The sequence below is a fragment of the Lactuca saligna genome, chromosome 5 (genome assembly GCF_052625555.1).
Source record: "Lactuca saligna cultivar CGN05327 chromosome 5, ASM5262555v1, whole genome shotgun sequence".
Lineage (NCBI taxonomy): Eukaryota > Viridiplantae > Streptophyta > Magnoliopsida > Asterales > Asteraceae > Lactuca > Lactuca saligna.
In genome coordinates, this window is record NC_136421.1 from 240,242,822 (window position 1) to 240,314,910 (window position 72,089).

At 40.3% G+C, this 72,089-nt stretch overlaps 3 protein-coding genes across 3 annotated transcripts; 1 reads left to right on the top strand and 2 right to left on the bottom strand.

Annotated features, from left to right (window-relative positions):
- Positions 1-23,133: 23,133 nt before the first annotated feature.
- Positions 23,134-26,432, bottom strand: EMB2761 (threonyl-tRNA synthetase, putative / threonine-tRNA ligase). Its single transcript, XM_078995326.1, has 8 exons — positions 26,038-26,432; positions 25,362-25,508; positions 25,086-25,233; positions 24,758-25,011; positions 24,246-24,623; positions 23,845-24,153; positions 23,560-23,760; positions 23,134-23,468 (listed from the first exon to the last, which is right to left on the bottom strand). Exons 1-8 carry the CDS (start codon positions 26,362-26,364, stop codon positions 23,208-23,210), a joined length of 2,025 nt encoding a protein of 674 aa, XP_078851452.1. The 5' UTR covers positions 26,365-26,432; the 3' UTR covers positions 23,134-23,207.
- A 13,235-nt stretch (positions 26,433-39,667) lies between these two features.
- Positions 39,668-42,560, top strand: LOC145047083 (putative MO25-like protein At5g47540). The gene is made up of 11 exons (XM_078995329.1): positions 39,668-40,095; positions 40,514-40,675; positions 40,835-40,953; positions 41,057-41,131; positions 41,226-41,319; positions 41,492-41,551; positions 41,635-41,700; positions 41,787-41,885; positions 41,969-42,013; positions 42,109-42,211; positions 42,311-42,560. The coding sequence occupies exons 1-11, from the start codon at positions 39,976-39,978 to the stop codon at positions 42,421-42,423; spliced, it is 1,056 nt and encodes a 351-aa protein (XP_078851455.1). The 5' UTR covers positions 39,668-39,975; the 3' UTR covers positions 42,424-42,560.
- A 10-nt stretch (positions 42,561-42,570) lies between these two features.
- LOC145047082 (cytochrome b561 and DOMON domain-containing protein At5g35735-like) lies at positions 42,571-44,255 on the bottom strand. The gene is made up of 3 exons (XM_078995328.1): positions 43,402-44,255; positions 43,044-43,298; positions 42,571-42,961 (listed from the first exon to the last, which is right to left on the bottom strand). Exons 1-3 carry the CDS (start codon positions 44,011-44,013, stop codon positions 42,668-42,670), a joined length of 1,161 nt encoding a protein of 386 aa, XP_078851454.1. The 5' UTR covers positions 44,014-44,255; the 3' UTR covers positions 42,571-42,667.
- Positions 44,256-72,089: the final 27,834 nt, after the last annotated feature.

Consider the following 72,089-nt stretch of genomic DNA (forward strand, 5'->3'; position numbering starts at 1 on the left):
TATAAATCTGCATAAATTTTAATAAGTTAATAAAACATATGAGATATCCAGTAATAATTTAGCATGTGATAGAAAATTCATACCTGCAGCCAAAGCTTATTGTCAAGGATCAAGGGTAGATGGATATTTCAAATTTAACGAATTATAGAGTCTAAGATTGATAAAACCAAAGAGATTCTGCATATTAAAACAAAATATATGTAAGTATGAACGGACAAGATTCCCGATCACTCCAACCTGAGATATACCATTCACAAGCAATCTTATGAGATGAAATGAAATGAAAAAAAAAAAAAAAGTGAATTTAAAAACTAGAACTAACTGCTTCATAGTGTATTGCAGCATTAGAATAAGAGTAGGCAAAGCATTACTGCAGACATGGCAAGGTTCCAATGTTAGAAAACTTTGTCCAAACAATCCCCAAAACACAGTTTTTATCAATCATTCAACCTGAGTTTTGTTTGCATCATTTTTGAAAGCTACGGTCCTACAGCAGCTCTCTGCACCTTCAAGTAATTCAACAAGAGGAGGGATTCCACCTTCAACCTTTAACATAAGAATAAGAATGTGATGTCAAACAATTCCAAAAATACCCAAAACTGTAACAGAAAAAGGGTAGAAAAGAAAGAACTGACCTAACAAGGACGGGTCTTGATGCTGCTATTCTCGTTTGTGATTGCATCTGCTGCTCTCCTTATAACACCATTCGCTGCATCCCTGTGTCGCTTAAGGAGAGCAACAAGATGAGGCAGGGATCCATCATTGACAATGAGTTGTTGGTGTGTACACAACAATAAAAATTGGTTATGTCTGGTGGATGAGATCATATGGTTACCAAGGGTAAAGTCGTACATTCTCCTAATACCTCTCCAAACAACACCCCAACCCACACGATCTCTTCCTTGTTTCCATTTCCCTCCTACCAACTACCATTTGAACCCATCCTTCTTCTTTCATATAGCCCCTCATCGACATCCTTAAATCGCCGCTCGATCCATGTGCTTATAAGATAGTACTCTGATTTGCTTCTTACAAAATAAATGTTTATGGAAGGAAAAATAGAAAAGAACTGTAAGATTAAAAAAATATACAGACAGGTTGTAAAACAATAAGTCAGCAGTCCGGATACCTGTGTGTTTTTTGATGAATTAAGCTCTAAAAATGCCAACTTATGTTCAAGATAGCAACAGCTAATATGATTGTAGTCCTACCGATTCCAAGTGCACCCTGAAATCTTAAAATCATCAATAATATAATATATAAATATTAGGATTGTTAGACCAAATACATTTGTTCGAACAACTTAAAATCAATTATTAAACATCAATCCTCTATAATATCGGATTTATCAGTCAACTATAGAACTTGAAGCTTAAAATCAACTAAAGAAAAACAATATTAATAAATTTTTTTAATAGGAAACCAGACACACACATGTTTATATAATGAGTTTTTCATTAATACTCAGATCAGATTGCTTTCATTATTCCTCAAATAACGTTCACTGTTATTGCTTTCATTTTCTCATCTGATGTCAAAATCTTAATTACTTCAGTAACATGCTCCACATTTTTTTATTTAAAATTATTATATTGATTGATAGGAACCTTTATAATAGAACAATCAATTATTAGAATAGTCAATTAATAGAACCTCAAATATTACTCGCAATAAATCAATCAAATTCATAAAAAAGGTTAAACAACTTCTTCACCTAAAGTATTTATGTTAAAAACCATATGGGCCATGAGTATTTATGCAAAGAAGGAGAAGCGGTAAATATTTGGGTGGACATGTAAATGGGGATCATGAGGATGTTATTCTTAACCCAAATTGCAAGGAGAAGAAAATGTGTTGGTCGGGTCACTTTCCATACCTGAGAACCTTCTTGCAAACCTTCAACGTCACTTTACGGTGACTCTCTATATACGATCTCCCACAAACAATTATCACTTTACTACTCTTGGGAATTGAAGGAGGAGCTACTTAAACAAAAGATTCTGAAAAAAAAAATTAAGCATATCAAAACCCTAATATTGGAGTTCAACATCACGATTCACACCATGGAAATAAAATCAATCACGATGGCAAAAACTCCATCAAGAAATTAATACTTTCCAGATACAAGCAAAACTAAGGAACGGTAATAGGGTAAAAACATTTTTTTTCAAAATAGTATGAGAAACCAATTCCATAAAATTATAAAAACTTACAATTTGATTTTGTAGAGGAGGCATGGTCATCAGTATGTTACACATTGCTTGAGTCCGCATCTAGTCGTTCTTTTCATATGGACGACGAGGCTTCTTGAAAGTTTTTCCATATGAAAGTGGTGGTGATGGAAGAGATGGTAGGGCGGCGGCGGATGGTAGGAATGGTGGTGACGGTCGATTCTGTAGAGGTGAGTATGAGGTAAGGTGGAATGAGTTTTTATGAAAAAAAAAAGCCCTAGATTTGGACGCCTTTTGTAAATGAGGATAATGGATGTGCGTTTGGTAAAAGAATTATAAAACGATGCCTTTACAATCCAGAAGGTGGAGGATAGAAATGAGAGAAAACCTGGTGGAGAAGGAGAGACGAGAAGGTGGTGGTGTCGATTAGGGGTTGTTCAACTGGTAGCTTCGATTAGGGGGTGGAGACGAGGGAGAAGAAGGCGGGGGTTTAAAAAATTTTGGGATTTCATTTTCCCTCTATGGAGAAGGAGAAGCGTGTTTCTTAAAAAAATATAAAACGACATTCACAGACGACGCACCTTTTAGATAAAGTGCCCTCCGTGTTTTTAATTTTTTTACATGAGACACTAATTTAAGGGCACGCAATAATGCGTGACCTAAATCCTTAAATTTTTTAAAGAGATGACACTTTTTTAACGTCACTCTCTTTTGCGTAACATACATCTACGAGTGTCGTTGTTTGCGCGTCGTAAAAGGGTCTTTTTCTTGTAGTGATCTTTTTATTTAATCATCAAATGTTAATTACAATTTATCTATTACAAGTTTCCAAAAGCTATCTAATCACTATAACTAATATCGTCATTCAGCCTAATGCTCCTAGCATGCTACAAGTGCTTAACCCTACCCAGTCCCTTCGTAAGGGGATCTGTTGGATTCTCTTCTGACGATACCTTATTTACTATGAGGAGTCTTCTGACGATACCCTCTTTACTATGATGAGTCCCTCTTCTACCAATTGTCCGATGAAATGATATTTTATGTCGATATGCATGGATCTGCCATGATCCCTTGGTTCCTTGGTCAAGGCAATCGCACCTTCATTATCACAGAAAATCTTCATAGGCTCCTTTATGGCCGATACAACTCCAAGGTCTCCAATAAAGTTCTTTATCCATATCGCCTCCTTCGACGCTTTGCTTGCTGCTATGTATTCTGATTCGCATGTTGAATCAGTTACGGTCTCCTGCTTGGAACTTTGCCAAGTCACTGCTCCTCCATTCACGGTAAAGACCTAGCATGACTGTGAGTGGAAATTATCCTGGTCAGTCTGAAAACTAGCATCATTATAACCTCGCACTCTCAAGTCATCACTCCCACTGAGGATAGGAAACCATTCCTTAGTCCTCCGAAGGTACTTAAGAATATTCTTTATTGCAGTCCAATGTGCTCTACTAGGGTTACCTTGATATCTGATGACCATGCTCAAAGCGAAGGCCACATCAGGGAGAGTACAAGTCATAGCATATATGATTGAACCAACTGCAGAAGCATAAGGTACTCTACTCATCTCTAATATCTCGGCTTCGGTACTCGGGCTTTGAGTCTTACTCAACTTGGTATTGCTTTGGATTGGTAACTCCCTTTTCTTGGAATTTTCCAAGCTAAAACATTTCAACACTTTATCTAAGTAAGTACTTTGACTAAGTCCTATTAGTCTCTTACTCCTATTTCTCAATATCTTTATCCCAAGAATATAAGCAGCTTCTCCGAGGTCCTTCATAGCGAAGCACTTCCCAAGCCAGGACTTAACCTCCTGCAAGGTTGGGAAGTCGTTTCCTATGAGCAGTATGTCATCCATATACAATATGAGAAAGCTAACTATACTCCCACTGGCTTTGATATATATACAAGACTCATCCCCGCTTCTCGAGAAACCAAACTCTTTGATTTTCTCATAGAAACAAATATTTCATCTGCGATATGCTTGTTTCAATCCATAAATGGATTTCTCAAGCTTACACACTCTATTCGGCTACTTTGCATCGACAAAACCCTTTGGCTGACTCATGTAAACATCCTCAGCCACCTTCCCGTTAAGGAAGGCGATTTTGAAATCCATCTGCAATATTTCATAATCATGAAACGTAGCTATGGCCAGCATAACCCTTATAGATTTAATCTTTGCTACTGGTGAGAAGGTCTCATCATAGTCAACTCCAGGAGTTTGAATAAATCCCTTCGCGACCAATCACGCCTTATATATGTGTACTTTCACATCCATGTCGGTCTTATTCTTGAATATCCATTTACACCCAACCGTCTTACGACCTGGTACATTTTCAACCAAGTTCCAAACTTGATTGTCATACATGGACTGAATCTCATTGTCCATAGCCTCTTTCTATTTCGTAGACTTCGGGCCTATCATGGCTTCCCTGTAGTTGTTAAGTACATCCAAATTTATCAGTGTATTATCACTAATAAACGTATCACCCTCAGTAGTTATATGGAAACCATACAACATAGGTGGGACACTAACTCTACTGGAACGTCTAAGAGGTAAGGATGCATCAATCAGTTTAATACGAGTTTCCTCCTCGGGTTGAGCGCCAGTATTAGAGGTTCCTTCATCGCTTGATTCTTGAAGATCTTCAAGATCAAATTGCCTCCCACTTTCCTCTTAGCATATGAGTTCTCGCTCTCAGAAAACCCCTCTCCTTGCAACGAAGACAACATTGTCACTCGGTTTATAAAAGAGATATCCAAAGGACTTATGTGGATAGCCGATGAAAATACACCACTCACTTTGAGGTTCGAGCTTGTCGTGAATCTTTCGTCGTACGAAAGCCTCGCAACCCCAAACTTTGATGTGTGCCAACGAGGGAGCTTTCCTTGTCCACATCTCGTGAGATGTTTTGGAAAGCTTCTTTGTCAGAAATAGATTAAGGATGTGGGCGGTAGTCTCTAAGGCATACCCCCAGAATGAGATAGATAACGAAGCTCGACTCGTCATGAAACGAACCATGTTCAACAAAGTTCGTTTGTGCCTCTCAGCCACATCATTCAACTGTAGTATCCTAGGTGGCATTCATTGCGAAAAAATTTCGCATTCCTTAAGGTAATCATGGAACTCGATACTAAGATACTCACCACCGCGATTGGATCGCAACATCTTTATCTTTCTGCCTAGCTGATTCTCCACTTCTTGTTTAAAATCTTAGAAGTTTTCAAAGGTTTCTGACTTGTTCTTGATTAAGTAGATATTGATGGGTTTTGAGCATTCTAACACTTCCTAAGTGTACATGCAACCCTAATAACCTTGGATCTATGTTTTTCTAATTATCATGCAAAGTTGAATTCCAAGGTTATATTCCTATCTAGCATACATGGGGAACAATTTTAACTTAAAGTATAGATAGAATAACTTACCTTGTTGTTGTTTGTGTTCCTTGAAACCTTGTGAGCCTAGCACCCCAAGTGTGATGCCTCAAATGCTTCACACAACACCAAATGCTCTTGGAAGAACTTATGAGAGAACACACACTTCTCAAAAATCGGACAAGCCCTCTTGTTTCTTAGTGTAACCGATTTTGGTGGAGAATATGTTTCTTATATAGTGTTGACACATCTAGGGTTAAACCCTAATGTGTCATGACTCTTCATTTCCATGACCCATGGGTTTGTAACTCCCATGGAGCATCCTATGGGTGGAACCCAACTTGATAATCCATGGAGCCTCTTAGCCCACTATACAAGATATGGATGATTTACATAATCAACCCATATATTTAATTAGTTATCTTTTTGATCACATAATTAATTCTAAATTAATTCTTGATCAAACTAATCAAATAATACTATTAATATATTAGAACTTATAATATATTAATAATCTCCAAGTGTTATTTCTCTCATTTAGTCTATCCAATTGCATGGTGCCATGCAACGCAAATGGACCATGCCGGGTCGGGTCAAGTACATACCAGAAATAGTTATGGACTTACACACCTTATCCAACAGTCTCCCACTTGGATAAGTCTAATAACTATTACTGCAAGTATGACTTCAGGAACCGATCGGCAATCGTAGCTCTTTACAAGGTTTCTCGGAACTGAGAAGATGATGGTACGCCATTTAAGATAAGTGATCATATAATCCTCTGTTCTAGATATCAGTCGGACAAATACATGGAACAATGTCTTACTTATTGTCCAACAGTTTGTTTCCCGATTTCCGATTTGTTTGACAAAGAACTTCATTGAACACATCAACTTAGTTCTGACCGGGCCCGATACATAGGTCAAAACAAAATCATCGAGGGGCCCAGATATCAGCTTCTAATCCAAGAAGGAACAGATAAACTTCGACTCATATGTTTGTTCTACTACTCATTAAATTACACACAAGAGCGCGATTTATAACATCGAGTTACCAATGCGTTTTTCGTACAATCAATGCATAACCAACTTGTAAGTAACAAATCATATCTCTAGGTTTGAAGACTTATACGATATTACCGTCTCACAATCACTCGAGATAGAATTCCATGAAGTGATTCCAGTGAGCGTGGGTTGAGTCCAATGCTCAGAACTTATGAGCACTCATGATTGATGTAGCCTTGTCCAAGACCTCTACAACCAAACATGACAGTCTTGATTCATACCTACTTCCGACATATGACCGACTGTGGAGGTTTGAATAATATGTTATACCAAACAAAAATTATTCTGGAAGTCAAAACATGCAAAAGAAATATAGTAAACGATCGACAAGAGATAGCAACACTTTACTCATAAATAAAACACTTTTATTCATCATCAGATGCCAATTACACTTTACAAATTCCGAGGTTATCTAACTACTAAATCTAATATCATCCTTCAGCCCTATGCTCCGAGCATGCTGGAGATGCTTAACCCGAGTCAGTCCCTTCGTGAGGGGATCTGCCGGATTCTCATCTGATGATACCCTCTTTGCCACGAGGAGTCCTTCTTCGATCCGATGTCTGATGAAATGGTATTTTCTGTCGATGTGTCTGGATCTCCCGTGATCCCTTGGTTCCTTGGCTAAGGCAACAGCACTTTCACTATCACAGAAAATTTCCATTGGCTCTTTAATAGTTGGTACAACTCCAAGGTCTCCAATGAAGTTCCTCAGCCATAACGCCTCCTTTGCTGCCTCGCTAGCAGCAATATACTCTGATTCATAAGTAGAATCTGCCACTGTCTCTTGCTTGGAACTCTTCCAAGAAATTGCTCCTCCATTTAGGGTAAAGACCCAGCCCGACTGAGAGCGGAAATTATCCCTATCAGTCTGGAAGCTAGCATCACTATACCCTACAACTCTCAAGTCATCACTCCCACCGAGGGTAAGGACCCAGTCCTTAGTCCTTCGTAGGTACTTGAGAATATTCTTTACTGCAGTCCAGTGTGCCTTGCCAGGGTTCCCCTGAAAGCTGCTAACCATGCTCAGGGCAAAAGCTACATCAGGTCGAGTACACATCATAGCATACATGATCGATCCTACAGCCGAAGCATAAGGTACTCGACTCATTTGTGCTATCTCAGCCTCAGTGCTAGGGCTTTGTGTCTTACTCAGTTTGGCGTTACTCTGGATGGGCAACTCTCCTTTCTTGGAGTCTTGCATTCTGAATCTCTTCAGCACCTTATCCAAGTAGGTACTTTGACTAAGTCCAATTAGTCTTTTACTCCGATCTCTCAAGATCCTTATCCCTAAAATATAGGCAGCTTCACCAAGGTCCTTCATAGTGAAACACTTTCCAAGCCAGGATTTTACTTCCTGCAGGGTTGGAATGTCGTTTCCTATGAGTAGTATGTCATCCACATACAATACCAAGAAGCTAACTATACTCCCACTAGCCTTGACATACACACAAGATTCATCTTCACTCCTAGAAAAGCCAAATTCCTTGACCTTTTCATCAAAGCAAAGATTCCATCTGCAAGGTGCTTGCTTTAACCCATAAATGGATTTCTCAAGCTTACACACTCTATTGGGGTACTCGTTGCTGACAAAACCCTCTGGCTGACTCATGTAAACATCTTCAGCCAACTTTCCATTAAGGAAAGCGGTTTTGACATCCATTTGCCAAATTTCATAGTCATGAAATGCGGCTATGGCTAACAGAACCCGAATAGACTTAATCTTGGCTACCGGAGAAAAGGTCTCATCATAATCCACTCCAGGAATTTGAGAGAAGCCCTTTGCAACCAGTCTAGCCTTATAAGTGTGTACTTTACCATCCATGTCGGTCTTCTTCTTGAAGACCCATTTGCACCCTACAGTCTTTCGACCTGGTACATTCTCAACCAAGTTCCAAACTTGATTGTCATACATGGATTGTATCTCGCTATCCATAGCCTTTTTCCATTTAGCAGACTCGGGGCCTGTCATGGCTTCCTCGTAGCTGTTAGGGTCATCTTGACTTACTAGTGTTCCATCACTAATAAGTGTCTCACCTTCTGCAGTAATATGGAATCCATAGTAATGCTCAGGTGCACTCCTAACTCTCGTGGAACGCCTCAGAGGTACAGATTCGTCAATTGGCTCAACAGGAGTTTCCTCCTCAAGTTGAGGGCTAGAGTTTGAAGTTCCTTCACCACTTGACTCTTGAATTTCTTCAAGATCAATTTGCCTCCCACTGTCTCCTTGGCTTATAAACTCTCTTTCTCGAAAGACTCCTCTTCTTGCTACAAAGACCACATTGTCACTAGGTCTGCAGAAGAGGTAACCAAAGGATTGATGTGGGTAGCCAATGAAAATACACCTCTCGCTTCGGGGTTCGAGCTTATCATGAGTCTCGCGTCTCACGAAAGCCTCTCAACCCCAAATCTTGATGTGGTCTAGTTTAGGTACTTTACCAGTCCACATCTCGTGAGGAGTTTTGGCAACTTTCTTTGTAGGGACTAGATTAAGGATATGGGCGGCAGTCTCTAAGGCATACCCCCAGAATGAGATTGGTAGCGAAGCTCGACTCATCATGGAACGAACCATGTCCAACAAGGTTCGATTACGCCTCTCAGCCACACCATTCAACTGTGGTGTCCTAGGAGGTGTCAATTGTGAGACAATCCCACATTCCCTTAGATAGTCGAGGAACTCTGAACTAAGATACTCACCACCCCGATCGGATCGAAGCATCTTAATGTTCCTACCCAATTGATTCTCGACTTCCTGTTTAAATTCCTTAAACTTCTCGAAAGTCTCTGACTTATGCTTGATTAAGTAGACATATCCATATCTACTGTAATCATCAGTAAAAGTCAAATAATAACGATTAGCATCCCTTGTGGCATGTTTAAATGATCCACACACATCCGTGTGTATAAGGTCCAACAAACCTTCACCTCTTTCACACGAGCCTGTGAAGGGTGACTTTGTTATTTTTCCAAGTAAGCATGATTCGCAACTATCATCTGACTTTAGGTCAAACGACTCCAAGACTCCATCCTTTTGGAGTTGGCCTATGCGTTTCTTTCTTATATGTCCAAGACGACAATGCCATAATGATGCTTTATCCAAGTTATTATTATTAGTAGAATCAATACACAAAACATTATTTCCTGAGTTATATACAACAGATACAGCTTCATACACACCATCACAAGGTAATGCTTTAAAATAAAGAACATTATTAAAGAAAGCATCAATAGAACCAACTTCATTATCAAATGAAAAGGTGAAACCTTGTTTGTACAATGCATGAAAGGAAATAATATTTCTTGCCATTCCTGGCGAGTAACAACACTTATTCAAATCTAAACTAAACCCACTACTTAGCGATAAAGTATAAACTCCAATCTTGGTGACAGGTGAAACTTTCCTGTTCCCCATGATCAAGTTTATTCTTCCTTGCTCCACATTCTCACTTCTTCTTAGTCCCTGCAAGTCACAACAAATGTGAATACCACAACCGGTATCAAGGACCCAAGATTTCGAATGGGGTGAGTTATTAGAAATGATAGTGTAAATACATGCATGGTTGGGTTTAACTTTCCCATCCTTCACATCCTGCTGGTACTTTGGGCAGTTTCGCTTCCAATGTGATTTTTCATGGCAATAGAAGCATTCAGCCTCTTTTGGGTCAGAAGAAGGAGTAATGAAACCTTTCTTGGTTCCACTTGAAGAAGAGCCATCAAGGGTCCGAGCCTTGGTACCCTTCGAAGATCTCTTTCTCTTCCTCCCTCGACTTTTCCCGATTGCCAAAACCGGAGTTGAGTTTGGAGAAGGAGTGATAGCAACCGACTTCCCCTTAAGACCTGATTCTGCAGTCTTGAGAAGTCCCTGAAGTTTGCTGAGTGTGACCTCTTCCTTATTCATGTGATATGTCATGCGGAATTGATCATAGCACGATGGTAAGGAGCGCAATATTATATCTATTGCAAGCTCCTCTGGGAAGTTCACATTAAGCTTCAGCAATCGATCCACATACCTTTGCATTTTCTGCATGTGGCTCGTGACAGAATCCCCGTCCTTCATCATGGTTGTTATCATGGAGCAGATGATTTCGTACCTCTCTTGTCGTGCACTTTGATGGTATCTTTCCATCAAATCTTGGTGCATTTCATAAGGGTAGAAATCCTCATAGGACTTTTGGAGTTCTGCTGTCATTGTGGCCATCATGATGCATGCTACTTTCGTAGCATCCCTTTCATGTGCCTGAAAGTCAGCGATCTCCTGAGGAGTTGCAGTGGTCTCATCAATCTCCTTAAGCTCCTTGTCAATAACATATTCTTTGTCCTCGTAGCGGGTAATCATCCTGATGTTTCTGATCCATTCATTGAAGTTGGATCCATCAAAGGTGACTTTCCCACACAAACTCATAAGAGTAAAGGAGCCATTAGGATTCGAGCCAGAAGCATTATTTGAAGACATCTAAAGGAGGAGAACAAGTTTAGTATAGATTTAAGAGAGTCCTTAATAAAACACCCAAATGTAATATTAAGGCTAGGATCCAATCACAATATAATATAACTTAGAAGAGGTATGCCGTAATCTAACCTATACCATATTTGAAAGGTAGGTGAATGACGATTCACCAATTTCCACCACGAAAACCGAAATATTAGATATTAGGTTTTATGATTGGTTCTTAGAAATTCTTAGATTCTTTGAGATTCAATGAACTTTTCAAAGGCATGTTTCAATCTCGAGAGTGCCCTCCAAGTTTTGTGACTGGGATATCGAGGATCACAAAACGAGGTGTGAAGTAACCATGCAAATCACTTGGTACCCTTAAAGTTTATCACTCAATCGATGTGCCGGTAAACCACACACGCTCCACCGATACTATAATAAACCTTAAGTCACCCTTTACCTACCTTGTTAAGTCCACGTTAGTGTGCCGGTTAACCACACACGCTCCACCAACGACTTAGACAAAGTGTAAAGTGTAATTTCATGGATTAGCACCTTATTCACATTTTCCTAAAGTAACTAAGATTGGGAATTTAATAAAACATTTAGTTACTTTATAATATTCATCATACTTTGAATGAGAGTTTATAAGTCCTTGTCTTACCCGTTCGGCTAACGACCCTCCACCAGTCAAGCAAGCGGTGGGTGAGAGTAGACACCCATTAAGTCACCATTTTATAGGCAACAACCTTATACCCACCTTATAGACCGGCTTCGTGAATGAGGCGTACTAGCGGTAAGACGACTTTATTCTTATACATATATATATAATTATTAAATCATCATAATATAAGTATAAGGGTTGAATTTTAATTTTTAAAATTCTAGGGGTTGGAACTTAAAGTTTTAACTTAACTTTACTTGTTCCAAAACTTGAGGGCAAGTTTTGTAACTTTCAAAACTTTTCATTTCTTGTAACTTATGAGTTTAATAGAGTAATAAAATGAAGACTCTTCATTTTTCTAACTCTTGTGTTTGTTTTAATGGTTTTAATTCAAGTATGACTCTTGGTTTTCCATAACTTGAGGACAAGTTATGGACTCCATTAAAACACATTATGATCAAGAATTAATCTACCACATAGGTTACAAATAATTCCTATGATCATCTAAAACATCATAAGAACAAGAACATGAATATGAACACATTCATAAATTACACTTAAAACTTTGTAATTTTGATAACTAGTTGTTGTAAATGAATTAGCAAAGACATTACACCACCAAAAACAAGTTTTCAATTACCAAAACAGTTTAGGGTAATGTTTCTAATTCATTTCCAGCAACTAAATCGAAATTCTGCAATCAGTCGACCCTACTCGCCGAGTGCATGAACTCACTCGCCGAGTTGGTTGAAGATACACATGAACTCGACGAGTCCCCCCTATAGACTCGACGAGTCCACTCGCAGACAGCAAGATTTTCGACTTTTTTTTCAACTTTTAAGCACAAATAAAAAACAAACAAGCCTAGGATCTGATACCACTGATGGGTTTTGAGCATTCTAACACTTCCTAAGTGTACATGCAACCCTAATAACCTTGGATCTATGTTTGTCTAATTATCATGCAAAGTTGAATTCCAAGGTTATATTCCTATCTAGCATACATGGGGAACAATTTTAACTTAAAGTATAGATAGAATAACTTACCTTGTTGTTGTTTGTGTTCCTTGAAACCTTGTAAGCCTAGCACCCCAAGTGTGATGCCTCAAATGCTTCACACAACACCAAATGCTCTTGGAAGAACTTATGAGAGAACACACACTTCTCAAAAATCGGCCAAGCCCTCTTGTTTCTTAGTGTAACCGATTTTGGTGGAGAATATGTTTCTTATATAGTGTTGACACATCTAGGGTTAAACCCTAATGTGTCATGACTCTTCATTTCCATGACCCATGGGTTTGTAACTCCCATGGAGCATCCATGGAGCATCCTATGGGTGGAACCCAACTTGATAATCCATGGAGCCTCTTAGCCCACTATACAAGATATGGATGATTTACATAATCAACCCATATATTTAATTAGTTATCTTTTTGATCACATAATTAATTCTAAATTAATTCTTGATCAAACTAATCAAATAATATTATTAATATATTAGAACTTATAATATATTAATAATCTCCAAGTGTTATTTCTCTCATTTAGTCTATCCAATTGCATGGTGCCATGCAATCCAAATGGACCATGCCGGGTCGGGTCAAGTACATACCAGAAATAGTTATGGACTTAGACACCTTATCCAACAGATATACCCATAACTGCTATAATCATCGGTAAAAGTCACATAGAAGCGGTTCATATCCCTTTTCGTAGATATAAAGGGCCCACATACATCGGTTTGTATGAGATCGAATAAACCCTCACCCCTTTCATAAGTACCAGTGAAGGGTGACTTGGTCATCTTTCCAAGTAAACAAGCTCGCACGTGTCATCGTCCCTAAGGTCGAATGACTCCAACACTCAATCCTTTTGGAGTTAGGCTATGCGCTTCTTGTTGACATGTCCAATATAACAATGCCACAAGCATGTTTTATTCAAACCATTGGAATAATTGATATGCAATACATCATTTCCTAAGTTTTCTACAACCATCACAGTCTCATATATACCATTATAAGGTAATGCTTCAAAATAGAAAGTACCATTAAAGAAAGCATTAATAGAACCAGTTTCATTATTAAATGAAAATCTAAAACCTTGTTTATACAAACCATGAAAAAAAATAATGTTTCGTGTTATTTCTGACGAATAGCAATAGTTATTCAAATATAATACTAACCCACTACTAAGCACTAAAGAGTAAACTCCAATCTTGGTAACAGGTGACGCTTTCCAATTCCCCATGATCAAGTTTATCTTCCCATGCTTCACATCACTACTTCTTCTTATACCCTACAAATCAGAACAAATATGAAAACCACATCTGTTATCGAGGACCCAAGACATAGCATGTGATGAGTTATTAGAATGAATAGTATAAATACCTGCGAAGGAGGGCTTTATCTTCCCATCCTTGATGCCCTGCAGGTACTTCGGACAACTTCGTTTCCAATGCCCTTTGTTATGGCACTAGAAGCAATCAGCATCCTTTAGGTTTGAAGACGGAGCAGCAGGACCAGCCTTGGTTTCACTAGAAGAGGTACCATCTTGGGACTTTCCCTTGCGGTAGCTCTTCGAAGGAGCCTTCCTCTTTTCTCCCTTTCCTTTCCCAATAGCCAAAACAGGGGTAGCAGCAGCAAGAGTGAATGCAAGAGATTTTCCTTTTAGGCTACTCTCAGCAGTCCTTAGCATGCCTTGAAGCTTGCTTAGAGGGACCTCTTCCTTGTTCATGTGGTAGGTCATATGAAACTGGCCGTAGCAAGGAGGTAAGGAGTGTAGAATAATATTTATGGCCAGCTCCTCATCGAAGTTAACATTTAACTTCAGTAAGCGGTCCACGTATCTCTGCATTTTCTGCAAGTGGGTCGTGATTGTCACACCCCAAAACCAAGAACGGCGGAAACGTTCTGGGGCGGAGGACGTCATGTACAGTATCACAACAATGAAAAGTAGTAAACAAGCAATAACATCATCCATTGCATTAATAATATAATTATTATACAATTTTGTTCTGTCAAATTTTGATAAACACTAAAGCATAAATCAAAATGAAAGATGAGTCTTCAACGAGATCCATCTTCCCTAATCCTTGCATCGGTACCTGTCTATGATGACCTGAGGATACAAGTAATTTTGAAAGCGAGTATCAGCTTTAAAGCTAGTGAGATCATAAGTATTTTAGTGGCTTAATTTGTATGTAAGAATTTGTAAGTTTATGAACTGTAAGTATGGAAAATGTAAATGAACTGTAAGTATAAAAATGTTTGTAAAACAACTGTAAATGTTTGAAAAACTCTAGAAATCCCTATGATTCCTACTATTATATAAGGGTGTCTTCTACCAAGACCTAACTGTTCTCAATGTAGTCTTCTTCCAAGACTTAACTGTTCTAAATGTTCGTTTCTTGTAAAAGTGTGTGATTTTCCCAAGTGTAACTATCATTAACAAAATATAGTTTTTACATTTAAAGTTTAAGTGAAAAGATCACTAAATATATGTACAGAGAAAATTAATGTAGTACTAAAATGTAGCGCTATAAGAACTATTGTTGTACTAACTACCTTAAACCGGATTTATATTAAGGCATCATGTGATTAATTGTACCATATTATTGACTGGTAACAACGACATAAGAATGGTCGTAAAAATAAATGACGTTTGGCACCCGCAGACCTGTAGGTCCGGCTGTAGCTAGCAGCAAGGTGTAGGATAGTCAATCCAGTATAGATCTATACGCAAACTCACGCTCTCCCTTCAAGAGACTCTGGCTACAACTCGGGCCATGACATTTAATTCATGGTCCGATTCATATCACAATAATTAACGTATTCATCTATATGTAATGTAATGAACTGTTCTAGTTGTAATGTACGTGCTCTCTACCTAGCAAGTATAGTAATGTACTGTAATGTTCTAGCTGTAATGTATGTGCTCTCTACCTAGCAAGTATAGTAATGTACGGTAATGTTCTAGCTGTAATATACGTGCTCTCTACCTAGCAAGTATAGTAATGTACGGTAATGTTCTAGCTGTAATGTACGTGCTCTCTACCTAACAAGTATAGACTCATGAATGAACTGACTCATTGTATGATATCGCGTTCTAGTAATGGTTCTAGTATCTTCCTAAACTACCCATATGGTAGTTTACTAGTGATCTAACTGGGTCGTATGAACATGAATGTATACCCTTTCTACCCAAGGGAATTGGATGAACTGGAAAGACCTTTTATGACTATATATGTACACATGATATATAACTAATATTTAAACGACCTTCGGACGAGTACCTGATATCCTATCAGACCACATCCAAATCGAGGAAAAGGAAACAAGGTGGGTAGCCTTCCTAAGTCTTTTAAACATTACTTATATAACTATACATATAAAGGCATGCAATTTATAATATAAAAGCATAAAATAAGTTTTGTAAAACCTTTGAACATAATTATTATCTAAGAAAAGATCGACTTGATGTCGATCTATAAAACGGTTTGAAGGCATGGGTTTGATAAAACAATTTAGTATAAAGAAACATTTTTTTGAAACACTATTGTAAATAAGTTTGAAATAAAACATACAGAGTAAAATGTACAGTGTAATAAGGAGTTCTAAAACATATAAAATGTTTATGAAGATCATTTAAAGGAAATTGTTTGGTAAAACGCCTAATGAGTAGTAAATCATTTAAATGCTGCTTATTAATCACATGTGATTGATATAATAAGTAGCATGATTCTACTTGTATCCCCCCCCCCCCCCCCATAAAACATTTAAAAATAGTTAAAACATTGATTAAGGGGTATGAAATCACCTGTAGTAAGTGGATCGGAAGGAAGTGTCGGATAAGTGCTTGGTGTCAAGTGAAGACTTAGATACGCACAAAGATCCTAATAACATATAAGGATATATGTATATACACAATTAGTCTTTAAACAACTAATAAACAAAGTTAAGACACTCTAGGACATGCTAAACACTTTATACAAGGGTTATAAGTCTCAAGGGTTGCATCTAAGTGTTGTAGGGAAAGGCTAGTGTGTTTGGGGTTCAAGGGTAAACTCCCTTGGAGTTTACGGTTTTCATGACCATTACCCAAGGAGTTTACGGCAGTAAACTCAAGGGTTTACGGTCGTAAACTCTACACTTTATGACCATTTGTTGGTTTGAAGTCTTCTAAGCTATTCTAAGCATTCCTACTTTATGATTTAGCCTTAGGAAGTGTTGTGTGGCATCAAAACACTCCTAAATGGAGTTTACGGTCTAAGGACCATTTCTCCATGAGTTTACTACCTTAAACTCATGAGTTTACTACCTTAAACTCATGAGTTTACTACCTTAAACTCCTAAGTTTGGTATTTGGCAGTTTTCAAGTCCTTAGCTCAAACATGGCCCCAGTCTAGGTTAGATTCTAGCCATAAGGAACAACCATGGGCCATTTATGGGACATTTACACAACATTTGAGGTGTTTACGGTTTTGGGAGATCCCCAAACCGTAAACAAATAAAAATATATGATTTTGGTGCTTTTTGTGTGATACACTCATCAAGGATGGATCTAGACAAGTCCCTAAGGCATTGTGAAGCATCTAGACACCCTAAAGCACCCTAAGGCACTATATTTGGTGTTTACGGTTTTGGGAGCCTCCCAAAACCGTGAACACCTTGTTATGGTGTTCTTGTGACTTTTCCTTGGTATAAACATGTATAGCTAGCTTAAAATGACTCTAGTATAGAAGTACTTACATTGTGGAAGCTTGAAATGAACTTTAAGTCCAAGAACACTAGTGTGTGTTCTTGGTGTTCTTGGTGTTTTGGAAAAACTAGTCAAAATACATAAATGAATGGATTAAAGGATGTACAATCACTAGATTAAGTGATATACTAACTTGAAAGGGTTAGAACACTTACTAGTTTGCAGATCTAGAATAAAAACTTGGATGATACTTGAGAGGATATTTTAGAGTTTACTCTTTTGGTGTTTGGGGAGTAAACTCAATAATGAATAGTCTTGGGGAGTAAACTCATGCTTAAGGCATGAGTTTACGTTTTTAGGATGATTTTTCGACCCAAACATAATAGTTTGGCCGTGAACTTCTAAGACATGAGGTGTTTGCGGTTTTAAAATTTAAAACCCGAGACGACACTTTCTTTCACCCGTTTGTTTAAAAATAATATTAAAATAATCAAACGAACCTTATATTTCTTGAAAATAAGAAATAATGACTTTAACTTATGATACGAAGTGGTTGACTTTTAGGGTTTGACCGAATGGAAATTTCAGGTTGCCACAGTGATGGACTCTCAATCCTTCGTTTTGGTAGTGATCATTGCATCGATGATCTCATATCTTTCCTGCCTGGCACTTTGATGGCACCTATCCATCAAATCTTGGTGAATTGTGTACGGATAGTAGTCCTCTTAGGACTTTTGGAGTTCAACAGTCATTGTTGCGAGCATGATGAAATGAACCTTCGTATCATCTCGCTCATGAACCTTGTAGGTAGCAATCTCTTCGGGAGTAGCAGTGTTCACATTAACCTCCTTTAGCTCCTTGTCGAGAACATACTCCTTTTCCTCGTAACGGGTGACCATGCGAATGTTTTGGATCCAATCATTAAAGTTGGACCCATCAAATATCACCCCCCCCCCCACACACACACACACACATACACATACACACAAGTTCATGAGTGAGAATGATCCGGAAGGGGTCGAGGCAGAAGTGTGTTGTTGTTCGAAGCCGAAATCTAAAAAGAAAAGGAACAAAGTTTAGATTAGATAAGAATCCCCAATTAAACACCCAAATGAAAAATTAGGGCTAGGACCCAACACAAATATTTACAATTGAGAAGAGGGATGTCGTAATCTAATTGCAAATAATTTGAAGGTAAGTGAATGGCGATTCACTAATTTCCACCATGAAAAACGAAAAAGACAATTAAGTTTTAAATGAATTAAAATTCCTAGATTATTTTGAGATTCATTGTAGTTTTCAATGGCATGTTTAAATCTCGATATGCCCTTCAAGATTGTGACTAGGATACCGAGGATCACAAACAAGGTGTAAATAACCATGCAAATGTACTTGGTGCTCTCAATGTCATTTACCACCTAATCAATGTGTCGGTTAGCCACACACGCTCCATTGATCTGTGATAAACATCGAGCTACCATTTGCCACCTTTGCTAGTCCCAAATTAGTGTGCCAGTTAACCACACACGCTCCACTAACAACACGGTAAGGTGCAAAGTGTAGTTTCATGGAATAGCATCATTTTCACATTTTTCCTAAAGTAACTAAGATTAGGAATTTGTACAAAATGTTTAGTTACTTTATAGATCATCATACTTATTAATGAGGAATTAGTTGCCCTACCCTACCCGTTCGGCTAACGACCCTCCACAAATCAAGAAATCGGTGGGTGAGAGTGGACACCCATTAAACTGTCATTTTATAGGCAGCAACCTTATAAACCCCCCCCCCCCCCCCCTTATAGATCGGCTTTGTGAATGAGGCCTACTAACGGTAAGACTAGCTTAATCTTATACATATATAATTATTTACCTTATAATAATATAGTATAAGGGTTAATATTTAAATTTGTAAATTCTATGGTTTAGGATTTAAGTATTTCAAAATTAAAACTTTTAATCAAAAATTTAAATCCCAAAACTTGAGGACAATTTTTGAAACTTTTCAAAACATCTTTTAGATCAAATTTAAAAATTAATTAATTAATCATTTAATATTTATCACATAATTTGACCTAATCTATTTTCTTCATAAGATAATTCAAATCAAAATACAAATAATTAATCTTTATCCTATAAAACAAGTAATTATCTTATTTATGACATTTATCTATGAATTTCATTAGGATAATCCATACCTTATTGAAAAAATCGGATTTTATCAGCCAAAAACGTTTTTGGTAATTATCCTAATTTAATTTTAGTCAAAATCCCGAAAAATCAGCCCCCAGACTGCCCGACTCGCCGAGTTACTGAATGGACTTGTCGAGTTGCAATGACTTGTCGAGTTCATCAGATGACTCGATGAGTTCATCTGTCAGAGGCTGGATTTCTCGACTTTTGAGCTTTGAACAATTTAGCTATACATCAAATACAAAAGAAAAACGACCTAGGCTCTGATAATAATGTTGGGTTGTGAGCAATACATCAATCATATGGTGTACATGCAAACCCTAATGCTTGGATCTAGTTTTTCTAGTTGTACATGCAACAATTATCCAAGGCTTTCAAACCCTAATCTAGCATACAACAAAAACGATTTATATAGCTAAAACCAAGTTAGAAACATACCTTTGATCGTAGCTTGAAAATCTTGAGCTTTTGAGAACCTTAGCACCTCAAATGTTATGCCTCTAATAGATCACAAACACCAAAGCAAGTTAGAAAAATCTTAGAAAGGGGGGGGGGAGTAATTTTGGCTCAATGAATCCTTCTAGGGTTGTGATAGCTGAAATTGCGAAGCCAAAGGGTCCTTTATATAGGTGAGCTGCTAGGGTTTCAGTCAAAACCCTAATTAGATTGCATAGGCCTTAAGCAGTCTACAGGATCCTTCCAGAAAGCCTGCTATGGATGATTTCTATGTGGGCTTCCCCATAGAATTCGTCCATCCCTTCTTTAGGGTTCCTCAGCCCATATTGTAACTATCACATCATTACAATATCAATCCCCTTAGTTTAATTAATCTCTTTTGACCACAAAATTAATTCTAAATTAATTATTGACCAATATTAATTAAATAAATATGATTTCTCCTTTAATATATTATTCAAATAATATATTAATAAACCATAATAACCTCTTTCTTTATTATTCATCCAGTCAAGTTGTTTTGGTGAAGGCAACCCAAAATGACCATGCTACAATCGGATCAAATACATATCAAATATAGTTATGGGCGTAGACACCTAATCCAACAAATTCACCATTGTACAAGTATTGTAAATACAAGTAATAAGCACATATAACATTTAAACAATTAAATATTTGTATTTATGTGTAAGCTAAAAGTAACTATGCACTCACTTTACTAGTTAGTGAAAACTAACTACTATTATGGCTCCAAGCTCAATACTGTTTGCCAACTTATTATATTGCCTTAAACATCCAATATGTAAGGTGATATCCAAAAATAATTTTTTGAAAGACTTTCGTTGATATATGAAAATAATTCAAGATGTTACTATTTATACTAGAATTCAAATTGATTATCTCTTATCTTTCATACGGTTTAAAACACTTACTCATTTAAAATTATTGACACATATAACTCTGGTTACAAGAGTCAATAAAAAAACAAAACACGTATACCTTTTTATTAAATGAAGTTGTACAATCACATATTTAAACAATACGTGTTATTTTTAATTAATAAAATATAGACGACCTTTCTTATATTTCTTACAGAGCGTATGTTGGTTGGATCATTTGCAATTCACAAATCAATTATAATTACATTTATGGTCTCTCAGTTATTTTTGTATTAACACAATATATCATTCAAGTTTCAAGTTACAGTATATTCCCTTAACTATTTATTAATAAAATCATTATACCCTTTATAATAAAATCTTATCATTACATATATATATATATATATATATATATATATATATATATATATATATATATATATATATATTATTTTACAATCTTCCTAATTTTATTAATAGATGGCCGATGTCATAATGTATATATGATTATTATTAGTCGAAAAATACATGTGTAACAAAAATACCGTTTCACTATGTGAGTTCATCATTGAATGTATTTACATCTTATAACATATAATTTGAGATTTTATGATTAATTATCCTAAATAATCTTCTATATAAAAAAATATTATTTTATTGCTTCAACGAAAATTTTATAATAAGCTTTTCTACACATATTGTATACACATAATATATGTCCAGATTTCACCCGCATGATATATATATAAATCAGTTTTATATAAACACATATTATGCTTGAAGAATTCTTATTCATTTATTAATAAGTTTACATTAGACATAAATATCTAACGAGAAACACAGGCTTTACAATAAGGACTCGACCCTACTTCTCTGTATCTTCCTTTAGTGCATTCAAGCAGTGAGATTTTAATTTTTTAAATTGTGCGCCACAGTTGTTTTAACAATAACCAAGCCTTTGATGCCATAAGGATTAACCGGAATGTACGAACACTTGAGGAGACTAGAGGAAATCATATAGTGAAGTGTTGTTATCTCAACTAATTAAAGGTTGTTGGTTCCTATAGTCATATAGTGAGTTGAGGACCTAAAAGGCATAGAAGGGCGAGCCCAAGAGTCGTGGTGAGTTGTTGGTGGCCTCTTGACGACTGTTATTGGTTGATTTATGGTGGTAGGATGAAGAACCACTTGTAAGTGAGTGGTTGTGGTTCGGGCGTGCGACAATGAAGAGGCTATCGGTGATCATTCTGTCAGGTAGAGCTAGGGCTGTCAAATCGGGCAGTCGTGTCGTATTTTTGTCTGACACGACACGAAACGATAAGGTTTTGGATGACACGAACACGACACGACATGATGTCGTGTTTTTTTCATTAACACGAAAACGAACCAACTAAAACACGACAACATGACACGACACGACAATGATAATATTACATAACTATTAGTGTATTTCATTCATACTTAAAGATATATAACACGACAAAAACGACAAACACGAAAAACACGACAACCATGTGTTTAATCGTGTCGATTTATGAACGCAAACACGAATTCAAATTTTGATTTCATCCCGATTTTGTTTCATTTCGTGTATTTTTGTCGTGTCGTGTTATAAATTAACACCCCTAGGTAGAGCCTTGAGGAGGGCAACTATCGGGGCTATTATCATACAAAATTGTTGGGTTGGACTTTGATCATTATGTTTAGGATCGTGACTCAAACGTTGGTTAATTTTTTGTTCTTCCAAGAGTAACATTGACCAAGTTTCATGTATATTTAACAAACAATGATATTTCTTTGAATTGAAACTGTTTTATATGAAATAAATTTACGACTTTTTGTTATTATGATTGATGATCTAAGGTTTGTGCGAAATATTGATTTGTGAATTGTTGTACATGTAGTATATTGAGTACATGCAAACCGAATCAAAACCATGAACTCATAAGTATGTAACCAATGTATTGAAGTTGATGAATCTTTGAAGGAAAATGTTAGAGCCAAATGAGCTTTGGGAAAACGCCTCATATAATGGGGTGTTAAAACCCATGTGGTTTTTAATTTTATTGCCATTCTCATGTTTTGATGATCCAACATATATATTTAACGATCTTGTACTTCAATGTTTATGACTTCTAAATTATTTAAAAGTTAAAAACAAAATGAAAAGATTACAATAACACTATCCAAGAATTTCTCAAACACTAATTGTGTAATTATTCGTGTATAATTGTTCTACATTTTGTGTTTACACCAAAAATCACTAATCAAACAAATGTTCGATTCTCAACAGCATTCTTTATCCTCCCAATAAAATCATCAACCTCCATGGTTCCAAGCTCCCCACCAAACCTAGACCTAACAGTAACACACCCTGTCTCCACCTCCTTGGGCCCCACAACAGCCATTAATGGTATCTTCATCTTCTCTGCATTTCTAATAAGCTTTGGTAATCTCTCACCCGTGCACAACTCCACCCGTATACCACAACCTTTCATCTTCTCCACAACATCTTTGCAGTATTCAAGCTTAAAAACATCAACAAACATCACATCTCAAAAGGGTATTTCAGACATTTGACAAACAACCAAACACAAGTCATCTATATCTACTTAATACCTGTGTATCAGTGACTGGTAGAATCCGAGCTTGAATTGGAGAGAGCCACAATGGAAAATCTCCTGCATAATGTTCTATAAGCACTCCAAAAAACCTCTCCAAAGATCCAAGAACTGCTCTATGGATCATAATCGGCCTCTTTTTCTCTGAATTTGAATCGATATATGTGATGTCAAAACGTTGTGGCAAGTTAAAGTCAACCTACAAAACTCAAAAACAAACAATCTTATCAATTTGACTTTGACTTTGACTTTTTAAAACTGTTTTTCACCAAATGATACATACCTGTATGGTGGAGCATTGCCACTTCCTACCAAGGGCATCTTCAATCTTGAGATCAATCTTTGGGCCATAAAACGCACCACCACCTTCATCAACCTCATAAGCCCACCCTTTATCAGTCAAAGCATCCTTAAGTGCACCAGTGGCTTTCACCCATATCTCATCATCTCCTACTGCTTTCTCAGGCCTAGTCGAAAGGTTGACTTCATATTTGTCAAACCCAAATTGAAGCAACATTTGCTCTGTAAGATCCAACACACCCTTGATTTCGTCTTTTATTTGATCCTCTAAACAAAAGATATGTGCATCATCCTATAACACAAATCACCTTAATTCCCCATAGTTCCATACACTTTTATAGCAATGTAATTTCATTGATACATATATATATATATATTATATACCTGAGTGAAGCCACGTACACGAAAAAGCCCGTGTAAGCTACCGGATAATTCGTATCTGTAAACGGTTCCTAACTCTGCAACCCGAATTGGGAAATCGCGATATGAGTGAGGCTTTCGTTTGTAGATTAAAATATGGTAAGGGCAATTCATGGGTCGAAGTTGATAAAGTTCTTCCTCAATGTTCATTTGGTCATACATGTTTTCTTTGTAGAAGTCTAAATGTCCACTAATGCTCCAAAGCTCTGCTTTTGCTACATGTGGAGTGTAAAGAAGATCATACCCACGTTGTGTGTGAATCTTTTTCCATAAATCTTCAATTATATGCCTCACAATCGCACCTTTTGGATGCCAAAACACTAACCCTCCTCCCGCATCATCCTGTGGATTTAAAAAGTATGAATCTTGATGAGATACAAACTCAAGTACACGAAAAATTGAAACTTTTTGAACTTTGTCCCTAAAAGATTGAGCTTATAGGTGTAAAAGACATAAATGCCCTCCTCCTTAACCACCTGTATGGAAAAGAGGTCAAGATCTTGACCAAGGCGTCTGTGGTCACGACGTTTAGCTTCTTCTTTAAAGTGTAAATATGCTTTCAATTGTTCTTCATTCTCCCATGCAGTTCCATAGATTCTTTGAAGCATTGGTTTATTTACATCTCCTCTCCAATAAGCACCAGCTACAGATTCAAGTTGTACAGCTCGTCTGTTGATATTTCCAGTAGTTTCAACATGTGGGCCCGCACAAAGGTCCCACCATTCATCACCTAAAAGAATACGACATTTTACAATGTGAATAAAGTGCTTTGGTTATAAACATATAAGGTGATAGAAGGGTTACCAATGTGATATATGGTGATAGGTTCTTCCTTGATGCTTTCCAAGATTTCCAATTTGTAAGGTTCGTTAATGGATGTTATTCTTTTGTGAGCTTCGTCCCTTGTCACTTCTTCTCTCACTAGAGGTAAGTTTCGACCAATGATACGATCCTACAGATGATTAAACAACAAATTAAGAATCTATTAATATGTTTGTGAGTTTAAGAATTATGATTTATGACCTCGAAACAGAGTATGGAAAACAATATAATGATATATGATATGTTTGAATGACTTACCATCTCCTTTTTAATCTTCTTGAGATCTTTATCAGTCAAAGACTCGATATCAAAATCATAGTAAAATCCGTGTTCGATCCATGGACCAATTGTTACTTTGGCATCTGGGAATACTTTTTGAACTGCCATAGCCATGACATGAGCACACTGCATCCATGGTGGAATCATTAGCCAAATTAATAGTGTATGCATTTATGTTGATAAATCATCATCATGAAGATCGAATGCAAGCATTTTGAATCACTGTTGGTTGACTTCTTTCAAGTTTTACTAACACCAATCGGTTAATATGCTTGAATCTAGCTTACCTGATTGCTAAAATGCAAAATCTAGTTTCTAAGTGGTGCATTTTGAATTCATGTAAGTCAAATACCAAGAATTTTCAAACTTAAAAGTGATATGAAATTGCCACGGATTCATATCACAGTTTCTTGATTACTAATTGTTCTTAAAAGTTTGAATGTCTTGATCGAATGCCACGGATTCATATAATTTCGATTTTTTCAGGCTGAATTTGACTCCTGAAAGTCAAAATACATCTCTGTTTACCTAAATTGTTTCATTTCGACATACCAATGGTATGTGAAATTGTTACGCTAAGGATTTAAAGGTTGGTGCAAATTTGTAAAAGCATAGGATGTAAATTTATCAAATTAAAGAAAGGAGGAGAATTTACTGTATGACGAATTCTGAGGAGTGTCTCTGACGATTCATTAGTAGGAAGGACTACTTTCTCCACCTCCTTAGGAACGTCATCCGAAGCGTTACTTTCCTCGGCGGCAACGGCAGTACCAGGATCGGTGGCAACGGCGGCCGGCGACGATGAGAAGCGATAATGGGGTTTCTTGAAAAGATAAATCGATTGGGATTTTCGGCTATAAAATTGCTTGGAGATGGGGTTAAAGAGTATAGAGGAAGATGAAACTGAAGGCTTTATTGGTAATCGGAGAGATGAACCGAAGAGAGGACGCGACGATGAAGCCATTCTGTGTAGGACAAACATGGCGTCGTTTCAGTTTCTACTCCGTCATCTTTAGCTTGTTTGAGTTGAGGTTTTGTGGCCAAGGTTGTTCCCTTGTATGAATAGAAAAATAGCTAAGAATTAACAATGTGGTTTCAAATTTTCGTTATATGATTTTACTTTTTTTGTTTATTTTTACTAAATCACTAAACTTTAAAAAAAATTACACATTATATCAATAGATAACATCTAATGGCCTCGAGTTACATATATAGATGAATGATGAGTGGTACCTAAGGAACGTTTTCCTCCGTATCTACGTACCAAAGAATTGGAACCCGATATGGATTATGCTTGTCGAGCATCCTTCAAGACTTCATTTCATTTTATGAGTGTATTTTATATATCTATTTGTACCAAATTATATAAGATAGGAGGGATGGTCATTTCCTAGGTTTAGGAATGGAATACATGTGAGAGAATTAGAGGCAGTCGCAAGAACTGATAGTAGGTATTGTTGGAAAAAAAAATTCCGATCAAACATAATATAAAAGTATGTTGCTATTAATAATCTTTGTAGTTGTGTTGTAGTTAGGTTAATAACAACATACTCTTAATACTTTGTTTAATAAATCAATATATTTTCATTTCTTTTTTATATTTATAATACTTATAACATCTTATTTTGTAACACCTGGTCAATTTAATTTTTTCGAAATAGGATTGATATATTTTTACGAGAAATTGTATAATTAAAATAACTAAGTTTTATAAGTATGACAAACTAGTTAATTAAATAAATAAGGTATAATAATAATAATAATGATGATGATAATAATAATAATAATAATAATAAATCAATTTACTTAATTAATTAGGATTTATAAATCCAGGGGTGTTTTGTGCATTTTTCCGAAATCAGTTTTGAATAGATATTTCGAATTTAGGGTATAAGTTGCCATTAGACTGAATTTAGGGTGTTTTGTGCATTTCGAACATTTGTGTCTTCTTCCCTGCATCTCGTTGCAGCAGTAGCAGACACAGTTTTTCCATTTGTGAACATCTTTATGTCGAGAATCATAGAAAACAATCGTCCCCAAACCTCTTATTCAGTAATTTCGGGCTTTATGAAGCCTTTCTCGTTTTTTTTTTTACGTAGTTACCAAGTTATTTTACATAGTGGCACAATAGATAAAAAAAAAATCGAAAAAAAAATCATTGTATACAAAAAAAAATTATGTGTTGTCGGCGTCATACCAAACACCTAACACCGAGCACTTAACTAAAATTGTCCATGCTTTTATATGGCATCACAGATGGGAGGGATGGATTGTCACTAATGACCATCTTGACCTGGCTAATGTAATGTGTCAAAAGTAAAATTATATATTTTTCTTATTTTTATATATATTATATGGGTGTTGCTAAAAAAAACCGAAAAAACATAACATTTGCATGTGAAGATCAACGCACGCTTTACACCCATACACATGGGGGTTTATTTAATATACCTTATTATATATTGTGTTTTTTATGGGATTTTGCTTTTCAATTGGACAATGTCTAATTTGGATTATTATTTTTTTTCTTATGTATTGTAGTTGTTTAAGGTTTTGATTTTCATGTCTATTTCCGTTTTAGATGCCCTTGTTCTCTTATTTACATTCAAATATTTTATATTCAAATATTTTATAAGACAATACGATATTTCGAAACTTAGAATTAATATTCTCGAAAGACGTTGACTTCTTTAAATTTCTAAAGAATTAAACACGTGCATGTGACAGTCTTTAATTTTTTGTTCTTGAGAAGGGTTTAAATAATGGATTAAGAATTCTTAAAAGTGGTGTGGATTTCATACTCTTTGTTGAATATGGATGTCTTGTATAAACACTTAACTTGGTATCTAGGAGAAAATGAACAAAATTTGACATAAAATTACAGATTTGCAGATTTTTTTGGGTAATATCCAAAAAAATGTTTACTCGTAAAAATAGTCCTTATTGGGGGTTTGAGTTGTGGATTTGGTCCCTAAAGTTAACATCTGTTACTTTTACTCTGTTAAATTTTTCTCAAATGACCGTTTTGTTATTCATCATAAATTACAAATTATTTTTGATTAAAATGTATTTCTATGATCTAGTGGTCCTACTTACACCCAACGTTTCAAGAACAAGCCTACCACCCACCCTTTCCCCCAACCAAAATTGAACTAGGCGTCGTTGTCTTCTCCGACCAGCCTATGTAGTGTTCTCCGATGAAACAACCTAATTTTTCGATAGGAAAAAAACTAACGGTACAAACGCAAAATTAAAACAACATAAACCAAACCCAATAGAATCAAATGAGACCAAAATCAAATTCTCATCATCAATAATCGTTATGTTGTGTTTTTTATCGTCCAAAACATGCAATTAAATAGGGGAAAGAATGAAATTTCAAAACAAAAGAAACAAAATTGCAAAACTGGATTACTTAAAAACACATATGTTGTTGTACAAAACAAACCAAAATCTTCAAAAACCATTAGGATATTCAAATCTAGATTTAAACCTGGTATTGCGTTTTGTGAAGAAATGCAAAATAAGGGGAGTTTTTAGTGAATGCGATGAGTTTTTCTTGCAAGAGGGAAATATGAACAAAGAGAATGAGAAGGGAAAAGGATATTGACAGTTAGGGAGGCTTTGTAGCGACCCAAATTTCACGTCCAAAAATTTCGGTTTAAAACCTTACTTTAGAAAACATTAATAATTAAAACATTGTTTGATCAAACCACAACACAACGCAAACCATGTTTAAAAGCTAAACCATACAACCCATCAAATATCAGAGTACAAATCCCAGTGAATCTCGTAAATACGGAAACCAGAGTGTGTGCATGATGTGCCGCTACCGCGCCAGCTCCTTCCCCTTCGGTGAAGAGGTACCTGAACACAAAACTGTAAAACGTAAGCACAAAGCTTAGTGAGTTCCCCCACTGTACCACATACCACATAATCACATAACATATGTAAATTTGTCAAGCATATCTGGGTGCCTGACCTACCCCTTCGGTCCTCTCGACCGGATGCTGCCTAACATATCTGGGTGTTGGCCTCCCCTTCGGTCCTTTCGACCGGATACTGCCTAGCATATCTGGGTGCTGGCCTCCCCTTCGGTCCATTCGACCGGATACTGCCTAGCATATCTGGGTGCTGGCCTCCCCTTCGGTCCTTTCGACCGGATACTGGGGACTATTTCACCCCTACTACTACCACATAACACATATATCACATAGTCTAGCAACCCTAGATGAATATCACAAAGACAATCACCTAATCACACATCTCCTACTGGTGGGCCGGCATTGTGGCCTTAGACCCACCTCTACTGGAAGGCGACTCACCTCAAAGTAGCTGCTGAACTGATCGGGAACTGACTGACTGCTGCTGCTGCTCCGGAACTCCTCCGACTGCAATTCCCACAACATACTCAATCACACACTGCTAACTGTCCTCTGGGTAAAAAGACCATTTTACCCCTGGTCTAGCCCTAAGTCAAAATCAGATTCAACTATCAGTTGACCCGACTCGCCGAGTTGGCTCTCCAACTCGCTGAGTCCCTATCCAAACGATTGTCATGAGTCCCTGATTCTACTCGTCGAGTTAGGCTATGACTCGACGAGTTCTTCTTCTAAACTGACATTGAAGTTCTTCGTCCTACTCGCCGAGTTGTATGAACAACTCGTCGAGTTCATCTTCATCCGATGAACACTCATGCTTAGACTCGCCGAGTTGTATGAACAACTCGCCGAGTCTGTTCTTGATCTATGAAGATTGCCTTGGACTCGCCGAGCCAGGCCATGACTCGCCGAGTCCTACCATGGGTGAGTTCAGCTTCCAACTCACCAAGTCACCCCCTGTGACTCACTGCTCAAACTCGATACAGCATAAAGGGACCAATTCGGTGACTCGCGAGCCGACTCGCCGAGTCATCGCCATGCATCCATTAGATACACCGATTTGTTCGATTTCAGTCCATGCCATTCATAGATCTAGGCTTCTAAGACACGAATCACACGTAAAGTTTCCAACTTTACGTGTGGGTATTCACTAATATGGATTTTAGGGTTCAAAATGCCTCAAAAGGGTAGATTTATGATGAACAAGCCACATGGGTCCATAAAGCTAACAGATCTGAGCTCCTGGAGCTCAATCTTGCCTAGATCTAAAGGCCAATCCACTTATTACGAAACATTAAGCACAAACAAGCTTGGGGAATTGCTCAAGAGTGTCTTAAATGAAATCTTAAGCATAGAAACAGGGGGAAACGAGATATACCTCAATGAAACAGCTGAAAAACACAATGATGCTTGGATGGCTCTCCTTCCTATTGATCTTCTTCCCCTTCTTGCCTCAAAACCTTCAAGAATACACACAAGAACCTCAAACTCACAAGAAACAAGCTTAGGACGAGGGTTGGGAGCTCTGGGGGTGAATGGGGGCTGGCAAGGGGCGGATATGAGGTTTAAATAGGGTGCAAACCCCTGAAACTTAGGGTTTCATCCAACAGCGGTGACTCGCCGAGTCCAGGATATGGACTCGCCGAGTCGCCAACTTAAACGTGTCATGGGTCTCGTCCCTACTCGGCGAGTCGGACCTATGACTCGCCGAGTCCAAGGCTAAAATGGGAAATACTCAAATAACATTTACATACCAGGAACCAGGTGCTACAAATCTCCCCCACTTATTTTAGACTTCATCCTCGAAGTCTGTTGCTCGATCCCGAAACAGCTCGGGGTAATGCTCCATCATCTCGTCCATCGGCTCCCAAGTCCATTCCGAATCCTTGCGGTGCTGCCATTGCACCTTCACTAGTTCTACCCTCTTGTTGCTCAATTCCTTCGACTTCCTGTCGAGTATTGCGACTGGGCGCTCAATGTAATTCAAGCTGTCATCAACCTGAATATCCTCCAGCGGTACTACCGCTGAATCGTCCACTAGGCACTTCCGCAGCTGAGAAACATGGAAAGTGATGTGGATCTGACTGAGCTCGGCTGGCAGATCCAGCCTATACGCCACCTTGCCCACCCGGGCTACAACCTTGAACGTTCCGATGAATCTTGGGCCCAACTTGCCCCACTTCCTGAATCGAATGACGCCTTTCCAAGGCGACACTTTCAGGAGAACCATATCCCCGACTTGGAACTCCAAGTCGGATCGACGCTTGTCGGCGTAACTTTTCTGCCGACTTTGAGCAGTCTGAAGTCTGCTCCGAACTTGCTGGATCCTCTCGGTCGTCTCGAGCACCACCTCGGTGCTTCCCATGACTCTCTGGCCAACTTCACCCCATCATATCGGGGTTCTGCACCTCCGCCCGTACAACATCTCGAATGGTGGTCGGTCGATACTCGCGTGGTAGCTGTTGTTGTATGAGAACTCATCCAAGGGAAGATAGGTATCCCAGCTACCACCAAAATCTAACACACACGCCCGCAACATGTCCTCCAAAGTCTGGATGGTCCGCTCACTCTGACCATCCGTCTGCGGGTGAAAGGCGGTGCTAAAATGCAATCGAGTGCCCAACTTGCCATGAAACTTCTTCCAAAATCTGGAAGTGAAATGCACATCTTGGTCAGTCGGTCCACGATGACCCAAATTGAATACACTCCACGCGCGGTCCTGGGAAGCTTTGTAATAAAATCCATGGTGATATCTTCCCATTTCCACAGTGGAATGTCCAACGGCTGCATCTTACCATGCGTTCTCTGATGTTTGGCCTTGACCTTCCTGCAGGTCAAGCACCACTCAACGTACCATGCCACATCCCGCTTCATGCAGGGCCACCAATAGTCCAGACGGAGATCCCTATACATCTTCGTCGCCCCGGGATGAATAGAGAATCGGGACTTGTGCGCCTCATCCATCAAAATCTGGCGCACGCCCCCGTGATACGGCACCCACACCCTATGGTGTAGTGTCAATAGTCCCCGTCTATCATAATCAAAGGAGGACACCCGTCCCACCACGTGCTCGCTCTTCCGATGCTCCTCCTTGATAGCCTCCAGTTGAGCCTCCCGAATTCGCTCCAATAAGGGAGTCACTACGGTTATCCTCATGCATACGTCCCTGATCGGCGCCGCCTTGTGGCTAAGCGCATCGGCCACCACGTTGGCCTTCCCCGGGTGGTAAAGGATCTCGCAATCATAATCCTTCACCACATCCAACCACCGACGCTGCCTCATGTTCAGATTTGGCTAGTCCATGAGATACCTCAAACTTTTGTGGTCCGTGTAGATGGTACAACGAACCCCGTAAAGGTAATGTCGCCAAATCTTGAGGGCGAAGACCACAACCCCCAACTCCAAATCGTGCATCGGGTAGTTCGCCTCGTGAGGCTTGAGCTGCCTCGAAGCGTAGGCAATGACATGCCCCCTCTGCATCAGAACTGTGCCCAACCCTGAAATGGATGCATCACAGTAAACCACAAAATCCTCTACGCCCTCTGGCAGGGCTAGGATCGGCGCCACACACAATCTATGTCTCAGCATCTCAAATGCAGCCTGCTGCTCGGGTCCCCACCGAAAGACCACGGCTTTCTTCGTCAGCCATGTCAGGGGTACGGCTATCTTGGAGAAATCCTGGATAAATCTCCGATAGTAGCCCGCTAATCCCAGGAAACTCCGAATCTTGGATGGAGACTTCGGAACCTCCCATCTCATCACGGCCTCGACCGACCAGAATCCCGTTCTGGTTGACGAGGTGCCCAAGAAATTGCACCTCGCGCAGCCAGAACTCACACTTGGAGAACTTGGCATACAAGCTCTCCCTCCTCAGGGTCTCCAACACCTCCCTCAGATACTCCTCATGCTCCTCCTGAGTCTTGGAATAAACCAAGATGTCATCGATAAAGACTATCACAGACCGATCCAACATCGGTCTGCAAACGCGGTTCATGAGATCCATGAACGCGGCAGGAGCATTGGTGAGCCCAAACGGCATCACCACAAACTCATAGTGGCCATAACGTGTCCGAAACGCGGTCTTCTGCGTATCCTCCTCCCTGACTCTCATCTGATGATAACCCGAACGCAAGTCAATCTTGGAGAACCAAGATGCTCCCTGAAGCTGGTCAAAGAGGTTATCAATCCTCGGGAGTGGGTAACGGTTCTTCACCGTCACCTTGTTCAACTCCCGGTAATCTATACACATCCGATGCGACCCATCCTTCTTCTTCACAAATAGAATCGGGGCTCCCCAAGGCGAACTGCTCGGACGAATGAATCCCTTGTCTAGCAGCTCCTGCAGCTGCGTAGACAACTCCTGCATCTCGGGAAGAGCCAACCGATACGGTGCTTTGGCTATCGGAGCCGCACCGGGAATAAGGTCAATCCTTAACTCCACCTGTCGCTCCAGAGGTATCCCAGGTAGTTCCTCCGGGAAAACATCTGCAAAATCTCGAACCACCGGAACCTCGCTCACGGTCGCCTTACCCGCCTCCCGGGTATCCATCACATACGCGACATATCCCGCGCATCCCTGCTGAAGATAGCGCCTAGCCCTCGCTGCTGAACATACAGTGGGTCCACACTGCGGCCGTTCGCCATGTATCACTAAATCTCCCCCGCTTGGGGTCCTGACTCGCACTAATTGCTGCGCGCAGTCTATCACCGCCCAGTTAGGGCTCAACCAATCCATGCCAATAATCACCTTGTTCCCACGCAATGGAATGGGAACCAAGTCCACCAGCTAACGCTCCTCAAACAGTCGCAGAACGCAATCTCGGAACACCATCGATGCTCGCACCGATCGATCATCAGCAATCTCTACCTCTAACGGGCAATCTAACTCGCCTGAAGTCTCATGAAACCTCTTGCTAAGCGCAAGAGAAACGAACGATCGGGATGCACCCGAGTCGAACAATACCTGAACTGGGATGTCGTTCACGTGGAACGATCCTAATGCATATATATACACACGGAGCACATATCAATATCATAACATCATAAAACCAAAAGATAGAAGGAAAGAATCATACCCGTCACCACATCGGGCGCGACGCGTGCCTCCTCGGTAGTCAGCTGGAATGCTCGGCTCCTCACCACCGGAGCCTCTGCCTTGCCCTGTTGGCCATCCGTGATCCGCAGGGTCGCTGGAGCTGGCGCCTTCACCGATGCTGAAACTGTCAACATGGGGCAATTGGCCTTCTTGTGGCCCCTCTGGTTGCAGTGGAAACACAGCAACTCCGATGTTTGAATAACTGCTGCAGGAGCAGTGCAATCCCTGCTTATGTGCCCAAACTTGCCGCACTTGTAGCAGCCCGAGGATCCCATCCTGCACGCCCCCTCGTGTGCCTTGCCGCATTTCCGGCAGCGTCCCCGTCCCTGTTGGCCTTTTGGCCCCATATCTGATCCCTTGGGCTTCTTTCCCGAAGCCCCTCCTGCCTGTCCCTCCTCTAATTTCCGTTTCCGAATGTGCTCCAAATCTATCTCCCTCTCCCTCGCCCTGGCAATCATAGAGTCCAAGGTAGGGCAAGCCGAAAAGCTAACATGCTCCCGGATGTCAGCTCGAAGCATATCGTGATAACGAGTCCTCCTCATATCCTCGTCACCAGCATACTGGGCCACCAACAAAGCCCTCTCCCGGAACTTGGCGGTGATCTCCGCCTATCTCATATCCAGAAACTCCCTGGCCAGCTGCTGAAGCTCGACAGCCGGCGCAAACTCCGCCCTGAACCTGGTCACAAAGTCCGACCAGATCATAGTCTCGATAGCTGAGGCTCCCAACGAGTCACCCACTGACTCCCACCAATCCCGGGCTCGGTCTCGTAAACACCCCGTTGCATATCTCACCTTCGACCCCTCGGGGCAGAAGCTAGTCAACTGTGCAGACTCGATGTCTGCAATCCATCGCCTGGCAGCAATGGGGTCCTTTACCCCATGGAAATCCGGCGCACCACTGCCCCTGAAGTCCTTGAAGGACAGTGTGCGTGACCCCGACTGGCCAGATGCCAAATCGCTCCTGAATGCCCGCAGGCGATCCTCCATCAACTCCATGATCCCTTCCTTGATCGACCCGAAGATAATGGGAGTCGACTCAAGGATACCCCTGGTGATCTCTGACGCGATGAACTCACGTAGCCCCTCATCTACCGGCTCGGAACCCGATCCCTCTCCGCCATCCACCGGCCTCGATCGAAGTACCACCATTCTGCAATACATCACAACAATCATTAGATATACTGATGCTTCCTGAGGGATCACAGCTATTTACAAGTTCCCTGGTCTGGTCTTGGCCTTCCTCGGTTCGGGTACGGATCCTCTGCTTTCAGTAGTACGGGCCCATACTACCTTCCACATCTATCCGTACCTTCTTCAAGGACTGCCTCGACCCCACCAGGTCACTTACGCTAAGGCATGGTTACTACTATGCTCATCCCCAGCTCGCCCTAGGGAAATCTCCTGCTCTACCCGATTCAATCCTCAGTTGCTGCAGGCCTCCTTGTAATGCCAATTAGCCATCACCAGAACACCATCACATGCGACGAGACTCAGATAATCCTTCGAGTACCCGACTCGTCCCTACAACGGTTGGACTCAAACAAGAGCTGCGCAGTAGGATCAAATCCGGTACTCTAAGATTATTCAACTCTGATCACATGTGGTGTGACGTATTCGCCTAATGGCTAATTCCTATTACTCGGAGTCCCACGCAGCACGAAGCAAGCAACATTCGGACAAGGGAAACGACTTCAAACAATTCCGCTCTCATAGAGAGGAACTGAACTAGCACACCGTGTTAGCTTATACTACCAGGCATACCCTAACAGGCTACCCTACCGCTGTCTACACTACACAAGCATGCAATTCACATATAGGTGGATCACATAAGGCAAGCACATAAGGCATCATTCCTAGATCCTTAGTCCTATTCTAGCATGTTGTTCTACAAAAGCTGATAAACATAACATAAACTGGTATGGGTACTATGGGGAATACTTACTTGAGCTCGGCCGGTCGCGCACATCACACACACTTTCGTTCTTTCTTAAACTCTTTTCTCCTTGTTAGAAAACATTTTCTTTTAAAAATCTTTTAATCCCTCGATTTGGGTTCAGACACCCCCGAAGGTGAGTCCGAATCCCTCAAACCAGGGCTCTGATACCAACTTGTAACGACCCAATTTTCATGTCCAAAAATTTCGTTTTAAAACCTTACTTTAGAAAACATTAATAATTAAAACATTGTTTGATCAAACCACAACACAACGCAAACCATGTTTAAAAGCTAAACCATACAACCCATCAAATATCAGAGTACAAATCCCAGTGAATCTCGTAAATACGGAAACCAGAGTGTGTACATGATGTGCCGCTACTGCGCCAGCTCCTTCCCCTTCGGTGAAGAGGTACCTGAACACAAAACTGTAAAACGTAAGCACAAAGCTTAGTGAGTTCCCCCACTGTACCACATACCACATAATCACATAACATATGTAAATATGTCAAGCATATCTGGGTGCCCGACCTACCCCTTCGGTCCTCTCGACCGGATGCTGCCTAGCATATCTGGGTGCTAGCCTCCCCTTCGGTCCTTTCGACCGGATACTGCCTAGCATATCTGGGTGCTGGCTTCCCCTTCGGTCCTTTCGACCGGATACTGGGGACTATTTCACCCCTACTACTACCACATAACACATATATCACATAGTCTAGCAACCCTAGATGAATATCACAAAGACAATCACCTAATCACACATCTCCTACTGGTGGGCCGACATTGTGGCCTTAGAACCACCTCTACTGGAAGGCGACTCACCTCAAAGTAGCTGCTGAACTGATCGGGAACTGACTGACTGCTGCTGCTGCTCCGGAACTCCTCCGAATGCAATTCCCACAACATACTCAATCACACACTGCTAACTGTCCTCTGGGTAAAAAGACCATTTTACCCCTGGTCTAGCCCTAATTCAAAATCAGATTCAACTATCAGTTGACCCGACTCGCCGAGTCCCTATCCAAACGATTGTCCTGAGTCCCTGATTCTACTCGTCGAGTTAGGCTATGACTCGACGAGTTCTTCTTCTAAACTGACATTGAAGTTCTTCGTCCTACTTGCCGAGTTGTATGAACAACTCGTCGAGTTCATCTTCATCCGATGAACACTCATGCTTAGACTCGCCGAGTTGTAAGAACAACTCGCCGAGTCTGTTCTTGATCTATGAAGATTGCCTTGGACTCGCCGAGCCAGGCCATGACTCGCCAAGTCCTACCATGGGTGAGTTCAGCTTCCAACTCACCGAGTCACCCCCTGTGACTCATTGCTCAAACTCGATACAGCATAAAGGGACCAATTCGGTGACTCGCGAGCCGACTCGCCGAGTCGTCGCGATGCATCCATTAGATACACCGATTTGTTCGATTTCAGTCCATGCCATTCATAGATCTGGGCTTCTAAGACACGAATCACACGTAAAGTTTCCAACTTTACGTGTGGATATTCACTAATATGAATTTTAGGGTTCAAAATGCCTCAAAAGGGTAGATCTAGGATGAACAAGCCACATGGGTCCATAAAGCTAACAGATCTGAGCTCCTGGAGCTCAATCTTGCCTAGATCTAAAGGCCAATCCACTTATTACGAAACATTAAGCACAAACAAGCTTGGGGAATTGCTCAAGAGTGTCTTAAATGAAATCTTAAGCATAGAAACAGGGGGAAAACGAGATATACCTCAATGAAACAGCTGAAAAACACAATAATGCTTGGATGGCTCTCCTTTCTCTTGATCTTCTTCCCCTTCTTGCCTCAAAACCTTCAAGAATACACACAAGAGCCTCAAACTCACAAGAAACAAGCTTAGGACGAGGGTTGGGAGCTCTGGGGGTGAATGGGGGCTGGCAAGGGGCGGATATGAGGTTTAAATAGGGTGCAAACCCCTAAAACTTAGGGTTTCATCCAACAGCGGTGACTCGCCGAGTCGCCAACTTAAACGTGTCCTGGGTCTCGTCCCTACTCGGCGAGTCGAACCTATGACTCGCCGAGTCCAAGGCTAAAATGGGAAATACTCAAATAAGATTTACATACCAGGAACCAGGTGCTACAGGCTTCCTGACGGGAATCTGAACACCCGATTTGCATTTGCCTCACAGAGATCTAGATGTTCTTGGTGTTGCAGGTTTTGCAAGGGTACAATTTTTTTGGTGGTGATGAAGATATTAAGGCTTATATCACGCAAATGGAGAAAGAGACAAAGCAGCAACGGCAGAGGCTGGTGGTCTTAAAACTGAAGTAACAATGGTGGTGCTTCGCCACCGGTAGGTGATGGTATGGCCGGTAGGAGAATGAGAATGTAGTTGCTTAGGGATCACATGAGTTATTCCATTGTTCGGTCATCATTCATAGGCAACAGTGATCGCGAATGTGAAAGGGAGTGGAGGAGATTACAGGGGATCTGAGAGGGTGTTTCCTCCTGAAAGTACAAGACTTAATGACCAGACAAGGTTTGAAAACTCAAACCTTAAATTAACTTAAAATCAATATCTGCTAATAGTATATTCGTCCAATCTTGTATTTTGGTCCAGTCAAGTTTGGTAAACCAATATGAGGATCAACAAAGTATTCAACAAAATATTTAAGTAATATAAATAAGTATGAGCAAAGTAAAAACAACTTAAGAACAATAAGAATAATGGAGAAAGAGATTTGATTTGCAAGATATTTGTATTTAATGTGAATGAGAATATTGATTCTTAAAAGGGGTTACAATACATATAACTTATTTCCTTAAATAGAAAGGAGAGACAATAAGATAAAATACAAGAATTGCATGGAGAATGTAAATATGATAAGTTAGAAAAACGGACACACACGATTTACTCGATTTTGTCACATGAAATGTATAATTGTAATATCTAGTTTGAAGAATTTCCATTGTTGATTCTTATATTGAGGTGTATTACGTTTTGGTCCCTAAGTTCAAAAAAGTACGCAAAAGGAGCCCTAGAGGCATTGTTGTAATATTGGGTCTTCGGAGTACGCCATGTGTACGTTGTATACGTTGAACGTACTATGGCGTGCCCTGGTACATTGGATGTACATTAGTATACGCCATGCATACTTTCTAAATAAGGAAACCCTAATTTTTAGGATTTGACTGGTATTTAAGCATTCTTATGGCCTCTTTTCACCCAACTTAGTTGCCTCCATAACAACATAATCTCTAACCTGAAGTCTTCCTTGCCATTTTTTTTTTAATAAAAAGTGTTATCTACCGTGAATATCCTTTGCTAGATGGATGATTGCACGTGCAATTGGAAAGGTCACGTGCAACAAGGAAGGTGGAGGATTTGATAGGTGTTAGGAGTCTTTCCCGCTAAATCTGGGAATAACTGGCAGTTACTACCACCATCAAACTCCTCGATGGATATACACATAAAATTCAAGCATATCCGAACCCTAAATTCACTCGCAAATTCCCATTTCCATATTTCAATCTCAGATTATATTCGATAATGTTCGTTAATCAAAGGTTCATATCAATCGACGATACAATTCTTTCTTCCCATTCCTCATCCTATTTCGATTCCAAAACCCTAAATAGCCAAAATTCCTAACCTATTATTCATCTCGCCGGAGAAAGCAGGGACTCTGGTTGTTCCGTGTTGTTCCGAACCAATGAAGGGGCTATTCAAATCAAAGCCTCGTACCCCTGTGGAGCTCGTTCATCACCTCCGTCACCTCCTACCCTACACCGCCCCAAATCCCGATGTTCGTCAGAGCAAGCGCCGCGAGAAGGTTTTATTCAATCTCCCGTTTTCTAATCCATATATTTGTTTCTATCTACAAACTTCTAGTATCGGAATTGGTACATCCGTTCCCCGTTATCAACGTAAAATAGTTCTTTTGATTTCGCTAATTTTCCGATTCATGTGAAATTCTATTCAATCTGAGTATTTGGCGACAACAGTTAAGATACCTAAACATATTACAAAGGGATGAGTATCTGCATAATACGCAAACGTAGGGTTATATATCTGGGTGAAAGAGATTCTTACATTCGGTTATGCATTGCGTTACATTACATGCATGTCTTTTTGCAAAAAAAAAAAAAAAAAAACAAAGAAAATTATGATTTGATAGTATCAGCTTTCTGGTTGACACATCTGATGATCAACAGCCATTTTTAATGCTTAAATTCTTACTGATGGTGCAGATTTCTGAACTAAGAAAAGTGATTCTTGAAATGAGGACAATACTTTATGGAAGTGATCGGTCAGAACCAGCAGAAGAGCCATGTGCAAAGCTGACACAGGAGTTTTTCAGAGAAGATACATTACGCAAGCTACTAGCTTCCCTTCCTAATTTGGACCCTGGGGTATGTTTGTTTATCATATTCATGAACCATCTTTAATTTTTTACTGTAAGAACAAGGAGATTGGATGTATCCTTCAAGTATCTAATTCTAATGCTGTTCAATTCTTATCTTATCTCTCTTTTGCATGCTGTAAATAGCAATGAGTTTGGTATCATGCAGACTCGTCAAGATGTTACACATGTGTTAGCAAATCTCCAGAGACAACGCCCCAATGGAAGATGTATTGCCTCTGAATATTTGGAGCACAATACAGATGTTCTGGATATGCTGCTACCAGGGTAATTACTTTAATCCCTCTCTTACAGAGTCTATATATTTGTTTAATATCAATATGTAGAGGCTATTTTGGTCTTTTAACCTACAATCATGTTTCATGTTTAGAACTGATGACTCAGAGCTCGCTATATCATATGGTGCAATTTTAAGAGAATGCATTCGACATCAAGTTTCTGCAAAGTAAGCTTCATAGACAAGAATTCTTTTTTTATTTTTTTATTATTGTCATCTTGCTAATATATTTTATTATGAAATATAATTGTTGTTGTCACAGATATATCTTGGAGTCAGATCACATTAAAAAGTTCTTCAAGTCCATACAAGATCCAAGTTTTGACATCGCATCAGATGCAGCATCAACTTTTAGAGTTAAGTATCATGACACCCTTAATGTATTAAGTTCTTGAAAGTTTAGCTACAGTAACGAAATTAGTGACACTTTGATATTATTAACTTTATCTATGAATGTGAAAATTTCATATTATGTATATAGTAGCGTTGTTACTGGATAAAATGATTTTTTTTTTTACTTTATTTCAGGAGCTATTGACCAGGCATAAGTCAACTGTTGCAGAATTTCTTTCCAAAAACTATGATTGGGTGAATGTTTGTTACATTAAGCACAGTTTTATTTGTTATAAAATTTTGGTAAAATATTTGTTAATTAGACTTTTTTGATGCAGTTCTTCCAGGAGTACAACACATTGCTGCAATCTCCCAACTACATTACTAGACGAAATGCTGTGAAGGTTATTTATTGTTTATTTCTATATTATTTATTTATTTCATTTTTTTTTTAAATTGAAAACTGAGAGTCTGCAAAAATGTTTTATAGCTGCTAGGAGCAATGTTACTGGATCGTTCAAATACTCCTGTGATGGTTCGATATGTTTGCTCATTGGACAACATGAGAATTCTCATGAATCTTCTTAGGGTATTTATTTATTATATTTAAAATTATATTATATATTTTTATATAGACTTTTACAATGTTTGACCTTTTTTATTCTAATGCAGGATTCAAACAAGACCATACAGGTAGAAGCCTTCCATGTGTTTAAGGTATTAAACATATATATATACAACAAATATTCAAATTTTAATTCCTATACAAATATTTATTTTCTAAAAATATGTTTTTGTTTTTTGGAATATAGCTGTTTCCTGCTAACCAGAAAAAGCCACCAGAGATTGTGAATGTGCTGATTGCAAACAGAAGCAAACTCATCCGGTTTTTCAGTGATTTTAGTCTCGAAAAAGGTGAAAGAAAAAATAAAAAATTATTATTCTTGTTTCTGATACTTTTAACATTATATGCTTAAAAAGTAAATTCATTATTCATATTCTGTTGTGTTACAGCCGATGCCCAATTTGAATCAGACAAAGCTGAAGTGGTGAAGGAAATCGCAACCCTTGAGCTGAAAGGCCTCCCATGCTCCACTTTAAAGCAATGTGAAGAAATCTCATGTTAACTTTTTTTTTTTTTTTTAATTCAAGTAGAAAAATGCCTTACATATTTATTTTTACTGTCATATGAAGGCATTGTTTTTAGGTTTTTTCATTTTGTTTCATGAGATATTATCATGCTAAATCCTTTTTTCTAGACCAATTCTGGTATGTGTCATCAAATAGTAACAAATATATATAGTATATACCACCAAAAGAATTACATATAAATCATGAAAAGTAAAAATGTAAAAAATAAAATCCAAAACTCTATGCTGACTGGGTGTAACCATTGCTTACTTGTCCGCTTTTGTCGTCGTCTTGTTTCCTCTTCAAAACGACAAACCATGTATAAGCTTCGAAAATAAGTGTTTCTACACCCAAAGAGATTAGGATGCCTATGTAGGCCTTCTTCCATTTCTTCTCAGGGTCCAAAATATCCAACCCTTTGAACACATTAACGATGCTTAAAATGATCACGGTGTATCCGGTGGCGTGGTGGTAGATGTTCCAGTAAAATCTGTATTTGTTCTCCGGTTTTGGCCTCAAAAGCAGAGCAAACGCCTGAAAATTTGTTAAGATCAGTTTCAAATTTTACACAAGATCGACAAGAAATTATGAAAAATGTGATCGATTTTAGCAATACCTGAAGGGTTCCCAGGGCAAAAAGTGCGATTCCGATGTTGCGGTGAGTATTGTATTCGATTCCGACGGAGTCGCTGCCTAGTTTCAGTCCGGTGGCCCATCCGGCTACTCCGACGATATAGGCGGAAGCTTGACAGGTGACGTGGATGTAGAACCAGGCTGGGTTAGCCGACTTGAAGACTTTCAGATATCTAGCAGCCATGGCTCCCATCGGCATCATTACTCCCCAACTTACAGCGTTCAACACTCCGTGAGTCTGTCAAATTGTTAAATGTAAAAACCAAATCCAGAATTTAGATCTCGATTCTCGACAAAAAAAAAAAGGAAAAAGTTTAATCGAGTAAATATAAGGAACTTACGTTTCTCCGGCGCTGCCGTGAACCACCGACGTTTCCGCCGTCAGCGCTAGTTTCACCAGTAGAGAAATCAACTCTTCCAAGTAAATTAGCATTATCAGAACCCATCCGATGAGCTGCCGGAGATCCTCCGTCGACGGGACCCACCTGCCAGACCTGGTTAAAACTCGTCCTCCCACCAGGCAACACCAAAGTCGCGTAAATCACCACATCGCCGTTCACCATCTCCGCCGTGATCCTGGGCACCCCAAAACTCAACCCACTGGGTTGTAGACCCGTTGCGTAACCCGTAACTGACGACGTGTAAGCTTGAACCGACCCGTTTGAGGATATTAAAGCAACAAGTGCCTGTGCTCCAACCATACCCGACCCGTCAACGTTGAGTGCCCAAGCTGCCCATTGTGATGTGGAGACTCCGGTTTGCCGGTAAGCCACGTCAACGGTGGCGTTCGTCCGGTGATAATTCCAGTGGAGTTGTGAGTTCAAAACAGGTAAAGAGACACACGTGGCGTACACATTGTTGTTTGAGAAGGTGTACGTGTTGCAATCTTGAGCATATGATGTGGTTAAAATCGCAATTAAAATGCAAAAAATTGGGTGAAATGATTTACCCATTTGAAGTTTTTGATGGTTTTGATGGGTAATGAAGATCAATCGATCAAAGAGGTCAAAATCAAGTCTTAGAAATTGTTGTGTGTGTAAATGTAGTTGATGGAAGTGATGAAGTTGTTTGGTGTATATATAGAGAGAGATAGATCGGAGAAATGGGTTGGGGTTGACCGGTTCTTGATCTGGAAAGTTTCGTAGTGAGGTTGAGAAATGAAGAAGAAAAAATTGATTCTTAAATTTAATGCATTCATGTGTGTAAAAGTGTCAACATGAGTTTTGATAATTAAATATGGAATACAATAGTTTAATAGAAAATATAAAATACCAAGAGGGCGTGGAATACGCGTGGCTGCCTTCTTTTCGTGACCGGGAATAAAAAAATACTACAATAAATTGGGGATTAAAAGTTGTAGTAACGACTAATGACTAATGACTTGAATAGATAATGGAATTTTGATTTTGTTATTTAGTCATTAAATCTTTTTTTTTTATGATCTATTTGTTAGTGAACTATTATTTGTTACTGAACTATTAAAATTGTTCACATTTTATCTTTATGATTATAACAACCGGTCATAAAGGTAAAATGTAGCGGTCATAAGGGTAAAATATGAAAATACAAAAAAAATTAGTGATTAAATGTGAACAAAGTTGAAAGTTCGTTTCCCTCTTAAATTATCTTAATATTATACCTAAAAAATGCTATAAAAACGAATTACGAATTATTTCATCACACTCTTTAAGTTGTTCCTAACTATTTCTAATCATTAAGGGTTATCCAAAAAGTACTTTGTTTTTAGTTCATAAAGTTATATCAATTTAGTTTTAACATTAGACATTTAGTCTAAAATTAATGGCTACCAATAAGGTGTTTTGATTCTATCTGAATATCGATGTTCAACTTCATGTTTGACCTGATGCAAGTTAGCTTTAAATCTTATGAAGACGACATCCTTAATGGAATCTGAATATCGATACTTAACTATGTGTGTTTAATGTACAAAACTGGTTAAGAAAAACTATTTTGTGTATGTTTAAAGTAAAAAAATATCATATTATTCTTTATCGTTTTTTTTTCTCTTTAATGAAAATAAGATGTTTTAAACTCACAGACAAATTAATACTATACCATTTTATTTTTAAAATACAATCATTAAAAATGAAAATAATAATAATAAGAAATTTCTACCTAACGAGAAAGAATTCATATAATAACTTTTTACATACGCGCTACTTTTGAAACTGTAATATAATATATGACCGTATGTATGTTTTCAACTATATGTATGTATATGTTAACATAAGTTACATAAAAAAATTAAAAATAATAATAATATTACAAATACTTCTAAATGTATGTTGTGTGTAATACGAAATTTTCGATATCATTTTTAATAGTAAATATAATATGATGTATATCAATACATAGAGTATAACAACATATATAATGTATCAATGTATATATGTGTTCTTTTATAAACAACGTATATGATTTAATGTATGTCAATTCATATGTTGCATAATTTTATAACATACAATTCATACATATAATATTAGGATAATTTTATTACATATAAAATTGCATAGTTTTATAACACAAAATTCATATATATAATATTGGTTTTGTTTTTCATTTTTTTTATACCTCCGACTTGCCGAGTTGGCCACTTAACACGCGACCAGAGTCGCGACCCTACTCGCCGAGTCCACCCTTGGACTCGCCGAGTTGCCCTTTTATATTTACACTTTGAACCCTGAACTTGCACTCCTGAACTCGGGATATTACAAAAAGACAACTTTTACATGTCTATTTGGCACTTTCGCATACCATAGAATGTCATTCGGATTGTGTAACGTCCCGACCACTTTCCAACGTTGCATGGTTAGTAGGGATGAAAGTGGGTTTAAACCCGGACCGGATGGACCCGGACCCGGAAAACCAGGAACCGGTTAACGGAATTTTGTAGAACCGAAAACCGGACCGGTATATAGGAACCGGTTCCGGGTAAAGTGGGTCTAGAACCAGAAAACCCGGAAACATCAAAGTGGGTAGGTTGGAACCGGATAAAGTGAGTTTAGAACCGGAAACCCGAAAAAACCGGATTTTTTTTGGTAATTACTTACTACTTAGTGGGTTGAACTTTGAAAATTATCATATTGATATCCCGACTTTGGGGAATCGTAACTCATTGAATATGAAACCAAAATTAACAAAATTATACTCTAAAATCATATATAAACTCTAAAATAAACTCTGGAAATAACCACATGTCAATCCGACTTTAAACGAATGTGATATGCATGTGTTAACATTTTCACATAATACAAAGTACAAAAACAAATAGCTGAAAAGTTGAAAATTTTCAGTTTTGATATCCCGACTTCGGATGATTGTAAATCATTGAATGTTAAACCAAAAATGACAAAATTATTGTCTAAAATTATGTACAAACTGTAAACTACAAGTTGGAAAAAACCATATATCAATCCAACTTCAAAAAAAATCAGATATGCATGTTTTAAAATTTTCACCGAATACAAAAAAACTGAAAAATTAAAAACTTTCAGCTTTGATATATCGACTTTGGGGGAGTATAAGTCAATGAATATAAAACTGAAAATGGCAAATTTATAGTCTAAAATCATGTACAAACTCTAAACTACATGTTGGAAAAAATCGTATGTCAATCGGAGTTGAAACGAATGAGATATGCATCTTTTAAACGTTTCACAAAAATACGGTTCCGGGCCTAAAAATGGTTCCGATTCCAAAAACCGGTTCCGGTTTTTAGATCCGGTTTACCCGGACCCAATGGACCCAAACCCGGATTACCCGGAACCCGGATAAAGCCATTTTTTAAACCCGGAACCGAAACCAATTCTATATATTCCGGTTCTAACGGTTCTGGTTCCGGTCCGATTCTGGTTCCGGTCCGGTTTTCCGGTTCTAAATCTCATCCCTAATGGTTAGTATCTTTTCGGAATACGTTGAAAACATAATTGAGGTTTTTATTGATGATTTTATGGTATATAGCAACTCCTTTCAAGAATGTTTGACCAATCTCACAAAAATTTTAAAAAGATGCATTGAAACAAACTTGGTTTTGAATTTTGAGAAATGTCATTTCATGGTGAGTCAAGGTCTCATTTTGGGTCACATTGTGTCTAAAAAAGGAATTAAGGTAAATAAGGCCAAAATTGATGTTATTCAAAGCTTACCTTACCCGACTTGTGTTCGGGAAGTTCGTTCTTTTTTGGGTCATGCAGGTTTCTACCGAAGGTTCATCAAGGATTTTTCAAGGATAACAAGACCAATGTGCCAACTCTTGCAAAAGGAGGTTGATTTCGAGTTCAATGAGGCATGCAAAGAAGCTTTTGACAATCTCAAAGAGTTGCTTACATCCGCTCCCATCATGCAAGCACCAAATTGGGATCTCCCCTTTGAGATCATGTGTGATGCAAGCAACTATGCGATAGGCGCTGTTTTGGGTCAAAAGAATGGGAGGGCCTCCCACGTGATCTATTATGCATCAAGGACACTAGACAATGCTCAAAGCAACTACTCTACCACGGAGAAGGAGCTATTGGCCATAGTGTTCGCCTTGGATAAATTTAGACAATACCTACTTCGTACCAAGGTCATAGTGTATTCGGATCACGCAATCCTTAAGTACTTGATGAAGAAGAAAGATGCAAAGCCGAGACTCATCCGGTGGATCCTACTGTTACAAGAATTTAACTTGGAAATCCGAGACAAGAGCGGATGCGAGAACCTCGTTGTCGATCATCTAAGTTGGATCACTTCAAATGAAACTCATCTCCCGTTGTGGGACGAGTTTCCGGATGAGCATCTCTTTTCCCTTACTCAATCTATTCCTTGGTATGCTGATATCGTTAACTTTTTGGTCACAAAAAGGTATCCCGACACATTCACACGTGCTCAAAAAGACAAGCTCAAAAGTGATGCAAAATACTATGTGTGGGATGAGCCTTATTTGTGGAAACATTGTCCCGATCAAATCATTAGGCGATGTGTACCACAGCAAGAGCATTAATCTATTTTGCAATTTTGTCATGAATTTGCTTGTGGGGGACACTTCGGACCTAGCCGAACCTTGAGAAAGGTTCTTGAATGTGGACTATTTTGGCCGACCATGTCACGTGATTGTTACTTGTTTTGAAAAAGTTGTGAAAGGTGTCAAATGACGGGAAACATTTCGCAAAAGAACCAAATGCCCTAAAATCCAATCCTTGTTTGTGAAATTTTTGACATATGGGGGATTGATTTCATGGGCCCATTTCCTGTTTCGTTTGGCAACGTTTACATCTTGCTCGCGGTTGACTTTGTTTCTAAGTGGGTTGAGGCCAAAGCCACAAGATCAGATGATGCCAAAACGGTTATCGCGTTTTTAAAATCTAACGTGTTTGTGAGATTTGGTGTTCCGAGGGCTTTGATTAGTGATAGAGGGACATACTTTTGCAACAAAATGATGGAGGCTTTATTGAAGAAGTACAATGTGACCCATTGTGTCTCTACCGCCTACCACCCTCAAACGAATGGTCAAGCGGAGGTCTCGAATCATGAAGTGAAGTCTATTCTAGAGAAAACAGTGAATCCGACAAGGAAGGATTGGAGTTTGAGACTTGATGATGCCTTATAGGCCTATCAGACCGCTTATAAGACCCTGATAGGAATGTCTCCCTTCAGACTGGTTTTTGGAAAACCATGTCATCTTCCCGTCGAATTAGAGCACCGCACATTTTGGGTGGTCAAGCAATGCAACTTCAACATTGACGAGGCGGGAAGGCATATGAAACTTCAACTACAAGAGCTAGAAGAATTGAGAAACAACTCCTATGAAAACACAAGGATTTATAAGGAGAAAACGAAGCTCTTCCACGACAAGTCCATCACCCGGAAGCATTTTGAACCGGGGCATAGGGTCTTACTATACCATTCACGATTGAAGTTATTTCCCGGCAAGCTAAGGTCAAGATGGATTGGACCTTTTGTTGTGATAAAGACCTTTGACCATGGGGCGGTAGAAATTCAAAGCGAAAAGATGGGACAAAATTTCAAAGTCAATGGGCACTGGTTGAAGCCATTCTATGAAGGTTTTAGTACTAATACTCTTGAAATCATCCATTTGAATGTCCCGATGTGTTGAAGCAAGCTAGGAAGACGTCTCGCCAAATACGTTAAAGAAGGGCATTTTTGGAAAGCAATGTGCTTTCACCTTTTTCAAATTCAAATAAATCATTTTACAAAAAGGTTTTTTTTTTTGGATTTTAAAAAAATAAAATTTTGAAAGGTATCACCATTCGGTCCCCGTTTTACTCCAAATTTTGTCAAAATTTTGAAACCGGGCCTTACGGGGATCGTTTTGGCTTAAAAATTAAGTTTTTTTTTTTTTTTTTGGAAAAATCCCATTTTTGAGTTGCAGGAATGCCCCACGGCCCACGTGACTTGGAGGCTTAATGTTTGCGCGGCCCGCGTAGCGTAAAGCTCCAATTGTCAATCCGTTCTCGTGGCCAGCCCGCGACCCGAGCCCCACCCACGTGAAAGGTCAGGGGGGAGTTCAGGAGTTTTTTTAGCAACTAGACGTGGCCAACCCACGGCCCGCACCCTACCCGCGTGGATGTTCGAAGCAAGTTAGAAATGTTTTGGACCAATCAGTTCCCGCGACCTCCCTGCGGCCCGAGTCCAACCCGTGTGTGATATCAGAAACCATCAGCAACATTTCGAGCTAGTAGACGCGGCCAGCACGCGGCCCGCGCCCTGACGCGTGTTGGTCGTTTGACTGATTATTTTGAGTCGTTGACTGCTTTGACTTTCGTTGACCAAGGGGTTTATTGAGTTGACCAACATTGACCCGGGTTTGACCTTTCTTGACCATAGATTAAACTCCTCCAGCACCCTTCTTCTTCATTCTAACCTAACAAACTCCCCCCATTTTCTCTCTAGAAGCTCAAGAACTCCATAACCCACTTCTCACAAAAATCCATTTTCCCAGAGTTCTACCGGTCGGAATCTCGTGAAACCACCGCCATTCTTCACCATTTTTCATTCTCTACAAACCCCACCCAAATTCCAGTCCGATCTGTGGCCGGAATTCCGGGTGCCACCACCACTTTCTTTCGCATTTTCCGGCCAACTCCAGCCACCATTGGAGATTCCGAGCACTGGGTTTTGTTTCTATCCTCAAGGGCTTTCTAACCATACCAATCTTTCCACAAAAACTCATGAAAAATTTCCGTTTAATTCCAGGTGCTGCCACTCTAGTCGCCGGAAAGTAATCTTGAAGCTCGTTTGTGGGGTTGTTTTTAGCGATTAAAGCGTCAAATACGGAGCAAAATTGTAAGCTTGGGGTGTGTCTTGACGAAATCTTTTTGGTGGCGCTACTTCATCCCGAGTCTAAGAAATTGGGTAATTTCATTCCTTTAACTTGATTATTTACACCCTAATTTCCCATTTGTTGTTGGTATTTTGTGCCTTTGTTGTGGCTTGAAAGTTATTATTGGTAAAGTTTTGTCCTGAGTAAATGTCTAAACGTGCAAAAATGGGGACGGGAGCTACTTCCTCTAAAGGAGGGTCGAAAGGAAAATCCAAGGATCCCCAGTTTCGTTTGTTGAATCGCGAGGACCGTCAAACTTATGATTTTCTCGTTTCAAATAAGTGTCAAGTCAAGTCAATAAAATTCCTCCATAGGGAATCTTTTGCTAGTCTTGGGGTACTCGTTGAAGTCCAAGCGTTATTTAACAACATCGGGTGGGGTCAATTCCTCTATAACCACGCCGCCACCTATGTTGAACCCACCTTGGAATTTCTTGCCACATTCAATCCCGAGGAGGAAGCCCAAAACGTCACCTTCCAAATGCTCGGTGAGAAACGATACCTACCGCATCGGGTCGTGAACGCCCTGATGGGCGCTCCAGTGGACAACCTATATTACCAACAAGACCCATGGCCCGAAAACATCAATGGGCATCACTTTTGGCAGCAAATTACCAACGAGCCATAATATTCATCATCTTCGTCAAAGGCCTCCTCCATAATTCACCCATGTTTGCGCCTAGTGCATCGAGTTCTCACATGCACCATTTTTGCCCGCTCCGAAGTGGGACAAATTTCAAAGGCGGAATTATTTTTTCTTTGGTGCATGACTCGTGAGAACGGTCTGCGGCTGAATTTTGCCTCCTTTTTCTTCACCAAATGTTACAACCTCACAACTATGGACTAAGGAGACATTTTCATTGGGGGATTGATCACCCTCATTGCATCTCGGCCACCGCTTCAACTTCATCTCTCTAATCTTCCATTCGAGAAGGCTTTCGGCCCCTCTAGCCTTGATGGCCACGCACTTCGCCGAATGCAACTCATCCGGGATTCAGTCGTCGGTCCCATGTGGATTCTTGACAACCAACCATACCTCATTGTCCCCCATGAGTATATATGGAGTTTTGTGGCAACCGATCCCGAGCAATGGATCATTCCATCAAACTACGCTCCTCCTGTAGATGGTGAGGATGACCAGTTTCAGCCTGCATAGCAATTCGCCGAGCCTCAATTTCTTCCGCATCAGCAAGGGGGACATGAAGTCCCACCATATTTCCCCTATGTTCTTTGAACAATTCGCCACAATGTACTCCACGGTGCAGCACATCGATACCCAAATGCAAGAGAACACCCAGGCCATCCAGGATGTGGCGACCCGTGTTGATCGGCTGGAGAAGTCCTTCCCGCCCACTTCTGTAACGACCCAAAAATCATGACTAAAAATTTCTTTTAAAACATTACTAAAACCATATTTATAAAACTGTATCATAAGTCATAACATAGTTTTCGAGTATTAATTCAAAACATAATCTCATTATCAGAGTAAAACATTCCCAGGCTAACTGACTATGGTGTGTGCACTGCAACCTCTCCGAGCTCCTCTTTTGAAAACTGAGTACCTGAAACCAAAACTGAAAACCGTAAGCACGAAGCTTAGTGAGCTCCCCCAAACTACCACATACCATACAATAACATATAAAGCACATACTGGGCCTTGCCCACTGCATCGGACCGAGGTCCAGACTAACTGGGGCCCTGCCCCTGCATCGGACCGAAATCCGGAAACTGACTGGGACCTTGTCCCCTACATCGGACCGAAGTCCGGACTATCTGGGGCCTTGCCCCTACATTGGACCAAAGTCCAGAAACTGACTGGGACGTTGTCCCCTGCATCGCACCAAAGTTCGGACTAACTGCATCAGACCGAAATCCGGATCTAACTGAACATAGCATAGCATAAACATATCAACTAGCATGAACACATATACTGCATACTGCATCGGGCCGTAGCCCGGAACACGTAACACATAAATCCTGTCTGAGCCATGAAGGCATCAAACATACTAACTACTGCATCGGATCGAAGTCCGAAAACTACTACTAGCTAAACGGGCCGACATTGTGACCTTATACCCGTTCCTACTGGAAGGAAACTCACCTGGTACTGTTGAACTTGCTGATAACCCTTTGGCTGCTAACCGACAACCTTCTAAGCCGTTGCTCCTCTAGCTCTCTGAGCTACCAATATCAAAACGACACTTAGTCTGACAGCCCTTCAAAAGTCAACTAAGTCAACTCTGGTCAAAAGTCAAAGTCCTGGTCACAGTTAACCTTCTAGGTTGACCCTACTCGCCAAGTCAGCCTACTGACTCGCTGAGTTCATAAGCTCTGAAATCCCTTTCATTCACGACTCGACTCGCCGAGTTAGACCACGACTCGTCGAGTCTACTGATTTCCGAGTCCTGGCCTATCCACTCACTGAAGCTCCACTCAACTCACTGATCCGAGTCTTAACTTGAAGGGTTTGGGGTTTCACGACTTGACTCGCCGAGTCCAAGGCAATCTTCAACAGACTCGCCGAGTTGTTCATCCAACTCGTCGAGTTCATCTCCATCTTCATACTACTCGTCGAGTCCACTCGAAGGACTCGCCGAGTCTATTCAATCCTTCATATATTCAGAGGATTTTGAGTCATGCATGGACTCCAAACTGTAGATCCACTCTTCTAAAGCCTATTCCTTACATAAAGTGGCAAACTTTACGTGTAGCTAAGGAGATCTAGGCTCAAAACACTATAAACTAGGGCTTAACAATCAACCCATAGACTGATGCTTTATGATTCTCTAGACCAAGATACACTTAGATCTGAAGTAGCAACTTCAGATCTGGGCTTCTAACTCGAAATGGTTCTTAAACTTTCCCTAAAAGCCCCAAATCTCGTGATAAAGGTTGATCTATATGCAAAGGAGTGAAGGTAGCGACTCATTACCTTCAAATACTCTGGAAAATCCCACAAACTCTGGATCTACTGCCACTCCTTGAATCCCCAATGGTTGCCTTCTTCCTTCTTCCTTCAAATTACCCAAAGTGGCAAGAAAGCTTGAATGAGCAACAATGGAGGCTTAGGGATTCGGGTTCTGGACTATAGTGGCCGCAAATGAGCCCTAGGGAAGAGAATAAGATGCTTAAATAGGGTACCAAGTGCTGGAATTACGGTTTCCCAACCCAGACCAGACTCGTCAAGTCCACTTTCCGACTCGCCGATTCGGTCACTTACTTTACACCCGGATCCCGCTCCGACTCGCCGAGTTCCTCCCTGGACTCGACGAGTCAACCCTCTTTAACTTAGGGTTTTTCCTTTCCTTTCTTGACCTTTCTGATTTCGGGTGTTACAACTTCCCGCCAGGTACAAGATATGTGGGACTACCACTATCGCCACAAGAATTTCCCGCCGCCCGACCCTCCAATTTAGGTCCTTTCCACCCTTTCCTTAAGCATTGAGGACAATGCTTGTTCTTAAGCTTGGGGTGGGGCATTTCCCTTATCTTTTACTTTTTCATGCATTTTTAACTAGGTTGCATAACATTTTAGTATTAACTAATTTTCATTCATTTTTTTATTTATTTAAAATTCCAAAAAGATTTTATTTTCTTCTTTTTCACCTTTTATATTTTTGCATAACATTTAGCCTAAGGCATTAGCATTCATGCATTTTTATTGTCTGTTTATTCTCACCTCTCTTGGATGTCACGGAATAGGTTCACTGTTATTGTATCATTATTGGTCCAAGATCTTGTTGCTATCTCACCCATCGAACCGGGACCATTAGTTGCAGTTTGAGATTTCATACTTGGGATCAGATGCTGGTAGCTTAAAGGGGTAAGTGATCATGGCCAGGTAGTTTCATGAAGAATTATGCATACAATACTAACAACTGTAGGATATACTATAACAATGGATGTTCTTAGCCTTGTGGTCACTACCGCTGAGAGGATCACACTTGATCATGTTTGAACTGTTAGGATGAAGCATTGGTGCTTGTCCCCGAGTAGAATCCATATCCGGTCTCTTTACATCACCATATCCTTTTGCGATTTCTTAGGATTTTAGAGAGTCTTTTAGTCCACATTTGGACATTTTCATCATCTTTGAAAAACCACAAGTTTGAAAAGGAGCTTACATTACATCTTTATGCTCCACACATGGTCATTTTCACACTTAGGCCATTTGGATTATATCACTACCCTTTCGGTTCCACTGTAGCACTTGGGTTCCGGTATGTGAATTTTATTTGAATATTTCCCTATTTTAGCCTTGGACTCGGCGAGTCATAGGTCCGACTCGCCGAGTAGGGACGAGACTCAGGACACGTTTAAGTTGACGACTCGGCGAGTCCATATCCCGGACTCGGCAAGTCACCGCTGCTGGATGAAACCCTAAATTTCAAGGGTTTGCACCCTATTTAAACCCTCATTCCGCCCCAAACTCGTCCCCATTCACCCCCAGAACTCCCAACATCGTTTCTACCCTTATTTCCTTGAGAGATTGAAGTGTTTTGGAGTGTTCTTGAAGATTTTGAAGAGAAAGAAGAGTAGATCAAGAAGAGGAGAAGGAGACCAGACATCTTTGTGTCATCTCAACGTTTTCCTTGAGGTATAGCTCGTTTCCCCTCTGTTTTCAAGCTTGTAATCTCTTTTAGCTTCATGGGAGTCCTTCTTGGGCTCTTCCCCAAGCTTGTTTGTGCTTTGTGGGTTGTAATAAGTTGTTAGCATTTAGATCTAGGCATGATTTAGTCCCTGGAGCTTGGATCTAATGCCTTTATGGGGTCATATTGCATGAAAGCCCTAGATCTACCTCTTTTGGTGCACTTTGAGCCTTAAAATCCATATTGGTGAATATCTACACGTAAAGTTGGAAACTTTACGTGTGATTTGTTCCCTAGAAGCCCAGATCTGTGAATGGCATGGATTGGAATCGAGCAAATCGGTGTATTTGATGGATGCATGGCTGCGACTCGGCGAGTCGTATATGTGACTCGACGAGTCTGGTCGTGAGTCACTGAATTGGTCCCTTTATGAAGTATCGAGTTGAGCCGTGAGTCATAGGGGGTGACTCGGTGAGTTGGAAGCTGAACTCACCTATGATAGGACTCGGCGAGTCAATGCCCTGACTCGGTGAGTCCAAGGCAATCTTCATAGATCAAGAACAGACTCGGCGAGTTGTTCATACAACTCGGCGAGTTGTTCATACAACTCGGCGAGTCTTAGCATAAGTGTTCTTCGGATGAAGATGAACTCGACGAGTAGGATGAAGAGGTTGAACGTCAGTCTAGAAGATGAACTCGTCGAGTCATAGCCTAACTCGACGAGTAGAAACAGGGACCCAGGACAATCGTCTAATAGGGACTCGACGAGTTAGAGAGCCAACTCGGCGAGTCGGGTCAACTGAAAGTTGACTCTGACTTTGACTTAGAGCTAGACCAGGGGTAAAATGGTCATTTTACCCAAAGGACAGTTAACAGTGTTTGATTGAGTATGTTGTGGGAATTGCAGCCGGAGGATTTCCGGAGCAGCAACGGTCAGTTAGTTCCCGATCAGTTCAGCAGCTACTTTGAGGTGAGTTACCTTCCAGTAGTGGTGGGTCTAAGGCCACAATGCCGGACCACCAGTATGAGACGTATGATAGATGATTGTCTTTGTGATATCATCTAGGTTTGCTATTACCTAATATGTTATATGCTATCATGATACGTTATATGCGATAGTAGTAGAGTTCGGTTGTTAGGACCGCAGGGTAGTCAGATACCCCAGAAACGTCTGACAGTATGTGATGATATGTTTGTATGTTGGCCTGTTATGTTATGCGATAGAGGTAGCAAGAGGGGACCAGTCCCCGAGGATCGGTTGTTAGGACCGATGGGTAGTCAGCACCCCAGAATGGCTTGACACGGGTAGGACGACACCCCAGAATGGCCGTATGGGTAGGTCGGCACCCCAGAATGGCCGTACCGGGTAGTCAGGCACCCCAGAATAGCCTCGCAGTACGTATGTTATGTGTTTGTATGGTATGTGGTACGTTGGGGGAACTCACTAAGCTTTGTGCTTACGTTTACAGTTTTGTTTTCAGGTACCTCTTCACCGAAGGGGAAGGAGCCGGCGCGGTAGCGGCACATCATGCACACACTCTGGTTTCCGCATTTACGAGATTCACTGGGATTGTACTCTGATATTTTGATGGGATGTATGGTTTGACTTTTTAAAACAAGGTTTTGTTTATTAATGTTTTCTAAAGTAATATTTTAAAATGATATTTTCGGACATGAAAATTGGGTCGTTATAAGTTGGTATCAGAGCCCTGGTTTGAGGGATTCGGACTCACCTTTGGGGGTGTCTGAACTCAAATCTAGGGATTTAAAGAAATTTTTTTTAGAAAATGATTTCGAACAACGAGAAAAGAGTTTAAGAAAGAACAAAAGTGTGTGATGTGCGCGACCGACCGAGCTCAAGTAAGTACTCCCCAAAGTACCCATACCAGTTTATGTTATGTTTATCAGCTTTGGTAGAACAGCATGCTAGAATAGGGCTAAAGATCTAGGAATGATGCCTTATGTTCCTGCCTTATGTGTTCCACCTATATGTGAATTGCATGCTTGTATAGTGTAGACAGCGGTAGGGTAGCCTGTTAGGGTTTGCCTGGTAGTATAAGGTAACACGGTGTGCTAGTTCAGTTCCTCTCTATGAGAGCAGAATTGTTTGAAGTCGTTTTCCCTTGTCCGAATGCTGCTTGCTTCGTGCTACGTGGGACTCCGAATAATGGGAATTAGCCATTAGGCGAATACGTCACACCACATGCGATCAGAGTTGAATAATCTTAGAGTACCGGATTTAATCCTACTGCGCAGGTCTTGTTTGAGTCCAACCGTTGTAGGGACGAGTCGGGTACTCGAAGGATTATTTGAGTCTCGCCGCATGTGATGGTGTTCGGGTGATGGCTAATTAGCATTACAAGGAGGCCTGCAGCAGCTGAGGATTGAATCGAGTAGAGCCGTAGGTTTCCCTAGGGTGAGCCGGGAATGAGTATAGTAGTAACTGGCCTTAGTGTAAGGGATCTGGTGGAGTCGAGGCAGTCCTTGAAGAAGGTACAGATAGATGTGGAAGGTAGTATGGGCCCGTACTACTGAAAGCAGAGGATCCGTACCCGAACCAAGGAAGGCGAAGACAAGACCAGGGAACTTGTAAGTAGCTATGATTTCTCAGGGAGCACCAGTATATCTAATGATTGTTGTGATGTATTGCAGAATGGTGGTACTTCGATCGAGGCCGGTGGACGGCGGTTCTGGAGAGGGGTCAGGTTCGGGATCAGGGTCCGAGCCGATAGATGAGGGACTACGCGAGTTCATCGCGTCAGAGATCACCAGGGGTATCCTTGAGTCGACTCCCATTATCTTCGGGTCGATTAAGGAAGGGATCATGGAGTTGATGGAGGATCGCCTGCGGGCATTCAGGAGCGATTTGGCATCTGGCCAGTCGGGGTCACACACACTGTCCTTCAAGGACTTTAGGGGCAGCGGTGCGCTGGATTTCCATGGGGTAAAGGACCCCATTGCTGCCAGGCGATGGATTGCAGACATCGAGTCTGCACAGCTGACTAGCTTCTGCCCCGAGGGGTCGAAGGTGAGATATGCAGCTGGGTGTTTACGGGACCGAGCCCGGGATTGGTGGGAGTCAGTGGGTGACTCGTTGGGAGCCTCAGCTATCGAGGCTATGACCTGGTCGGACTTTGTGACCAGGTTCAGGGCAGAGTTTGCGCCAGCTATCGAGCTTCAGCAGCTGGCCAGGGAGTTTCTGGATATGAGACAGACGACGGAGACTGTGGCGGAGATCACCGCCAAGTTCCGGGAGAGGGCTTTGTTGGTGCCCCAGTATGCTGGTGACGAGGATATGAGGAGGACTCGTTATCACGATATGCTTCGAGCTGACATCCGGGAGCATGTTAGCTTTTCGGCTTGCCCTACCTTGGACTCTATGATCGCCAGGGCAAGGGAGAGGGAGATAGATTTGGAGCACATCCGGAAACGGAAATCTGAGGAGGGACAGGTAGGAGGGGCTTCGGGGAAGAAGCCCAAGGGATCAGATGGGAGGCCGAAAGGCCAGTCAGGACCGAGCCGCTGCAGGAAGTGCGGCAGGCCGCACGAGGGGGCGTGCAGGATGGGATTGTCAGTCTGCTACAAGTGCGGCAAGTTTGGGCACATCAGCAGGGATTGCACTGCTCCTGCGACAGTTATTCAAACATCGGAGTTGCTATGTTTCCACTGCAACCAGAGGGGCCACAAGAAGGCCAATTGCCCCATGTTGACAGTTTCAGCGCCAGTGAAGGCGCCAGCTCCAGCGACCCTGCGGATCACGGATGGCCGTCAAGCCAGGGCAGAGGCTCCGGTGGTGAGGAGCCGAGCATTCCAGCTGACTACAGAGGAGGCACGCGCCGCGCCCGATGTGGTGACGGGTATGATTCTTTCCTTCTATCTTTTGTTTTATGTTGTTATGATATTGATATGTGCTCCGTGTGTATATATATGTATTAGGATCGTTCCATGTGAACGGCATCCCAGTTCAGGTATTATTCAACTCGGGTGCATCCCGATCGTTCGTTTCTCTTGCGCTTAGCAAGAGGTTTCATGAGACTTCAGGCGAGTTAGATTGCCCGTTAGAGGTAGAGATTGCTGACGATCGATCGGTGCAAGCATCGATGGTGTTTCGAGATTGTGTTCTGCGACTGTTTGAGGAGCGTTACCTGGTAGACTTGGTTCCCATTCCATTGCGTGGGAACAAGGTGATTATTGGCATGGATTGGTTGAGCCCTAATGGGGCAGTGATAGATTGCGCGCAGCAGCTAGTGCGAGTCAGGACCCCAAGCGGGGTTCATGGCGAACGGCCACAGTGTGGACCCACTGTATGTTCGGCAGCGAGGGCTAGGCGTTATCTTCAGCAGGGATGCGCGGGATATGTCGCGTATGTGATGGATACCCGGGAGGCGGGTAAGGCGACCGTGAGCGAGGTCCCGGTGGTTCCAGATTTTGCAGATGTTTTCCCGGAGGAACTACCTGGGATACCTCCGGAGCGACAGGTAGAGTTCAGGATTGATCTTATTCCTGGTGCGGCTCCGATAGCCAAAGCACCGTATCGGTTGGCCCCTCCCGAGATGCAGGAGTTGTCTACGCAGCTGCAGGAGCTGCTGGACAAGGGATTTATTCATCCGAGCAGTTTGCCTTGGGGAGCCCCGATTCTATTTGTGAAGAAGAAGGATGGGTCGCATCGGATGTGTATAGATTACCGAGAGTTGAATAAGGTGACGGTGAAGAACCGTTACCCACTCCCGAGGATTGATGACCTCTTTGACCAGCTTCAAGGAGCATCTTGGTTCTCCAAGATTAACTTGCGTTCGGGTTATCATCAGATGAGGGTCAGGGAGGAGGATACGCAGAAGACCGCGTTTCGGACACGTTATGGACACTATGAGTTTGTGGTGATGCCGTTTGGGCTCACCAATGGTCCTGCCGCATTCATGGATCTCATGAACCGCGTTTGCAGACCGATGCTGGATCGGTCTGTGATAGTCTTTATCGATGACATCTTGGTTTATTCCAAGACCCAGGAGGAGCATGAGGAGCATCTGAGGGAGGTGTTGGAGACCCTGAGGAGGGAGAGCTTGTATGCCAAGTTCTCCAAGTGCGAGTTCTGGCTGCGCGAGGTGCAGTTTCTTGGGCACCTCGTCAACCAGAACGGGATTCTGGTCGATCCGGCCAAGGTTGAGGCCGTGATGAGATGGGAGGTTCCGAAGTCTCCATCTGAGATTCGGAGTTTCCTAGGATTAGCGGGCTACTATCGGAGATTTATCCAAGATTTCTCCAAGATAGCCGTACCCCTGACACGACTGACGAAGAAAGCCGTGGTCTTTCGGTGGGGACCCGAGCAGCAGGCTGCGTTTGAGATGCTGAGACAGAAATTGTGTGAGGCGCCGATCCTAGCCCTGCCTGATGGCGTAGAGGATTTTGTGGTTTATTGTGATGCGTCCATTTCGGGGTTGGGCGCAGTTCTGATGCAGAGGGGGCATGTCATTGCCTATGCTTCGAGACAGCTCAAGCCCCAGGAGGCGAACTACCCGACGCACGATTTGGAGTTGGGGGCCGTGGTCTTCGCCCTCAAGATTTGGCGACATTACCTCTACGGGGTTCGTTGTACCATCTACACGAACCACAAGAGTCTGAGGTATCTCATGGACCAGCCGAATCTGAACATGAGGCAGCGTCGGTGGTTGGATGTGGTGAAGGATTATGATTGCGAGATCCTTTACCACCCGGGGAAGGCCAACGTGGTGGCCGATGCGCTTAGCCGCAAGGCGGCGCCGATCAAGGACGTATGCCTGAGGATGACCGTAGTGACTCCCTTATTGGAGCAAATTCGGGAGGCTCAACAGGAGGCTATCAAGGAGGAGCATCGGAAGAGCGAGCACGTGGTGGGTCAGGTATCCTCTTTTGATTATGATAGCCGGGGTCTATTGACACTACACCATAGGGTGTGGGTGTCGTATCACGGGGGCGTCCGCCAGATTTTGATGGATGAGGCGCACAAGTCCCGATTCTCTATCCATCCTGGGGCGACGAAGATGTTTAGGGATCTTCGTCTGAACTATTGGTGGCCCTGCATGAAGCGGGATGTAGCATGGTACGTAGAGCGGTGCTTGACCTACAGGAAGGTCAAGGCCGAACATCAGAGACCGCATGGTAAGATGTAGTCGTTGGACATTCCACTGTGGAAATGGGAAGATATCACCATGGACTTTATTACAAAGCTTCCCAGAACCGTGCGTGGAGTGGATTCGATTTGGGTCATCGTGGACCGACTGACCAAGAGTGCTCACTTTATTCCGATTCAGGAGAGCATATCGGCCGAGAAGTTGGCCAATATCTATATCAGGGAAATCGTGGCGCGGCACGGGGTGCCGGTATCGGTGATCTCGGATAGGGATGTACGTTTCACTTCCAGATTTTGGAAGAAGTTTCATGACGAGTTGGGCACTCGATTGCATTTTAGCACCGCCTTTCACCCGCAGACAGATGGTCAGAGTGAGCGGACCATCCAGACTTTGGAGGACATGTTGCGGGCGTGTGTGTTGGATTTCGGTGGTAGCTGGGATACCTATCTTCCCTTGGTTGAGTTCTCCTATAACAACAACTATCACGCGAGTATTGACCGACCACCGTTCGAGATGTTGTACGGGCGGAGGTGCAGAACCCCGATATGTTGGGGTGAAGTTGGCCAGAAAGTCATGGGAAGCACCGAGGTGGTGCTAGAGACGACCGAGAGGATCCAGCAGGTTCGGAGCAGACTTCAGACTGCTCAGAGTCGGCAGAAAAGTTACGCCGATAAGCGTCGATCCGACTTGGAGTTCCAAGTCGGGGATATAGTTCTCCTGAAAGTGTCGCCTTGGAAAGGCGTCATTCGATTCAGGAAGCGGGGCAAGTTGGGCCCAAGATTCATCGGGCCGTTCAGGGTTGTAGCCCGGGTGGGCAAGGTGGCGTATAGGCTGGATCTGCCAGCCGAGCTCAGTCAGATCCACAGCACTTTCCATGTTTCGCAGCTGCGGAAGTGCCTGGTGGACGATTCATCGGTAGTACCGTTGGAGGATATTCAGGTTGATGACAGCTTGAATTACATTGAGCGCCCAGTCGCAATACTCGATAGGAAGTCAAAGGCTTTGAGGAACAAGAGCGTAGAACTAGTGAAGGTGCAATGTCAGCACCGCAAGGGTTCGGAATGGACTTGGGAGCCGATGGACGAGATGATAGAGCACTACCCCGAGCTGTTTCAGGATCGAGCAGCAGACTTCGAGGACGAAGTCTAAAATAAGTGGGGGAGATTTGTAGCACCTGGGTTCCGGTATGTGAATTTTATTTGAATATTTCCCTATTTTAGCCTTGGACTCGGCGAGTCATAGGTCCGACTCGCCGAGTAGGGACGAGACTCAGGACACGTTTAAGTTGGCGACTCGGCGAGTCCATATCCCGGACTCGGCGAGTCACCGCTGCTGGATGAAACCCTAAATTTCAAGGGTTTGCACCCTATTTAAACCCTCATTCCGCCCCAAACTCGTCCCCATTCACCCCCAGAACTCCCAACATCGTTTCTACCCTTATTTCCTTGAGAGATTGAAGTGTTTTGGAGTGTTCTTGAAGATTTTGAAGAGAAAGAAGAGTAGATCAAGAAGAGGAGAAGGAGACCAGGCATCTTTGTGTCATCTCAACGTTTTCCTTGAGGTATAACTCGTTTCCCCTCTGTTTTCAAGCTTGTAATCTCTTTTAGCTTCATGGGAGTCCTTCTTGGGCTCTTCCCCAAGCTTGTTTGTGCTTTGTGGGTTGTAATAAGTTGTTAGCCTTTAGATCTAGGCATGATTTAGTCCCTGGAGCTTGGATCTAATGCCTTTATGGGGTCATATTGCATGAAAGCCCTAGATCTACCTCTTTTGGTGCACTTTGAGCCTTAAAATCCATATTGGTGAATATCTACACGTAAAGTTGGAAACTTTACGTGTGATTTGTGCCCTAGAAGCCCAAATCTGTGAATGGCATGGACTGGAATCGAGCAAATCGGTGTATTTGATGGATGCATGGCTGCGACTCGGCGAGTCGTATATGTGACTCGACGAGTCTGGTCGCGAGTCACTGAATTGGTCCCTTTATGAAGTATCGAGTTGAGCCGTGAGTCACAGGGGGTGACTCGGTGAGTTGGAAGCTGAACTCACCTATGATAGGACTCGGCGAGTCAATGCCCTGACTCGGCGAGTCCAAGGCAATCTTCATAGATCAAGAACAGACTCGACGAGTTGTTCATACAACTCGACGAGTCTTAGCATAAGTGTTCTTCGGATGAAGATGAACTCGACGAGTTGTTCATACAACTCGGCGAGTAGGATGAAGAGGTTGAACGTCAGTCTAGAAGATGAACTCGTCGAGTCATAGCCTAACTCGACGAGTAGAAACAGGGACCCAGGACAATCGTCTAATAGGGACTCGACGAGTTAGAGAGCCAACTCGGCGAGTCGGGTCAACTGAAAGTTGACTCTGACTTTGACTTAGAGCTAGACCAGGGGTAAAATGGTCATTTTACCCAAAGGACAGTTAACAGTGTTTGATTGAGTATGTTGTGGGAATTGCAGCCGGAGGATTTCCGGAGCAGCAACGGTCAGTTAGTTCCCGATCAGTTCAGCAGCTACTTTGAGGTGAGTTACCTTCCAGTAGTGGTGGGTCTAAGGCCACAATGCCGGTCCACCAGTAGGAGACGTATGATAGATGATTGTCTTTGTGATATCATCTAGGTTTGCTATTACCTAATATGTTATATGCTATCATGATACGTTATATGCGATAGTAGTAGAGTTCGGTTGTTAGGACCGCAGGGTAGTCAGATACCCCAGAAACGTCTGACAGTATGTGATGATATGTTTGTATGTTGGCCTGTTATGTTATGCGATAGAGGTAGCAGGAGGGGACCAGTCCCCGAGGATCAGTTGTTAGGACCGATGGGTAGTCAGCACCCCAGAATGGCTTGACATGGGTAGTCAGCATCCCAGAATGGCTTGACACGGGTAGGACGGCACCCCAGAATGGCCGTATGGGTAGGTCGGCACCCCAGAATGGCCGTACCGGGTAGTCAGGCACCCCAGAATAGCCTCGCAGTACGTATGTTATGTGTTTGTATGGTATGTGGTACGTTGGGGGAACTCACTAAGCTTTGTGCTTACGTTTACAATTTTGTTTTCAGGTACCTCTTCACCGAAGGGGAAGGAGTCGGCGCGGTAGCAGCACATCATGCACACACTCTGGTTTCCGCATTTACGAGATTCACTGGGATTGTACTCTGATATTTTGATGGGATGTATGGTTTGACTTTTTAAAACAAGGTTTTGTTTATTAATGTTTTCTAAAGTAATATTTTAAAATGAAATTTTCGGACATGAAAATTGGGTCGTTATACAAACCCACAGAAATGGCTCCTTCTTGCTTTCCCTTGGCTAGCTCTTCTCCTTTCCTTGCAACAATGGCACCTCCAAGGTCAATAATGGCCTCCTACTTAGTTCCAATGCTCACACTCGATTAGGGTTTCACTCAAGGGGCTGGTGAGCACAAATGACGGCCATTAGGCCCTTTAAATAAGTCTCAAACCCGAGAAATTAGGGTTTCATTAAACAGCGCTGACTCGCCGAGTCCATATCCTGGACTCGTCGAGTCCAGGCGCGATCCTGCGTCCAAATCCGCGTCCCTACTCGGCGAGTCTGAGCTCCAACTCGCCGAGTCCCCCTCACAAAACAACAAAATACAACTAACAAGATACCTGATAAAATCCGGCTGTTACACACGCTCATGGTTTAACGTATTCTACGACTTTCATTTAGATTCATAAGGCTAAATATCGCTCTAACGTAAATTCACTTTTTACGTCGCGCTGTGTCGTGCCGGTTCTATCGCGAAACTTTGACAGGTCATAACTTCTTCGTTATAACTCGGATTTCGGCGTTCTTTATATGCATGGAAACTTTGTAGCATATACTATAACTTAATTAAGATTATTTCTTCAAAATAATCTTCCATCAAAAAGTCATTTTTGACGCTTAACGTCTCTAATTGACTAGCCCGGATCTACGGGCGTTACATAATATTTGTTTAAAAAATTAGGGATGGGGGTGGGGGCGGGGGCAAGATTTACCTCTGTTTTAGTTTCAGGGGCGGGGGCGGGTAGTCTCGTCTCGAACTCCCAATGGGGACCCCGTTAATATATTGTTTATATTAATATATATATTAATTATAAAAATATAATAAATAATAACAATGATTTTGAACTTCCAAAATTTAATAAAATACAATGTTTTTAAGTTTGTAGTATAAAGTTTTTAAGATTTTATAATATTTTTAGTTTAAATATATAAAATTATGCTATAAATAACTATTTTTATCCAAAATGGTTTCTTTTAGCTCAAAAAATAACTTCTTTTAGCCTAAACAACAATTTTGTTCGCCCAAAAAAAAATCAACCCAAATGAGGGCATAGGCGGGGGTAATCCTAGGATTCGGGGGCGGGGGCGGGGATGGGGAGGCTAGAGATTCCGGAGGCAATTGGGCTCTTGTTGAGAAGAGAGATATTTGGAATCATCCACAAACAACGATACTTATTTTAGATTGAACTCTTTTGTAGTTTCAGGTTATTATTTTATCCGTTGCTTTTTAAAGGATTTTGATTTAGGTAGTGTTGGGATCCCGAGATCCTATTACTCGTTTGTTGAAGAAAATTAATATGAATTTTATTCGGCTTCTTGAAGCATTATAATACCACAACGTTTTTTTTAAAGAAATTAATACCGCAAGGTATTTTCAAGACTTTAATACCGTAAGGTGCTTTCAAACATTTAAAATCGGAAGATATTTTAGGAATTTGAATATCATAGGATATTTTTCAAGTATTATGATATTGAAATGTATTTTGGTATTTTGGTCGAAAGACGTTTATGTTTTGGTTTGAAGTTTTTACTTTTTTTAATATCTCATCTCTAATTTGGATAGAGCCTTATTTTAATAGTCTAATGAACACCACGCTCAAGGCTAGTAAACATGTTCTAGAGTGACTATTCTAATGATGTGACATGCTCTTTACTAATAAAGGTGTTAGTCATGATATCAACCATAGATCCACATAGAACAAAAGATATGATTCACACAAGGAATAAATCAAAATGTTTAAACAACTTTTAATTGAAAAACATAGTAACATATGTTCGAAATTTTATCATAATGAAAATTAGTAGTCAAGTTCTTATCCCCCCCCTCCCCCCCCCCCCCCCCCCCCCCCCCCCCCCCCAAAAAAAAAAAAAAAAAAAAAAAAACTAACATACTAGAAATCTATCTTAGCGCTCATGTCAATGTTAGGTATGTCAAAAAGTCGTGTGAGACCCCGAACCCGTGGGGCCCCGATCCCGAATAGGGAATATTTGTTTAAAAAATCAGAGACGGGGGCGGGGACTGGAGCAAGATTAACCTCCGTTTTAGTTTCGGGGGCGGGGCGGATAGTCTCGTCCCAAACCCCCAATGACGACCCCATTAATATATTGTTTATATTAATATATATTAATTATAAAAATATAATAAATAATAACAATGATTTTGAACTTCCAAAATTCTATAGAATATAATGTTTTTAAGTTTATAGTATAACGTTTTTAAGATTTTATAATATTTTTATTTAAAATATATAAAATTATGCTATAAATAACTATTTTTTATCCAAAATGGTATCTTTTATCTCAAAAACAACTTTTTTTTTAGCTTAAACAACACATCCGTTCGCCCAAAAAAAAACCAACCCAAACGGGGGCGGGAGCGGGGGTAATCCTAGGATTCGAGGGCGGGGGCGAGGATGGGGAGGCGAGCGGGGACGGGGGATACAATCTCCGTCCCGTTTGTCTCCGTTGACATTCACAGTAAGTGTAGGACAAAATGAATATGGTTTTATAACCGTCAGGAATTTTATTGTTTCCATGTTACTATGATTACACGTTATTGGGCAACATGATTAAGTTTAATATATTAAGAATTAGTTCAAGTATCCAACCACTACTCTTTTATAAGTCAACTAATTAATTATGCGCATGTGGTTTCAATTATTTAACTAGAGTAAAGTGCGGGGTGGAGTAAGATAATGACACCTTTCAACCTTTTTATCACAAAGTTTTCAAAGGGTAATATGAATCTTAGATACAACTTCATGCACGATTTTCTTAAGATTCAAATTTTCTTTTTTATTTGTTTTATAGCTCGTGGGGTATTTTCCATATACAAGTTAGTCAAGTTACATTTTAAAATAAATAACTTCAGGTATCCTGTATTATAGAGATACATTCAACTTATATAGTTATATGTAAAAAACGAATAACTTAAAAACATCTTTAATGAGATGTCTTTTATCATTAGGCTTTGCGGTATGGATCGGCCCTGACTACGCGTAGTGAATACGTGGCATGACCACCTACGCGTGAACACCCCCAGGTGTGCGTAGGTGGCTACGGACAAAGACGACTGACGTGATTGGTGGACCATTTTTGACCGTTCCTTTTTCTTTCTTTTGACCGTTACCAAGGTAAAAAAAATTCATACAAAACTTAATACACATATATAAATACATACACAACATATAAACAAACACATTTCCATTCACATCACAAACATATTTCTATTCCCTCTTTCAAACATAGATATGAATAATTTTGCGGATTCGATTGCTTCTTCTTCATCCGATGATGATGATAGCTCTGATGAAAATGACTTGGTGTTGCACACGTTGTTGTCTGCGGCACGCAATAGGGCGCAACAAAGAGGCGAAAGTTCAAATACCGAGAAGAGGCATAGTATAGTTCGGGATCATATGGCGGCACACGAGCTTTTGGTACATGATTACTTTACACCTGATAGTTTGTATGACCTATCAAAATTTAAAGACCGATTTCATATTAGTAGAAATTTATTTTTACGTATTGCTAGAGATATGGAAAATAATTATGATTTTTTCCAATTGAGATATGATGCAAGAAGTAAACGTGGTTTTAATACCCTACAAAAATGCACATAAGCCCTTAGGCAATTATCATATGGCATAGCAGCAGATGCTACAGATAAGTATCTGAAAATGTCTGAGAGGACTGGGCGAGAATGTGCTTATCTTTTTTATGAGTACGTCATAGAGCTTTATGGTGACATATATTTGCGACATGCAACTAGAAATGATATCGAACAGTTGTATGCCGCACATGAAGCTAAACATGGCTTACCAGGAATGCTTTGCAGCATTGATTGTACACATTGAGAGTGAGCAAATTGTCCCAATGCATGGCGAGATCAATTCACACAAGGTGATAATGGCGTCCCGACTATTATACTAGAGGCCGTTGCATCACATGACCTATGGATTTGACATGCATTCTTTGGTATGGCGGTGTCAAATAACGACCTGAATGTGCTTGGAGCCTCTCCGATATTTAATGATATTTTGCAGGGTAAAGTACCAAACATGTCGTTCGTTGTGAATGAACATCAATATAATTATGGGTATTACCTTGGTGATGAGATATATCCAGAGTACGCTACGTTTGTCAAGTCAAACTCATTTCCGGCTGATGAAAAACGAAATCGTTTAAGTTAGCACAAGAATCGGCAAGGAAGGATGTGGAATGGGCATTTGGGGTCCTCAAACAAAAGTGACACATTATGAAACATCCGACACGATCATGAGATAGGGCAAAATTGACGAAGGTGTTGATTGCTTATGTTATTTTACATAACATGATAATTGAAGAAGAGGGTATGACTATTTGTATGTATAATCCGGAAGATATTCTTAACCCACCTGCAATAATACAAGTCGTCAGTCCTGCATACTTCACACGACTTTTGGAAATACAAAATAGTGAAACATATCACAATTTACATTATGATTTGACTGAACATATATGACAAATACAATTCCAGCAACACGGTGACAATGACGACGAGTAATATTTTCTATGTTTTTTTTAGTAATTTAGGTTTTAAATTATTATGTTTTTTAAGTGATGTAGAATTTAAATTTATGTTTTTTAGATTAATGTAAAATGTTTTTAATTAATATTTATGTTTTTATTTTTATTTCATAATTATTTTTTAAATTATTCTAATGTAAAAAAAATAGAAAAAGAAAAAGAAAAAAATGATGTGAAGTGATGACCATTTCCAAAAGATAGTGGGTTAGTAGTGGGTTTGTAGTGGAGGTGATCTGGTGTTGATGTGATGTCACTTTTTGAGTAGGGTGGGTGTGACTAGGGGTGAGCATTTGGATCGGTGGACCGGACCGGACCGTTTTTTTGGACCCCCGGGCCGGTTCTAAGATTTCTCTCCGGTCCGGTCCGGTTTTTTTCCCGGTTCGGTCCGGTTTTTACCGGGTTTAGAATCGGTTAGATATGATTAAGATTTTTGTGATGTTTTTTTTTTAAACACCTATAACTCATTCGTTTTAAGTCGGATTGACTTGTGGTTTTTTTCCAATATTTAGTTTACAGTTTGTAGATGAATTTAGACTATAATTTTGTTTATTTTGGTATTATATTCACCGTGTTACAGTCCTTCAAAGTAGAGCTATCAAAGCTGAAAAAATTCTGCTTTTCAGCAACATTTTGTAATCTGTGATGTTTTTTAAACATCCATAACTCATTCGTTTTAAATCAGATTGACCGGAGATTTTTTCCAACATTTAGTTTATAGTTTATAGATGAGTTTAGACTATAATTTTGTTTATTTTGGTATTATATTCACTGAGTTACAATCATTCAAAGTAGAGCTATCAAAGCTGAAAAAATTCAGCTTTTCAGCAAGACTTTGTAATCGGTGATGTTTTTTAAACAGCCATAACTCATTTGTTTTAAGTCGATTAACCTCTGGTTTTTTCCAAAATTTAGTTTATAGTTTGTAGATAAATTTAGACTATAATTTTGTTTATTTTGGTATTATATTCACTGAGTTACAATCCTTCAAACTAGAGCTATCAAAGCTGAAATATTTCAGCTTTTTAGTATTATTTTATACTATAATTCCGAATCCGCGTTTAGCACATGTGGTAGAGTTGTAAGTGAAGATCAGACTAGTTTATCAATATTGGTAGTTGAAGCTTTGTTATGCACCCAAGATTGGGTGATAAAGTCTACAAACCCGATAGTTGACAACGTTGATGACATCTTGAACGATGATGATATAGCTTTGGGTAAAAAAATTACAATCTTTATTCTTTTTTATACAATTATTATTTTTTATTAAATACTAACAACATTTTCATTTGTGTTTATGTAGAGATTGCACAAGATTTAAATATGTTACATATGGATGACAATGATATGGGGAAGAGACCAATAGAAAATTAGATTATGAGTTTAAGAAGTTTATTAGTTTGATTGATTTTAAAGTTTAAACTATGATTTTTATTGTTACGGTAATACTTTTGTATGTTTGTCTTAAAATTGTTTGACTTTTGTTGGTGAACTTGATTTATATGTTAGTTGCTTTTATTTGGAAAATTAATTTTTGCAAATTGCAATTATAATATTATACTTCAATGTAGATTACTTAGGCATGAAACGGAAACGTATTAATTTTGCAAGTTACAATATTATACATCAATGTAGATTACTTATTATACTCTATGCAATTAAACTTGTACCGGTCCAAACGGGTCCAAAAACCGAAAAACCCGGACCTGGACCCGGACACGGACACGGACACAGACACGATTCATCCGGTCCGGTCCATGGTCCACAAAATTCTCCATAACCGGTCCGGTCCGGGCCGGTCCAAATGCTCACCCCTAGGTGTGACTATACCCCTTAACCTTAGAATGAATTTTTTTTTTAAAAAACGTCAACAACTTTTATTCTATTAATTATATATATTTTTAGTTTTATTTTATACAATCAACCTATTTTATTTAATAATGTTTTATTTTGTTTCTAAACTTATATTTAATATTCAAAATTTTACTATAATTTTACTTTATATTTAGTTTAAATTTGTGTATTTTACTATGTTGCTTGTATTTGATGTTATTGTTAAATACTTTTTAATTTCATAAATATTATATGTGTTTAGAAAAAATTAGACGAGAAGCTTTATAAAGTATTTCACAAAAATGAGGGTATATTAATCAATATAAACAAAACTTTTAAAAATGGTCAATGATCTGAAAAATTAAATTAATATATTTTTGTTTAATAGTGGATTCATTGGATAAATAAATAAATAAATAAATAAACCATAACTATTAACTACAAAGTGGGTCAAATAGATCAAAGGGTCTATTCATTGAAAACCAAAAATGTAGGGTTTAATATGAACGCCAACTAAAATATTAATTAGAGATATAATAATGGGTTGTTGTAATTAAAAGAAGACCAAGATCAAAGATCAATGCCTTTTAGAAAAAACCGAGTCGCATAGACCAAGCACTCTTTAGGAATGTTCCGATTCATAACGACCAACTACTTGTACTCCTCAGATGACTAATACATACAACACCAAGTCAATTCTCGCAAAAGAAAATTTAAAAATTCTCCACTAACATTAATTTTCTACAAGAAATTGTATATAAACAAATGGTAAAAACCCGTAATTAAGGAGAAGTCAAAAGTGGTTTTTAGCATGTAAGTAGCACTATATAATCAATGGAAGCCTCTGTTGTCACAAAATTTTCAGTTCGTGATATCAAGCTTCAATTTTGAGCATTTGGTTTACTCCTTGTATATGTGATTTCACTAAATAAATATGAATTTTAATATGAAGTCATTTAATCAAATACACTAGCAACCTTCATATCTACAATGTTACCAACCTAGTTACATCTCGGATAGTGCATTTCTGCATTCCTACATTCACAAGTCTTTCATGTTCATTCTTTTATATAAATAAATCATTTGGACCATGTCGAACCCATCTCAAGGTCCATCACTTGAGGATGAGGTAAAACACAGAGAACCAGCAATATTTTTTGTGTGCCTAAATTTGAATATTGGAAATTTTATGTAGAATTTTGCACATCAACCATTAGGCCCTCATTACGTAGGCTATTCAATCTTTCATAAGAGTGAATGCATTTTATGATAGCAGAAAGAATTCATTCCATCTTGTATG

Bases quoted from the DNA above. Each gene is read 5' to 3' on its own strand.
- EMB2761 (XM_078995326.1), bottom strand. From the start codon at position 26,364: ATGTTTGTCCTACACAGAATGGCTTCATCGTCGCGTCCTCTCTTCGGT. The intron at 25,234-25,361 runs GTAAGTCATTCA...AATCATCTGTAG, and splicing joins AGAAGATTAAAAAGGAGATG to GATCGTATCATTGGTCGAAA. The intron at 24,154-24,245 runs GTATATAATATA...TTTGTGTTATAG, and splicing joins GTGTACGTGGCTTCACTCAG to GATGATGCACATATCTTTTG.
- LOC145047083 (XM_078995329.1), top strand. From the start codon at position 39,976: ATGAAGGGGCTATTCAAATCAAAGCCTCGTACCCCTGTGGAGCTCGTT. The intron at 41,132-41,225 runs GTAAGCTTCATA...TTGTTGTCACAG, and splicing joins CGACATCAAGTTTCTGCAAA to ATATATCTTGGAGTCAGATC. The intron at 41,886-41,968 runs GTATTTATTTAT...ATTCTAATGCAG, and splicing joins TTCTCATGAATCTTCTTAGG to GATTCAAACAAGACCATACA.
- LOC145047082 (XM_078995328.1), bottom strand. From the start codon at position 44,013: ATGGGTAAATCATTTCACCCAATTTTTTGCATTTTAATTGCGATTTTA. The intron at 43,299-43,401 runs GTAAGTTCCTTA...ACAATTTGACAG, and splicing joins CACGGCAGCGCCGGAGAAAC to ACTCACGGAGTGTTGAACGC. The intron at 42,962-43,043 runs GTATTGCTAAAA...ACAAATTTTCAG, and splicing joins TTGCCCTGGGAACCCTTCAG to GCGTTTGCTCTGCTTTTGAG.